This window comes from Lissotriton helveticus, chromosome 2_1, assembly GCF_964261635.1.
Source record: "Lissotriton helveticus chromosome 2_1, aLisHel1.1, whole genome shotgun sequence".
Lineage (NCBI taxonomy): Eukaryota > Metazoa > Chordata > Amphibia > Caudata > Salamandridae > Lissotriton > Lissotriton helveticus.
This window is the reverse complement of record NC_136059.1, coordinates 1298755803-1298827891: the sequence shown is the minus strand read 5'-3', so window position 1 is coordinate 1298827891 and position 72089 is coordinate 1298755803.

Below are 72089 nucleotides of genomic sequence, written 5' to 3'. Positions count from 1 at the left end.
CTCAGTTTGTGATTGTGGTTATTTTTATTTGTTTACAGAGACCCCCGAAGAAGGGCGTCAGGCCCGAAATGCATTGGGTATTTGTTAAATAAACGCTGCCTGAAATGAATTTATGCTCTAGTCCTGCTCATTCTTAAAGTCTGGATAGACATGGTTTGAACAGTAAAAACTCGGAAACAGCATATACACTGATGCGTGTGGACTCGAACTAAGATAGAAGAATAAGAATGATAAAATTGGAAAACTATGGAGTAAAACGGATGAATTTTGAAAAAAATCGGTAAACAATTATGCAATTGTGCGCATTCAGCTGTGCGATTGTTTTGGGGCTAGATGTAGCTCCCACTACAGTGAAATTGTTAACTTTAGTGCCATTAGGGCATGGCACAAGACTCAATCAGCACGCAAGCTTCAGATAAAAAGAAATAAATTTCGAGAAATTGGATTAAGAGGTGTGCATCCTGCTCCCCCATTTACAGTGCAGTTAACCAAAAAATGCCCTACACCAGGATAGCACCCAAAGATGAAGACAAAGAATATAGACGAAATGATGGCAACAAAACACGAGTCTGCACGCCAGGAACATCAACGTGGTTCATCAAGGACAGTGGCAGAGACGTCCAAGGATTTGATTTCAGACGAAAATGACATTTAACATTTACATTCTATAAGTTGCACACTATTTGGCATACCATTGTTTTACATTCGGTAATATTACCGTGAATTGCACTGAACGGTCAAATCCATTTGAACTGCATTATGGGAGCAGTAGTGTTTCATGAACAACACTTAACAAGTGACACCGGGAGGGCGGGAAATCTGAACCGGGAGCCTAATTGGGAAGTTGAAACCAGGGGTTTATAAGAGAGGGTTTCAGGGAGGGAGAGTAATGGGAAGTTTAGACGGAGGAAGAACGTACGGTTTTTAACAACAGCAGGCAGGTACGTGACAAGTTTAGCGCACTGCAAAGGCATGGTTCGGTGGACAGAGAACAAATGGTGTAGGGGTGGGTACAGAGAGAGGTGAAATTGTTAAATAGCTACGGTAGGGAAGTAAACGAGAGGGACAAGCCTCGGCGGTCTGTACACGGTTTACTACGCAAGGGTGTATGCAGAGGGTTTTGAATATGGAAAGGTCTTGAAGGGGTACATTAGCAATACATTGTAAGGGAATATTTGAAAGGCAATGTGAGAAACTTGCACGTAAGGCACTGGGTGATGGGGAAGTTCAACTGTTTGTAAAATTGAACGTAAGGAACTGGGCGACGGGGAGGTTTCGACTGCTCGTAAAATAGGAATGTGGCAAGGATTTAAAGAGGGAGAAGCAAATTAATGAAACCGCCTGGTACTCAGGGACTCTCGTAATGCATAGATTTGTGGCGGAAAGCGTTTCAAATGTATAAATATTTTCTGGAATCGTGCAACAGTTTTAATCAAATTGGGTCAGCAGTTGGTAATGCTATATTGAAGTGGATAACTCAGTTTGTGATTGTGGTTATTTTTATTTGTTTACAGAGACCCCCGAAGAAGGGCGTCAAGCCCGAAATGCATTGGGTATTTGTTAAATAAACGCTGCCTGAAATTAATTTATGCTCTAGTCCTGCTCATTCTTAAAGTCTGGATAGACATGGTTTGAACAGTAAAAACTCGGAAACAGCATATACACTGATGCGTGTGGACTCGAACTAAGATAGAAGAATAAGAATGATAAAATTGGAAAAATATGGAGTAAAACGGATGAATTGTGAAAAAAATCGGTAAACAATTATGCAATTGTGCGCATTCAGCTGTGCGATTGTTTTGGGGCTAGATGTAGCTCCCACTACAGTGAAATTGTTAACTTTAGTGCCATTAGGGCATGGCACAAGACTCAATCAGCACGCAAGCTTCAGATAAAAAGAAATAAATTTCGAGAAATTGGATTAAGAGGTGTGCATCCTGCTCCCGCATTTACAGTGCAGTTAACCAAAAAATGCCCTACACCAGGATAGCACCCAAAGATGAAGACAAAGAATATAGACGAAATGATGGCAACAAAACACGAGTCTGCACGCCAGGAACATCAACGTGGTTCATCAAGGACAGTGGCAGAGACGTCCAAGGATTTGATTTCAGACGAAAATGACATTTAACATTTACATTCTATAAGTTGCACACTATTTGGCATACCATTGTTTTACATTCGGTAATATTACCGTGAATTGCACTGAACGGTCAAATCCATTTGAACTGCATTATGGGAGCAGTAGTGTTTCATGAACAACACTTAACAAGTGACACCGGGAGGGCGGGAAATCTGAACCGGGAGCCTAATTGGGAAGTTGAAACCAGGGGTTTATAAGAGAGGGTTTCAGGGAGGGAGAGTAATGGGAAGTTTAGACGGAGGAAGAACGTACGGTTTTTAACAACAGCAGGCAGGTACGTGACAAGTTTAGCGCACTGCAAAGGCATGGTTCGGTGGACAGAGAACAAATGGTGTAGGGGTGGGTACAGAGAGAGGTGAAATTGTTAAATAGCTAAGGTAGGGAAGTAAACGAGAGGGACAAGCCTCGGCGGTCTGTACACGGTTTACTACGCAAGGGTGTATGCAGAGGGTTTTGAATATGGAAAGGTCTTGAAGGGGTACATTAGCAATACATTGTAAGGGAATATTTGAAAGGCATTGTGAGAAACTTGCACGTAAGGCACTGGGTGATGGGGAGGTTCAACTGTTTGTAAAATTGAACGTAAGGAACTGGGCGACGGGGAGGTTTCGACTGCTCGTAAAATAGGAATGTGGCAAGGATTTAAAGAGGGAGAAGCAAATTAATGAAACCGCCTGGTACTCAGGGACTCTCGTAATGCATAGATTTGTGGCGGAAAGCGTTTCAAATGTATAAATATTTTCTGGAATCGTGCAACAGTTTTAATCAAATTGGGTCAGCAGTTGGTAATGCTATATTGAAGTGGATAACTCAGTTTGTGATTGTGGTTATTTTTATTTGTTTACAGAGACCCCCGAAGAAGGGCGTCAAGCCCGAAATGCATTGGGTATTTGTTAAATAAACGCTGCCTGAAATTAATTTATGCTCTAGTCCTGCTCATTCTTAAAGTCTGGATAGACATGGTTTGAACAGTAAAAACTCGGAAACAGCATATACACTGATGCGTGTGGACTCGAACTAAGATAGAAGAATAAGAATGATAAAATTGGAAAAATATGGAGTAAAACGGATGAATTTTGAAAAAAATCGGTAAACAATTATGCAATTGTGCGCATTCAGCTGTGCGATTGTTTTGGGGCTAGATGTAGCTCCCACTACAGTGAAATTGTTAACTTTAGTGCCATTAGGGCATGGCACAAGACTCAATCAGCACGCAAGCTTCAGATAAAAAGAAATAAATTTCGAGAAATTGGATTAAGTGGTGTGCATCCTGCTCCCGCATTTACAGTGCAGTTAACCAAAAAATGCCCTACACCAGGATAGCACCCAAAGATGAAGACAAAGAATATAGACGAAATGATGGCAACAAAACACGAGTCTGCACGCCAGGAACATCAACGTGGTTCATCAAGGACAGTGGCAGAGACGTCCAAGGATTTGATTTCAGACGAAAATGACATTTAACATTTACATTCTATAAGTTGCACACTATTTGGCATACCATTGTTTTACATTCGGTAATATTACCGTGAATTGCACTGAACGGTCAAATCCATTTGAACTGCATTATGGGAGCAGTAGTGTTTCATGAACAACACTTAACAAGTGACACCGGGAGGGCGGGAAATCTGAACCGGGAGCCTAATTGGGAAGTTGAAACCAGGGGTTTATAAGAGAGGGTTTCAGGGAGGGAGAGTAATGGGAAGTTTAGACGGAGGAAGAACGTACGGTTTTTAACAACAGCAGGCAGGTACGTGACAAGTTTAGCGCACTGCAAAGGCATGGTTCGGTGGACAGAGAACAAATGGTGTAGGGGTGGGTACAGAGAGAGGTGAAATTGTTAAATAGCTACGGTAGGGAAGTAAACGAGAGGGACAAGCCTCGGCGGTCTGTACACGGTTTACTACGCAAGGGTGTATGCAGAGGGTTTTGAATATGGAAAGGTCTCGAAGGGGTACATTAGCAATACATTGTAAGGGAATATTTGAAAGGCATTGTGAGAAACTTGCACGTAAGGCACTGGGTGATGGGGAGGTTCAACTGTTTGTAAAATTGAACGTAAGGAACTGGGCGACGGGGAGGTTTCGACTGCTCGTAAAATAGGAATGTGGCAAGGATTTAAAGAGGGAGAAGCAAATTAATGAAACCGCCTGGTACTCAGGGACTCTCGTAATGCATAGATTTGTGGCGGAAAGCGTTTCAAATGTATAAATATTTTCTGGAATCGTGCAACAGTTTTAATCAAATTGGGTCAGCAGTTGGTAATGCTATATTGAAGTGGATAACTCAGTTTGTGATTGTGGTTATTTTTATTTGTTTACAGAGACCCCCGAAGAAGGGCGTCAAGCCCGAAATGCATTGGGTATTTGTTAAATAAACGCTGCCTGAAATTAATTTATGCTCTAGTCCTGCTCATTCTTAAAGTCTGGATAGACATGGTTTGAACAGTAAAAACTCGGAAACAGCATATACACTGATGCGTGTGGACTCGAACTAAGATAGAAGAATAAGAATGATAAAATTGGAAAAATATGGAGTAAAACGGATGAATTTTGAAAAGAATCGGTAAACAATTATGCAATTGTGCGCATTCAGCTGTGCGATTGTTTTGGGGCTAGATGTAGCTCCCACTACAGTGAAATTGTTAACTTTAGTGCCATTAGGGCATGGCACAAGACTCAATCAGCACGCAAGCTTCAGATAAAAAGAAATAAATTTCGAGAAATTGGATTAAGAGGTGTGCATCCTGCTCCCGCATTTACAGTGCAGTTAACCAAAAAATGCCCTACACCAGGATAGCACCCAAAGATGAAGACAAAGAATATAGACGAAATGATGGCAACAAAACACGAGTCTGCACGCCAGGAACATCAACGTGGTTCATCAAGGACAGTGGCAGAGACGTCCAAGGATTTGATTTCAGACGAAAATGACATTTAACATTTACATTCTATAAGTTGCACACTATTTGGCATACCATTGTTTTACATTCGGTAATATTACCGTGAATTGCACTGAACGGTCAAATCCATTTGAACTGCATTATGGGAGCAGTAGTGTTTCATGAACAACACTTAACAAGTGACACCGGGAGGGCGGGAAATCTGAACCGGGAGCCTAATTGGGAAGTTGAAACCAGGGGTTTATAAGAGAGGGTTTCAGGGAGGGAGAGTAATGGGAAGTTTAGACGGAGGAAGAACGTACGGTTTTTAAAAACAGCAGGCAGGTACGTGACAAGTTTAGCGCACTGCAAAGGCATGGTTCGGTGGACAGAGAACAAATGGTGTAGGGGTGGGTACAGAGAGAGGTGAAATTGTTAAATAGCTACGGTAGGGAAGTAAACGAGAGGGACAAGCCTCGGCGGTCTGTACACGGTTTACTACGCAAGGGTGTATGCAGAGGGTTTTGAACATGGAAAGGTCTCGAAGGGGTACATTAGCAATACATTGTAAGGGAATATTTGAAAGGCATTGTGAGAAACTTGCACGTAAGGCACTGGGTGATGGGGAGGTTCAACTGTTTGTAAAATTGAACGTAAGGAACTGGGCGACGGAGAGGTTTCGACTGCTCGTAAAATAGGAATGTGGCAAGGATTTAAAGAGGGAGAAGCAAATTAATGAAACCGCCTGGTACTCAGGGACTCTCGTAATGCATAGATTTGTGGCGGAAAGCGTTTCAAATGTATAAATGTTTTCTGGAATCGTGCAACAGTTTTAATCAAATTGGGTCAGCAGATGGTAATGCTATATTGAAGTGGATAACTCAGTTTGTGATTGTGGTTATTTTTATTTGTTTACAGAGACCCCCGAAGAAGGGCGTCAGGCCCGAAATGCATTGGGTATTTGTTAAATAAACGCTGCCTGAAATGAATTTATGCTCTAGTCCTGCTCATTCTTAAAGTCTGGATAGACATGGTTTGAACAGTAAAAACTCGGAAACAGCATATACACTGATGCGTGTGGACTCGAACTAAGATAGAAGAATAAGAATGATAAAATTGGAAAACTATGGAGTAAAACGGATGAATTTTGAAAAAAATCGGTAAACAATTATGCAATTGTGCGCATTCAGCTGTGCGATTGTTTTGGGGCTAGATGTAGCTCCCACTACAGTGAAATTGTTAACTTTAGTGCCATTAGGGCATGGCACAAGACTCAATCAGCACGCAAGCTTCAGATAAAAAGAAATAAATTTCGAGAAATTGGATTAAGAGGTGTGCATCCTGCTCCCCCATTTACAGTGCAGTTAACCAAAAAATGCCCTACACCAGGATAGCACCCAAAGATGAAGACAAAGAATATAGACGAAATGATGGCAACAAAACACGAGTCTGCACGCCAGGAACATCAACGTGGTTCATCAAGGACAGTGGCAGAGACGTCCAAGGATTTGATTTCAGACGAAAATGACATTTAACATTTACATTCTATAAGTTGCACACTATTTGGCATACCATTGTTTTACATTCGGTAATATTACCGTGAATTGCACTGAACGGTCAAATCCATTTGAACTGCATTATGGGAGCAGTAGTGTTTCATGAACAACACTTAACAAGTGACACCGGGAGGGCGGGAAATCTGAACCGGGAGCCTAATTGGGAAGTTGAAACCAGGGGTTTATAAGAGAGGGTTTCAGGGAGGGAGAGTAATGGGAAGTTTAGACGGAGGAAGAACGTACGGTTTTTAACAACAGCAGGCAGGTACGTGACAAGTTTAGCGCACTGCAAAGGCATGGTTCGGTGGACAGAGAACAAATGGTGTAGGGGTGGGTACAGAGAGAGGTGAAATTGTTAAATAGCTACGGTAGGGAAGTAAACGAGAGGGACAAGCCTCGGCGGTCTGTACACGGTTTACTACGCAAGGGTGTATGCAGAGGGTTTTGAATATGGAAAGGTCTTGAAGGGGTACATTAGCAATACATTGTAAGGGAATATTTGAAAGGCATTGTGAGAAACTTGCACGTAAGGCACTGGGTGATGGGGAGGTTCAACTGTTTGTAAAATTGAACGTAAGGAACTGGGCGACGGGGAGGTTTCGACTGCTCGTAAAATAGGAATGTGGCAAGGATTTAAAGAGGGAGAAGCAAATTAATGAAACCGCCTGGTACTCAGGGACTCTCGTAATGCATAGATTTGTGGCGGAAAGCGTTTCAAATGTATAAATATTTTCTGGAATCGTGCAACAGTTTTAATCAAATTGGGTCAGCAGTTGGTAATGCTATATTGAAGTGGATAACTCAGTTTGTGATTGTGGTTATTTTTATTTGTTTACAGAGACCCCCGAAGAAGGGCGTCAAGCCCGAAATGCATTGGGTATTTGTTAAATAAACGCTGCCTGAAATTAATTTATGCTCTAGTCCTGCTCATTCTTAAAGTCTGGATAGACATGGTTTGAACAGTAAAAACTCGGAAACAGCATATACACTGATGCGTGTGGACTCGAACTAAGATAGAAGAATAAGAATGATAAAATTGGAAAAATATGGAGTAAAACGGATGAATTTTGAAAAAAATCGGTAAACAATTATGCAATTGTGCGCATTCAGCTGTGCGATTGTTTTGGGGCTAGATGTAGCTCCCACTACAGTGAAATTGTTAACTTTAGTGCCATTAGGGCATGGCACAAGACTCAATCAGCACGCAAGCTTCAGATAAAAAGAAATAAATTTCGAGAAATTGGATTAAGAGGTGTGCATCCTGCTCCCGCATTTACAGTGCAGTTAACCAAAAAATGCCCTACACCAGGATAGCACCCAAAGATGAAGACAAAGAATATAGACGAAATGATGGCAACAAAACACGAGTCTGCACGCCAGGAACATCAACGTGGTTCATCAAGGACAGTGGCAGAGACGTCCAAGGATTTGATTTCAGACGAAAATGACATTTAACATTTACATTCTATAAGTTGCACACTATTTGGCATACCATTGTTTTACATTCGGTAATATTACCGTGAATTGCACTGAACGGTCAAATCCATTTGAACTGCATTATGGGAGCAGTAGTGTTTCATGAACAACACTTAACAAGTGACACCGGGAGGGCGGGAAATCTGAACCGGGAGCCTAATTGGGAAGTTGAAACCAGGGGTTTATAAGAGAGGGTTTCAGGGAGGGAGAGTAATGGGAAGTTTAGACAGAGGAAGAACGTACGGTTTTTAACAACAGCAGGCAGGTACGTGACAAGTTTAGCGCACTGCAAAGGCATGGTTCGGTGGACAGAGAACAAATGGTGTAGGGGTGGGTACAGAGAGAGGTGAAATTGTTAAATAGCTAAGGTAGGGAAGTAAACGAGAGGGACAAGCCTCGGCGGTCTGTACACGGTTTACTACGCAAGGGTGTATGCAGAGGGTTTTGAATATGGAAAGGTCTTGAAGGGGTACATTAGCAATACATTGTAAGGGAATATTTGAAAGGCATTGTGAGAAACTTGCACGTAAGGCACTGGGTGATGGGGAGGTTCAACTGTTTGTAAAATTGAACGTAAGGAACTGGGCGACGGGGAGGTTTCGACTGCTCGTAAAATAGGAATGTGGCAAGGATTTAAAGAGGGAGAAGCAAATTAATGAAACCGCCTGGTACTCAGGGACTCTCGTAATGCATAGATTTGTGGCGGAAAGCGTTTCAAATGTATAAATATTTTCTGGAATCGTGCAACAGTTTTAATCAAATTGGGTCAGCAGTTGGTAATGCTATATTGAAGTGGATAACTCAGTTTGTGATTGTGGTTATTTTTATTTGTTTACAGAGACCCCCGAAGAAGGGCGTCAAGCCCGAAATGCATTGGGTATTTGTTAAATAAACGCTGCCTGAAATTAATTTATGCTCTAGTCCTGCTCATTCTTAAAGTCTGGATAGACATGGTTTGAACAGTAAAAACTCGGAAACAGCATATACACTGATGCGTGTGGACTCGAACTAAGATAGAAGAATAAGAATGATAAAATTGGAAAAATATGGAGTAAAACGGATGAATTTTGAAAAAAATCGGTAAACAATTATGCAATTGTGCGCATTCAGCTGTGCGATTGTTTTGGGGCTAGATGTAGCTCCCACTACAGTGAAATTGTTAACTTTAGTGCCATTAGGGCATGGCACAAGACTCAATCAGCACGCAAGCTTCAGATAAAAAGAAATAAATTTCGAGAAATTGGATTAAGAGGTGTGCATCCTGCTCCCGCATTTACAGTGCAGTTAACCAAAAAATGCCCTACACCAGGATAGCACCCAAAGATGAAGACAAAGAATATAGACGAAATGATGGCAACAAAACACGAGTCTGCACGCCAGGAACATCAACGTGGTTCATCAAGGACAGTGGCAGAGACGTCCAAGGATTTGATTTCAGACGAAAATGACATTTAACATTTACATTCTATAAGTTGCACACTATTTGGCATACCATTGTTTTACATTCGGTAATATTACCGTGAATTGCACTGAACGGTCAAATCCATTTGAACTGCATTATGGGAGCAGTAGTGTTTCATGAACAACACTTAACAAGTGACACCGGGAGGGCGGGAAATCTGAACCGGGAGCCTAATTGGGAAGTTGAAACCAGGGGTTTATAAGAGAGGGTTTCAGGGAGGGAGAGTAATGGGAAGTTTAGACGGAGGAAGAACGTACGGTTTTTAACAACAGCAGGCAGGTACGTGACAAGTTTAGCGCACTGCAAAGGCATGGTTCGGTGGACAGAGAACAAATGGTGTAGGGGTGGGTACAGAGAGAGGTGAAATTGTTAAATAGCTACGGTAGGGAAGTAAACGAGAGGGACAAGCCTCGGCGGTCTGTACACGGTTTACTACGCAAGGGTGTATGCAGAGGGTTTTGAATATGGAAAGGTCTCGAAGGGGTACATTAGCAATACATTGTAAGGGAATATTTGAAAGGCATTGTGAGAAACTTGCACGTAAGGCACTGGGTGATGGGGAGGTTCAACTGTTTGTAAAATTGAACGTAAGGAACTGGGCGACGGGGAGGTTTCGACTGCTCGTAAAATAGGAATGTGGCAAGGATTTAAAGAGGGAGAAGCAAATTAATGAAACCGCCTGGTACTCAGGGACTCTCGTAATGCATAGATTTGTGGCGGAAAGCGTTTCAAATGTATAAATATTTTCTGGAATCGTGCAACAGTTTTAATCAAATTGGGTCAGCAGTTGGTAATGCTATATTGAAGTGGATAACTCAGTTTGTGATTGTGGTTATTTTTATTTGTTTACAGAGACCCCCGAAGAAGGGCGTCAAGCCCGAAATGCATTGGGTATTTGTTAAATAAACGCTGCCTGAAATTAATTTATGCTCTAGTCCTGCTCATTCTTAAAGTCTGGATAGACATGGTTTGAACAGTAAAAACTCGGAAACAGCATATACACTGATGCGTGTGGACTCGAACTAAGATAGAAGAATAAGAATGATAAAATTGGAAAAATATGGAGTAAAACGGATGAATTTTGAAAAAAATCGGTAAACAATTATGCAATTGTGCGCATTCAGCTGTGCGATTGTTTTGGGGCTAGATGTAGCTCCCACTACAGTGAAATTGTTAACTTTAGTGCCATTAGGGCATGGCACAAGACTCAATCAGCACGCAAGCTTCAGATAAAAAGAAATAAATTTCGAGAAATTGGATTAAGAGGTGTGCATCCTGCTCCCGCATTTACAGTGCAGTTAACCAAAAAATGCCCTACACCAGGATAGCACCCAAAGATGAAGACAAAGAATATAGACGAAATGATGGCAACAAAACACGAGTCTGCACGCCAGGAACATCAACGTGGTTCATCAAGGACAGTGGCAGAGACGTCCAAGGATTTGATTTCAGACGAAAATGACATTTAACATTTACATTCTATAAGTTGCACACTATTTGGCATACCATTGTTTTACATTCGGTAATATTACCGTGAATTGCACTGAACGGTCAAATCCATTTGAACTGCATTATGGGAGCAGTAGTGTTTCATGAACAACACTTAACAAGTGACACCGGGAGGGCGGGAAATCTGAACCGGGAGCCTAATTGGGAAGTTGAACCAGGGGTTTATAAGAGAGGGTTTCAGGGAGGGAGAGTAATGGGAAGTTTAGACGGAGGAAGAACGTACGGTTTTTAACAACAGCAGGCAGGTACGTGACAAGTTTAGCGCACTGCAAAGGCATGGTTCGGTGGACAGAGAACAAATGGTGTAGGGGTGGGTACAGAGAAAGGTGAAATTGTTAAATAGCTACGGTAGGGAAGTAAACGAGAGGGACAAGCCTCGGCGGTCTGTACACGGTTTACTACGCAAGGGTGTATGCAGAGGGTTTTGAATATGGAAAGGTCTCGAAGGGGTACATTAGCAATACATTGTAAGGGAATATTTGAAAGGCATTGTGAGAAACTTGCACGTAAGGCACTGGGTGATGGGGAGGTTCAACTGTTTGTAAAATTGAACGTAAGGAACTGGGCGACGGGGAGGTTTCGACTGCTCGTAAAATAGGAATGTGGCAAGGATTTAAAGAGGGAGAAGCAAATTAATGAAACCGCCTGGTACTCAGGGACTCTCGTAATGCATAGATTTGTGGCGGAAAGCGTTTCAAATGTATAAATGTTTTCTGGAATCGTGCAACAGTTTTAATCAAATTGGGTCAGCAGATGGTAATGCTATATTGAAGTGGATAACTCAGTTTGTGATTGTGGTTATTTTTATTTGTTTACAGAGACCCCCGAAGAAGGGCGTCAAGCCCGAAATGCATTGGGTATTTGTTAAATAAACGCTGCCTGAAATGAATTTATGCTCTAGTCCTGCTCATTCTTAAAGTCTGGATAGACATGGTTTGAACAGTAAAAACTCGGAAACAGCATATACACTGATGCGTGTGGACTCGAACTAAGATAGAAGAATAAGAATGATAAAATTGGAAAAATATGGAGTAAAACGGATGAATTTTGAAAAAAATCGGTAAACAATTATGCAATTGTGCGCATTCAGCTGTGCGATTGTTTTGGGGCTAGATGTAGCTCCCACTACAGTGAAATTGTTAACTTTAGTGCCATTAGGGCATGGCACAAGACTCAATCAGCACGCAAGCTTCAGATAAAAAGAAATAAATTTCGAGAAATTGGATTAAGAGGTGTGCATCCTGCTCCCGCATTTACAGTGCAGTTAACCAAAAAATGCCCTACACCAGGATAGCACCCAAAGATGAAGACAAAGAATATAGACGAAATGATGGCAACAAAACACGAGTCTGCACGCCAGGAACATCAACGTGGTTCATCAAGGACAGTGGCAGAGACGTCCAAGGATTTGATTTCAGACGAAAATGACATTTAACATTTACATTCTATAAGTTGCACACTATTTGGCATACCATTGTTTTACATTCGGTAATATTACCGTGAATTGCACTGAACGGTCAAATCCATTTGAACTGCATTATGGGAGCAGTAGTGTTTCATGAACAACACTTAACAAGTGACACCGGGAGGGCGGGAAATCTGAACCGGGAGCCTAATTGGGAAGTTGAAACCAGGGGTTTATAAGAGAGGGTTTCAGGGAGGGAGAGTAATGGGAAGTTTAGACGGAGGAAGAACGTACGGTTTTTAAAAACAGCAGGCAGGTACGTGACAAGTTTAGCGCACTGCAAAGGCATGGTTCGGTGGACAGAGAACAAATGGTGTAGGGGTGGGTACAGAGAGAGGTGAAATTGTTAAATAGCTACGGTAGGGAAGTAAACGAGAGGGACAAGCCTCGGCGGTCTGTACACGGTTTACTACGCAAGGGTGTATGCAGAGGGTTTTGAACATGGAAAGGTCTCGAAGGGGTACATTAGCAATACATTGTAAGGGAATATTTGAAAGGCATTGTGAGAAACTTGCACGTAAGGCACTGGGTGATGGGGAGGTTCAACTGTTTGTAAAATTGAACGTAAGGAACTGGGCGACGGAGAGGTTTCGACTGCTCGTAAAATAGGAATGTGGCAAGGATTTAAAGAGGGAGAAGCAAATTAATGAAACCGCCTGGTACTCAGGGACTCTCGTAATGCATAGATTTGTGGCGGAAAGCGTTTCAAATGTATAAATGTTTTCTGGAATCGTGCAACAGTTTTAATCAAATTGGGTCAGCAGATGGTAATGCTATATTGAAGTGGATAACTCAGTTTGTGATTGTGGTTATTTTTATTTGTTTACAGAGACCCCCGAAGAAGGGCGTCAGGCCCGAAATGCATTGGGTATTTGTTAAATAAACGCTGCCTGAAATGAATTTATGCTCTAGTCCTGCTCATTCTTAAAGTCTGGATAGACATGGTTTGAACAGTAAAAACTCGGAAACAGCATATACACTGATGCGTGTGGACTCGAACTAAGATAGAAGAATAAGAATGATAAAATTGGAAAACTATGGAGTAAAACGGATGAATTTTGAAAAAAATCGGTAAACAATTATGCAATTGTGCGCATTCAGCTGTGCGATTGTTTTGGGGCTAGATGTAGCTCCCACTACAGTGAAATTGTTAACTTTAGTGCCATTAGGGCATGGCACAAGACTCAATCAGCACGCAAGCTTCAGATAAAAAGAAATAAATTTCGAGAAATTGGATTAAGAGGTGTGCATCCTGCTCCCCCATTTACAGTGCAGTTAACCAAAAAATGCCCTACACCAGGATAGCACCCAAAGATGAAGACAAAGAATATAGACGAAATGATGGCAACAAAACACGAGTCTGCACGCCAGGAACATCAACGTGGTTCATCAAGGACAGTGGCAGAGACGTCCAAGGATTTGATTTCAGACGAAAATGACATTTAACATTTACATTCTATAAGTTGCACACTATTTGGCATACCATTGTTTTACATTCGGTAATATTACCGTGAATTGCACTGAACGGTCAAATCCATTTGAACTGCATTATGGGAGCAGTAGTGTTTCATGAACAACACTTAACAAGTGACACCGGGAGGGCGGGAAATCTGAACCGGGAGCCTAATTGGGAAGTTGAAACCAGGGGTTTATAAGAGAGGGTTTCAGGGAGGGAGAGTAATGGGAAGTTTAGACGGAGGAAGAACGTACGGTTTTTAACAACAGCAGGCAGGTACGTGACAAGTTTAGCGCACTGCAAAGGCATGGTTCGGTGGACAGAGAACAAATGGTGTAGGGGTGGGTACAGAGAGAGGTGAAATTGTTAAATAGCTACGGTAGGGAAGTAAACGAGAGGGACAAGCCTCGGCGGTCTGTACACGGTTTACTACGCAAGGGTGTATGCAGAGGGTTTTGAATATGGAAAGGTCTTGAAGGGGTACATTAGCAATACATTGTAAGGGAATATTTGAAAGGCATTGTGAGAAACTTGCACGTAAGGCACTGGGTGATGGGGAGGTTCAACTGTTTGTAAAATTGAACGTAAGGAACTGGGCGACGGGGAGGTTTCGACTGCTCGTAAAATAGGAATGTGGCAAGGATTTAAAGAGGGAGAAGCAAATTAATGAAACCGCCTGGTACTCAGGGACTCTCGTAATGCATAGATTTGTGGCGGAAAGCGTTTCAAATGTATAAATATTTTCTGGAATCGTGCAACAGTTTTAATCAAATTGGGTCAGCAGTTGGTAATGCTATATTGAAGTGGATAACTCAGTTTGTGATTGTGGTTATTTTTATTTGTTTACAGAGACCCCCGAAGAAGGGCGTCAAGCCCGAAATGCATTGGGTATTTGTTAAATAAACGCTGCCTGACATTAATTTATGCTCTAGTCCTGCTCATTCTTAAAGTCTGGATAGACATGGTTTGAACAGTAAAAACTCGGAAACAGCATATACACTGATGCGTGTGGACTCGAACTAAGATAGAAGAATAAGAATGATAAAATTGGAAAAATATGGAGTAAAACGGATGAATTTTGAAAAAAATTGGTAAACAATTATGCAATTGTGCGCATTCAGCTGTGCGATTGTTTTGGGGCTAGATGTAGCTCCCACTACAGTGAAATTGTTAACTTTAGTGCCATTAGGGCATGGCACAAGACTCAATCAGCACGCAAGCTTCAGATAAAAAGAAATACATTTCGAGAAATTGGATTAAGAGGTGTGCATCCTGCTCCCGCATTTACAGTGCAGTTAACCAAAAAATGCCCTACACCAGGATAGCACCCAAAGATGAAGACAAAGAATATAGACGAAATGATGGCAACAAAACACGAGTCTGCACGCCAGGAACATCAACGTGGTTCATCAAGGACAGTGGCAGAGACGTCCAAGGATTTGATTTCAGACGAAAATGACATTTAACATTTACATTCTATAAGTTGCACACTATTTGGCATACCATTGTTTTACATTCGGTAATATTACCGTGAATTGCACTGAACGGTCAAATCCATTTGAACTGCATTATGGGAGCAGTAGTGTTTCATGAACAACACTTAACAAGTGACACCGGGAGGGCGGGAAATCTGAACCGGGAGCCTAATTGGGAAGTTGAACCAGGGGTTTATAAGAGAGGGTTTCAGGGAGGGAGAGTAATGGGAAGTTTAGACGGAGGAAGAACGTACGGTTTTTAACAACAGCAGGCAGGTACGTGACAAGTTTAGCGCACTGCAAAGGCATGGTTCGGTGGACAGAGAACAAATGGTGTAGGGGTGGGTACAGAGAGAGGTGAAATTGTTAAATAGCTACGGTAGGGAAGTAAACGAGAGGGACAAGCCTCGGCGGTCTGTACACGGTTTACTACGCAAGGGTGTATGCAGAGGGTTTTGAATATGGAAAGGTCTCGAAGGGGTACATTAGCAATACATTGTAAGGGAATATTTGAAAGGCATTGTGAGAAACTTGCACGTAAGGCACTGGGTGATGGGGAGGTTCAACTGTTTGTAAAATTGAACGTAAGGAACTGGGCGACGGGGAGGTTTCGACTGCTCGTAAAATAGGAATGTGGCAAGGATTTAAAGAGGGAGAAGCAAATTAATGAAACCGCCTGGTACTCAGGGACTCTCGTAATGCATAGATTTGTGGCGGAAAGCGTTTCAAATGTATAAATGTGTTCTGGAATCGTGCAACAGTTTTAATCAAATTGGGTCAGCAGATGGTAATGCTATATTGAAGTGGATAACTCAGTTTGTGATTGTGGTTATTTTTATTTGTTTACAGAGACCCCCGAAGAAGGGCGTCAAGCCCGAAATGCATTGGGTATTTGTTAAATAAACGCTGCCTGAAATGAATTTATGCTCTAGTCCTGCTCATTCTTAAAGTCTGGATAGACATGGTTTGAACAGTAAAAACTCGGAAACAGCATATACACTGATGCGTGTGGACTCGAACTAAGATAGAAGAATAAGAATGATAAAATTGGAAAAATATGGAGTAAAACGGATGAATTTTGAAAAAAATCGGTAAACAATTATGCAATTGTGCGCATTCAGCTGTGCGATTGTTTTGGGGCTAGATGTAGCTCCCACTACAGTGAAATTGTTAACTTTAGTGCCATTAGGGCATGGCACAAGACTCAATCAGCACGCAAGCTTCAGATAAAAAGAAATAAATTTCGAGAAATTGGATTAAGAGGTGTGCATCCTGCTCCCGCATTTACAGTGCAGTTAACCAAAAAATGCCCTACACCAGGATAGCACCCAAAGATGAAGACAAAGAATATAGACGAAATGATGGCAACAAAACACGAGTCTGCACGCCAGGAACATCAACGTGGTTCATCAAGGACAGTGGCAGAGACGTCCAAGGATTTGATTTCAGACGAAAATGACATTTAACATTTACATTCTATAAGTTGCACACTATTTGGCATACCATTGTTTTACATTCGGTAATATTACCGTGAATTGCACTGAACGGTCAAATCCATTTGAACTGCATTATGGGAGCAGTAGTGTTTCATGAACAACACTTAACAAGTGACACCGGGAGGGCGGGAAATCTGAACCGGGAGCCTAATTGGGAAGTTGAAACCAGGGGTTTATAAGAGAGGGTTTCAGGGAGGGAGAGTAATGGGAAGTTTAGACGGAGGAAGAACGTACGGTTTTTAAAAACAGCAGGCAGGTACGTGACAAGTTTAGCGCACTGCAAAGGCATGGTTCGTGGACAGAGAACAAATGGTGTAGGGGTGGGTACAGAGAGAGGTGAAATTGTTAAATAGCTACGGTAGGGAAGTAAACGAGAGGGACAAGCCTCGGCGGTCTGTACACGGTTTACTACGCAAGGGTGTATGCAGAGGGTTTTGAACATGGAAAGGTCTCGAAGGGGTACATTAGCAATACATTGTAAGGGAATATTTGAAAGGCATTGTGAGAAACTTGCACGTAAGGCACTGGGTGATGGGGAGGTTCAACTGTTTGTAAAATTGAACGTAAGGAACTGGGCGACGGAGAGGTTTCGACTGCTCGTAAAATAGGAATGTGGCAAGGATTTAAAGAGGGAGAAGCAAATTAATGAAACCGCCTGGTACTCAGGGACTCTCGTAATGCATAGATTTGTGGCGGAAAGCGTTTCAAATGTATAAATGTTTTCTGGAATCGTGCAACAGTTTTAATCAAATTGGGTCAGCAGATGGTAATGCTATATTGAAGTGGATAACTCAGTTTGTGATTGTGGTTATTTTTATTTGTTTACAGAGACCCCCGAAGAAGGGCGCCAGGCCCGAAATGCATTGGGTATTTGTTAAATAAACGCTGCCTGAAATGAATTTATGCTCTAGTCCTGCTCATTCTTAAAGTCTGGATAGACATGGTTTGAACAGTAAAAACTCGGAAACAGCATATACACTGATGCGTGTGGACTCGAACTAAGATAGAAGAATAAGAATGATAAAATTGGAAAACTATGGAGTAAAACGGATGAATTTTGAAAAAAATCGGTAAACAATTATGCAATTGTGCGCATTCAGCTGTGCGATTGTTTTGGGGCTAGATGTAGCTCCCACTACAGTGAAATTGTTAACTTTAGTGCCATTAGGGCATGGCACAAGACTCAATCAGCACGCAAGCTTCAGATAAAAAGAAATAAATTTCGAGAAATTGGATTAAGAGGTGTGCATCCTGCTCCCCCATTTACAGTGCAGTTAACCAAAAAATGCCCTACACCAGGATAGCACCCAAAGATGAAGACAAAGAATATAGACGAAATGATGGCAACAAAACACGAGTCTGCACGCCAGGAACATCAACGTGGTTCATCAAGGACAGTGGCAGAGACGTCCAAGGATTTGATTTCAGACGAAAATGACATTTAACATTTACATTCTATAAGTTGCACACTATTTGGCATACCATTGTTTTACATTCGGTAATATTACCGTGAATTGCACTGAACGGTCAAATCCATCTGAACTGCATTATGGGAGCAGTAGTGTTTCATGAACAACACTTAACAAGTGACACCGGGAGGGCGGGAAATCTGAACCGGGAGCCTAATTGGGAAGTTGAAACCAGGGGTTTATAAGAGAGGGTTTCAGGGAGGGAGAGTAATGGGAAGTTTAGACGGAGGAAGAATGTACGGTTTTTAACAACAGCAGGCAGGTACGTGACAAGTTTAGCGCACTGCAAAGGCATGGTTCGGTGGACAGAGAACAAATGGTGTAGGGGTGGGTACAGAGAGAGGTGAAATTGTTAAATAGCTACGGTAGGGAAGTAAACGAGAGGGACAAGCCTCGGCGGTCTGTACACGGTTTACTACGCAAGGGTGTATGCAGAGGGTTTTGAATATGGAAAGGTCTTGAAGGGGTACATTAGCAATACATTGTAAGGGAATATTTGAAAGGCATTGTGAGAAACTTGCACGTAAGGCACTGGGTGATGGGGAGGTTCAACTGTTTGTAAAATTGAACGTAAGGAACTGGGCGACGGGGAGGTTTCGACTGCTCATAAAATAGGAATGTGGCAAGGATTTAAAGAGGGAGAAGCAAATTAATGAAACCGCCTGGTACTCAGGGACTCTCGTAATGCATAGATTTGTGGCGGAAAGCGTTTCAAATGTATAAATGTTTTCTGGAATCGTGCAACAGTTTTAATCAAATTGGGTCAGCAGTTGGTAATGCTATATTGAAGTGGATAACTCAGTTTGTGATTGTGGTTATTTTTATTTGTTTACAGAGACCCCCGAAGAAGGGCGTCAAGCCCGAAATGCATTGGGTATTTGTTAAATAAACGCTGCCTGAAATGAATTTATGCTCTAGTCCTGCTCATTCTTAAAGTCTGGATAGACATGGTTTGAACAGTAAAAACTCGGAAACAGCATATACACTGATGCGTGTGGACTCGAACTAAGATAGAAGAATAAGAATGATAAAATTGGAAAATATGGAGTAAAACGGATGAATTTTGAAAAAAATCGGTAAACAATTATGCAATTGTGCGCATTCAGCTGTGCGATTGTTTTGGGGCTAGATGTAGCTCCCATTACAGTGAAATTGTTAACTTTAGTGCCATTAGGGCATGGCACAAGACTCAATCAGCACGCAAGCTTCAGATAAAAAGAAATAAATTTCGAGAAATTGGATTAAGAGGTGTGCATCCTGCTCCCGCATTTACAGTGCAGTTAACCAAAAAATGCCCTACACCAGGATAGCACCCAAAGATGAAGACAAAGAATATAGACGAAATGATGGCAACAAAACACGAGTCTGCACGCCAGGAACATCAACGTGGTTCATCAAGGACAGTGGCAGAGACGTCCAAGGATTTGATTTCAGACGAAAATGACATTTAACATTTACATTCTATAAGTTGCACACTATTTGGCATACCATTGTTTTACATTCGGTAATATTACCGTGAATTGCACTGAACGGTCAAATCCATTTGAACTGCATTATGGGAGCAGTAGTGTTTCATGAACAACACTTAACAAGTGACACCGGGAGGGCGGGAAATCTGAACCGGGAGCCTAATTGGGAAGTTGAACCAGGGGTTTATAAGAGAGGGTTTCAGGGAGGGAGAGTAATGGGAAGTTTAGACGGAGGAAGAACGTACGGTTTTTAACAACAGCAGGCAGGTACGTGACAAGTTTAGCGCACTGCAAAGGCATGGTTCGGTGGACAGAGAACAAATGGTGTAGGGGTGGGTACAGAGAGAGGTGAAATTGTTAAATAGCTACGGTAGGGAAGTAAACGAGAGGGACAAGCCTCGGCGGTCTGTACACGGTTTACTACGCAAGGGTGTATGCAGAGGGTTTTGAATATGGAAAGGTCTCGAAGGGGTACATTAGCAATACATTGTAAGGGAATATTTGAAAGGCATTGTGAGAAACTTGCACGTAAGGCACTGGGTGATGGGGAGGTTCAACTGTTTGTAAAATTGAACGTAAGGAACTGGGCGACGGGGAGGTTTCGACTGCTCGTAAAATAGGAATGTGGCAAGGATTTAAAGAGGGAGAAGCAAATTAATGAAACCGCCTGGTACTCAGGGACTCTCGTAATGCATAGATTTGTGGCGGAAAGCGTTTCAAATGTATAAATGTTTTCTGGAATCGTGCAACAGTTTTAATCAAATTGGGTCAGCAGATGGTAATGCTATATTGAAGTGGATAACTCAGTTTGTGATTGTGGTTATTTTTATTTGTTTACAGAGACCCCCGAAGAAGGGCGTCAAGCCCGAAATGCATTGGGTATTTGTTAAATAAACGCTGCCTGAAATGAATTTATGCTCTAGTCCTGCTCATTCTTAAAGTCTGGATAGACATGGTTTGAACAGTAAAAACTCGGAAACAGCATATACACTGATGCGTGTGGACTCGAACTAAGATAGAAGAATAAGAATGATAAAATTGGAAAACTATGGAGTAAAACGGATGAATTTTGAAAAAAATCGGTAAACAATTATGCAATTGTGCGCATTCAGCTGTGCGATTGTTTTGGGGCTAGATGTAGCTCCCACTACAGTGAAATTGTTAACTTTAGTGCCATTAGGGCATGGCACAAGACTCAATCAGCACGCAAGCTTCAGATAAAAAGAAATACATTTCGAGAAATTGGATTAAGAGGTGTGCATCCTGCTCCCCCATTTACAGTGCAGTTAACCAAAAAATGCCCTACACCAGGATAGCACCCAAAGATGAAGACAAAGAATATAGACGAAATTATGGCAACAAAACACGAGTCTGCACGCCAGGAACATCAACGTGGTTCATCAAGGACAGTGGCAGAGACGTCCAAGGATTTGATTTCAGACGAAAATGACATTTAACATTTACATTCTATAAGTTGCACACTATTTGGCATACCATTGTTTTACATTCGGTAATATTACCGTGAATTGCACTGAACGGTCAAATCCATTTGAACTGCATTATGGGAGCAGTAGTGTTTCATGAACAACACTTAACAAGTGACACCGGGAGGGCGGGAAATCTGAACCGGGAGCCTAATTGGGAAGTTGAAACCAGGGGTTTATAAGAGAGGGTTTCAGGGAGGGAGAGTAATGGGAAGTTTAGACGGAGGAAGAACGTACGGTTTTTAACAACAGCAGGCAGGTACGTGACAAGTTTAGCGCACTGCAAAGGCATGGTTCTGTGGACAGAGAACAAATGGTGTAGGGGTGGGTACAGAGAGAGGTGAAATTGTTAAATAGCTACGGTAGGGAAGTAAACGAGAGGGACAAGCCTCGGCGGTCTGTACGCGGTTTACTACTCAAGGGTGTATGCAGAGGGTTTTGAATATGGAAAGGTCTCGAAGGGGTACATTAGCAATACATTGTAAGGGAATATTTGAAAGGCATTGTGAGAAACTTGCACGTAAGGCACTGGGTGATGGGGAGGTTCAACTGTTTGTAAAATTGAACGTAAGGAACTGGGCGACGGGGAGGTTTCGACTGCTCGTAAAATAGGAATGTGGCAAGGATTTAAAGAGGGAGAAGCAAATTAATGAAACCGCCTGGTACTCAGGGACTCTCGTAATGCATAGATTTGTGGCGGAAAGCGTTTCAAATGTATAAATGTTTTCTGGAATCGTGCAACAGTTTTAATCAAATTGGGTCAGCAGATGGTAATGCTATATTGAAGTGGATAACTCAGTTTGTGATTGTGGTTATTTTTATTTGTTTACAGAGACCCCCGAAGAAGGGCGTCAAGCCCGAAATGCATTGGGTATTTGTTAAATAAACGCTGCCTGAAATGAATTTATGCTCTAGTCCTGCTCATTCTTAAAGTCTGGATAGACATGGTTTGAACAGTAAAAACTCGGAAACAGCATATACACTGATGCGTGTGGACTCGAACTAAGATAGAAGAATAAGAATGATAAAATTGGAAAACTATGGAGTAAAACGGATGAATTTTGAAAAAAATCGGTAAACAATTATGCAATTGTGCGCATTCAGCTGTGCGATTGTTTTGGGGCTAGATGTAGCTCCCACTACAGTGAAATTGTTAACTTTAGTGCCATTAGGGCATGGCACAAGACTCAATCAGCACGCAAGCTTCAGATAAAAAGAAATACATTTCGAGAAATTGGATTAAGAGGTGTGCATCCTGCTCCCCCATTTACAGTGCAGTTAACCAAAAAATGCCCTACACCAGGATAGCACCCAAAGATGAAGACAAAGAATATAGACGAAATTATGGCAACAAAACACGAGTCTGCACGCCAGGAACATCAACGTGGTTCATCAAGGACAGTGGCAGAGACGTCCAAGGATTTGATTTCAGACGAAAATGACATTTAACATTTACATTCTATAAGTTGCACACTATTTGGCATACCATTGTTTTACATTCGGTAATATTACCGTGAATTGCACTGAACGGTCAAATCCATTTGAACTGCATTATGGGAGCAGTAGTGTTTCATGAACAACACTTAACAAGTGACACCGGGAGGGCGGGAAATCTGAACCGGGAGCCTAATTGGGAAGTTGAAACCAGGGGTTTATAAGAGAGGGTTTCAGGGAGGGAGAGTAATGGGAAGTTTAGACGGAGGAAGAACGTACGGTTTTTAACAACAGCAGGCAGGTACGTGACAAGTTTAGCGCACTGCAAAGGCATGGTTCTGTGGACAGAGAACAAATGGTGTAGGGGTGGGTACAGAGAGAGGTGAAATTGTTAAATAGCTACGGTAGGGAAGTAAACGAGAGGGACAAGCCTCGGCGGTCTGTACGCGGTTTACTACTCAAGGGTGTATGCAGAGGGTTTTGAATATGGAAAGGTCTCGAAGGGGTACATTAGCAATACATTGTAAGGGAATATTTGAAAGGCATTGTGAGAAACTTGCACGTAAGGCACTGGGTGATGGGGAGGTTCAACTGTTTGTAAAATTGAACGTAAGGAACTGGGCGACGGGGAGGTTTCGACTGCTCGTAAAATAGGAATGTGGCAAGGATTTAAAGAGGGAGAAGCAAATTAATGAAACCGCCTGGTACTCAGGGACTCTCGTAATGCATAGATTTGTGTCGGAAAGCGTTTCAAATGTATAAATGTTTTCTGGAATCGTGCAACAGTTTTAATCAAATTGGGTCAGCAGATGGTAATGCTATATTGAAGTGGATAACTCAGTTTGTGATTGTGGTTATTTTTATTTGTTTACAGAGACCCCCGAAGAAGGGCGGCAAGCCCGAAATGCATTGGGTATTTGTTAAATAAACGCTGCCTGAAATGAATTTATGCTCTAGTCCTGCTCATTCTTAAAGTCTGGATAGACATGGTTTGAACAGTAAAAACTCGGAAACAGCATATACACTGATGCGTGTGGACTCGAACTAAGATAGAAGAATAAGAATGATAAAATTGGAAAAATATGGAGTAAAACGGATGAATTTTGAAAAAAATCGGTAAACAATTATGCAATTGTGCGCATTCAGCTGTGCGATTGTTTTGGGGCTAGATGTAGCTCCCACTACAGTGAAATTGTTAACTTTAGTGCCATTAGGGCATGGCACAAGACTCAATCAGCACGCAAGCTTCAGATAAAAAGAAATAAATTTCGAGAAATTGGATTAAGAGGTGTGCATCCTGCTCCCCCATTTACAGTGCAGTTAACCAAAAAATGCCCTACACCAGGATAGCACCCAAAGATGAAGACAAAGAATATAGACGAAATGATGGCAACAAAACACGAGTCTGCACGCCAGGAACATCAACGTGGTTCATCAAGGACAGTGGCAGAGACGTCCAAGGATTTGATTTCAGACGAAAATGACATTTAACATTTACATTCTATAAGTTGCACACTATTTGGCATACCATTGTTTTACATTCGGTAATATTACCGTGAATTGCACTGAACGGTCAAATCCATTTGAACTGCATTATGGGAGCAGTAGTGTTTCATGAACAACACTTAACAAGTGACACCGGGAGGGCGGGAAATCTGAACCGGGAGCCTAATTGGGAAGTTGAAACCAGGGGTTTATAGGAGAGGGTTTCAGGGAGGGAGAGTAATGGGAAGTTTAGACGGAGGAAGAACGTACGGTTTTTAACAACAGCAGGCAGGTACGTGACAAGTTTAGCGCACTGCAAAGGCATGGTTCGGTGGACAGAGAACAAATGGTGTAGGGGTGGGTACAGAGAGAGGTGAAATTGTTAAATAGCTACGGTAGGGAAGTAAACGAGAGGGACAAGCCTCGGCGGTCTGTACACGGTTTACTACGCAAGGGTGTATGCAGAGGGTTTTGAATATGGAAAGGTCTCGAAGGGGTACATTAGCAATACATTGTAAGGGAATATTTGAAAGGCATTGTGAGAAACTTGCACGTAAGGCACTGGGTGATGGGGAGGTTCAACTGTTTGTAAAATTGAACGTAAGGAACTGGGCGACAGGGAGGTTTCGACTGCTCGTAAAATAGGAATGTGGCAAGGATTTAAAGAGGGAGAAGCAAATTAATGAAACCGCCTGGTACTCAGGGACTCTCGTAATGCATAGATTTGTGGCGGAAAGCGTTTCAAATGTATAAATGTTTTCTGGAATCGTGCAACAGTTTTAATCAAATTGGGTCAGCAGATGGTAATGCTATATTGAAGTGGATAACTCAGTTTGTGATTGTGGTTATTTTTATTTGTTTACAGAGACCCCCGAAGAAGGGCGTCAAGCCCGAAATGCATTGGGTATTTGTTAAATAAACGCTGCCTGAAATGAATTTCTGCTCTAGTCCTGCTCATTCTTAAAGTCTGGATAGACATGGTTTGAACAGTAAAAACTCGGAAACAGCATATACACTGATGCTTGTGGACTCGAACTAAGATAGAAGAATAAGAATGATAAAATTGGAAAACTATGGAGTAAAATGGATGAATTTTGAAAAAAATCGGTAAACAATTATGCAATTGTGCGCCTTCAGCTGTGCGATTGTTTTGGGGCTAGATGTAGCTCCCACTACAGTGAAATTGTTAACTTTAGTGCCATTAGGGCATGGCACAAGACTCAATCAGCACGCAAGCTTCAGATAAAAAGAAATACATTTCGAGAAATTGGATTAAGAGGTGTGCATCCTGCTCCCCCATTTACAGTGCAGTTAACCAAAAAATGCCCTACACCAGGATAGCACCCAAAGATGAAGACAAAGAATATAGACGAAATGATGGCAACAAAACACGAGTCTGCACGCCAGGAACATCAACGTGGTTCATCAAGGACAGTGGCAGAGACGTCCAAGGATTTGATTTCAGACGAAAATGACATTTAACATTTACATTCTATAAGTTGCACACTATTTGGCATACCATTGTTTTACATTCGGTAATATTACCGTGAATTGCACTGAACGGTCAAATCCATTTGAACTGCATTATGGGAGCAGTAGTGTTTCATGAACAATACTTAACAAGTGACACCGGGAGGGCGGGAAATCTGAACCGGGAGCCTAATTGGGAAGTTGAAACCAGGGGTTTATAAGAGAGGGTTTCAGGGAGGGAGAGTAATGGGAAGTTTAGACGGAGGAAGAACGTACGGTTTTTAACAACAGCAGGCAGGTACGTGACAAGTTTAGCGCACTGCAAAGGCATGGTTCGGTGGACAGAGAACAAATGGTGTAGGGGTGGGTACAGAGAGAGGTGAAATTGTTAAATAGCTACGGTAGGGAAGTAAACGAGAGGGACAAGCCTCGGCGGTCTGTACACGGTTTACTACGCAAGGGTGTATGCAGAGGGTTTTGAATATGGAAAGGTCTCGAAGGGGTACATTAGCAATACATTGTAAGGGAATATTTGAAAGGCATTGTGAGAAACTTGCACGTAAGGCACTGGGTGATGGGGAGGTTCAACTGTTTATAAAATTGAACGTAAGTAACTGGGCGACAGGGAGGTTTCGACTGCTCGTAAAATAGGAATGTGGCAAGGATTTAAAGAGGGAGAAGCAAATTAATGAAACCGCCTGGTACTCAGGGACTCTCGTAATGCATAGATTTGTGGCGGAAAGCGTTTCAAATGTATAAATGTTTTCTGGAATCGTGCAACAGTTTTAATCAAATTGGGTCAGCAGATGGTAATGCTATATTGAAGTGGATAACTCAGTTTGTGATTGTGGTTATTTTTATTTGTTTACAGAGACCCCCGAAGAAGGGCGTCAAGCCCGAAATGCATTGGGTATTTGTTAAATAAACGCTGCCTGAAATGAATTTCTGCTCTAGTCCTGCTCATTCTTAAAGTCTGGATAGACATGGTTTGAACAGTAAAAACTCGGAAACAGCATATACACTGATGCGTGTGGACTCGAACTAAGATAGAAGAATAAGAATGATAAAATTGGAAAACTATGGAGTAAAACGGATGAATTTTGAAAAAAATCGGTAAACAATTATGCAATTGTGCGCATTCAGCTGTGCGATTGTTTTGGGGCTAGATGTAGCTCCCACTACAGTGAAATTGTTAACTTTAGTGCCATTAGGGCATGGCACAAGACTCAATCAGCACGCAAGCTTCAGATAAAAAGAAATACATTTCGAGAAATTGGATTAAGAGGTGTGCATCCTGCTCCCCCATTTACAGTGCAGTTAACCAAAAAATGCCCTACACCAGGATAGCACCCAAAGATGAAGACAAAGAATATAGACGAAATGATGGCAACAAAACACGAGTCTGCACGCCAGGAACATCAACGTGGTTCATCAAGGACAGTGGCAGAGACGTCCAAGGATTTGATTTCAGACGAAAATGACATTTAACATTTACATTCTATAAGTTGCACACTATTTGGCATACCATTGTTTTACATTCGGTAATATTACCGTGAATTGCACTGAACGGTCAAATCCATTTGAACTGCATTATGGGAGCAGTAGTGTTTCATGAACAACACTTAACAAGTGACACCGGGAGGGCGGGAAATCTGAACCGGGAGCCTAATTGGGAAGTTGAAACCAGGGGTTTATAAGAGAGGGTTTCAGGGAGGGAGAGTAATGGGAAGTTTAGACGGAGGAAGAACGTACGGTTTTTAACAACAGCAGGCAGGTACGTGACAAGTTTAGCGCACTGCAAAGGCATGGTTCGGTGGACAGAGAACAAATGGTGTAGGGGTGGGTACAGAGAGAGGTGAAATTGTTAAATAGCTACGGTAGGGAAGTAAACGAGAGGGACAAGCCTCGGCGGTCTGTACACGGTTTACTACGCAAGGGTGTATGCAGAGGGTTTTGAATATGGAAAGGTCTCGAAGGGGTACATTAGCAATACATTGTAAGGGAATATTTGAAAGGCATTGTGAGAAACTTGCACGTAAGGCACTGGGTGATGGGGAGGTTCAACTGTTTGTAAAATTGAACGTAAGGAACTGGGCGACGGGGAGGTTTCGACTGCTCGTAAAATAGGAATGTGGCAAGGATTTAAAGAGGGAGAAGCAAATTAATGAAACCGCCTGGTACTCAGGGACTCTCGTAATGCATAGATTTGTGGCGCAAAGCGTTTCAAATGTATAAATGTTTTCTGGAATCGTACAACAGTTTTAATCAAATTGGGTCAGCAGTTGGTAATGCTATATTGAAGTGGATAACTCAGTTTGTGATTGTGGTTATTTTTATTTGTTTACAGAGACCCCCGAAGAAGGGCGTCAAGCCCGAAATGCATTGGGTATTTGTTAAATAAACGCTGCCTGAAATGAATTTATGCTCTAGTCCTGCTCATTCTTAAAGTCTGGATAGACATGGTTTGAACAGTAAAAACTCGGAAACAGCATATACACTGATGCGTGTGGACTCGAACTAAGATAGAAGAATAAGAATGATAAAATTGGAAAACTATGGAGTAAAACGGATGAATTTTGAAAAAAATCGGTGAACAATTATGCAATTGTGCGCATTCAGCTGTGCGATTGTTTTGGGGCTAGATGTAGCTCCCACTACAGTGAGATATTCCAACCTGCCAATTTACTCCATAGGATGTTCCGGTCGACACCATCAAATGCTGCTGTATAGTCGATGAAGCAGGCAAAAAGAGGCTGGGCACCCTGGGCCATTGTTTGTTGTATAAAGTATGAGAGGACTATGATGTTGTCTATGGTTGAGCCTCCCTGACAGAACCCTGTTTGGTAGAAGGGGAGCAGGTTTTCCTTAGTTGCCCAATGTGTTAGTTCTGCAAGGAGAGAGCTTGCATATGCCTTGCCTTCCACATCCAGTAGGGCAATCATTCGATAGTTCTTAGAGTCAGTGCTTGCCCCTTTTTTATAGATTGGGTGTAGCAGGGAGCCCCTCCAGGAGTCTGGGACATCCATCATAAGTCTGCACTCCGCGTACAGCTGGCTCAGGCTCTCGGTCCAAAAGTCGATATCCTCTCTGAAGAGAGAGCCCGGCAGGCCGTTTGGTCCAGGTGCCCCGTTGGGGCGTATTTTTTTCAAGATTGCTCTCAAAACCTTTTTTTCAGCTGGTGTGACATTAGCAAGGAGGGGCGTTGGTTCGGTTGATTCATCAATTAACTGTTCATCAAGGGAGGATCTTTTGCATGAGTTTGTTTCTGGGTCGTTGGTGTAGAGGGATTTTACATGGGCTACCCAAGTGTTCGCATCAATTGAATTCTCTCTATTACAAGCCCCTTGGCTAAGTTTGTTTATATATTGCCAAAATTCTTGTGACTTGCTAGGAGCAAGCAAGTTAAAGATTATCAACCATTTTTGCTCAGTTGTTTCACGTTTCACCTGCCAGACGATTTTTGTGTGAGCCTTGGCCGCCTCCTTTAGTTCCTTTTTTGCAATTAGCGATCCGGTTGCCCTGTAGGCTCGGCGTTTGGAGTTGAGCACTTTTTTGGATCCCTTTATTGCAGGCTGAAATCCCAGTTTGTATATGGTGTTATCGTGTGCTCTTTGATTGGTGTTCCCTCTAAGCTGTTGGGCTACATCATATGCGAGGACCCCCCATTCTACAATTCTTCCCTGATCCTTGTGGTCAGTCTGCCACCCTTTCCAGGAAAGTTTCCAATCAGCAAACTTGTGAGTCAGGAGCGGTCCCCATTTGATTCTTTTAAGCAGTCTATATAGTTCGTCTCCATTTGTGGTTCCTATGTGACGAAGAGACTGTCTAAAATTTGCATTCATGGTCAGCTCTAATATGAGAGCGGCGTGATCGCTATCGGTCCGAGGTTGGACGGTGTAACATGACATATGCTTTTGTAGGTATTCGCTTAATAAGATATAGTCAATTGTTGTTTGGTTGTTGAAAGTAGGAGGTATCAATACTGTTGGTTTGTTCTTCATGGAGATGTAGTGTGTTGTTGCCAATTTATAAGCTCCCATTAGGGCATTGAATCTTCTAGTGTTTCCACTGTGGTGATTTTCGTCAGTTGGGTGCCCTATGTCGTGCAAGTTAAAGTCGCCCAAGATAATTGAATCCATGGCCGCATAATGTACCAATAGGTTTTCAATCTGTTTTATTAGATCGGTGAATTTATCTTTCGGATTCAACCCATGGCAGTTGTAATAAATGTTGATGAGAAGAATTGAAGTCTGGCCCTTGGGCGTTATTAGGCCTTTCAGGATCCCGGCCAGAAACATGTCTGAGTTGTGCCGTATTACTTCAAAGTTCACTTGTAATGCGTGTCTAATATAAATTGAAATGCCCCCTGACGGTCTCCCAAAGATGTTAATCTTTTTTGCGGGTTTGAAGTATTCGGCATAGTTACGTAATGGTGTTGCTGAGATGGCCCATGTTTCCTGAACACAAACTATGTCTGCTCCAACCATAAGAGCTACAGCATCTGAGCTTTGCAGGACTTTATGTAACCCTGCGACGTTCCAGGACATTATCTTGATAGTTTGATTGTTTGTGGAACTGATATTGGAGTTTCGGCTAGTGTTGGGAGTTACTTGAGCTGTGTAGTTTGCGGACTCTTGGTCGGAGCTGATAATGTATGAAGCAGGTACAGTGCACCAGCTAGTATCCTGCGTGTTCATTGTCATGGGCAAGGGGTTATTTGACGGAGACCCTATGTTGGTTTTAGGAAGAGGAGTTTAAAGCCTGGGCCAGCCAAGACCAATCTTTAGTGCCCTGCCCCAATATTGAGCAGGATCGATGACCTCCTACTTTGTGTTTAAAGATTTGTATTGAATTACTGCCCAACTCTGTTGCTTGTGTGCCTCCTAATGAACCATGTAAGATAGATCTGCAGGCGGGTGGGGTTGAATGAGTGGTGTACATGGTTTTCCTCCCCTTCGGATCTTCGTCTCCCTGTTGTCTGTTTTTTCCTTTCAAAATTTCCGGGTATTTCGTCAGTGGTGGGGATTTGATTTTTATTCCCCAGTTATCCTGCTGTGTTTTGTGTCCCTTCAGGGCCTTCGCCATGTTGGAATTGGCGAAGGTTATCTCGGTTGTTTCGTTTTGTTCGCTAGGCCCTGGGCCAACAAAGGTCACCCTCTCAATGTCCGTTGATATTATGCTCTCCAGACCCGAAATATTTTTACAGAGTTTAGAGAGGTTCCCTCTGTTGAGGATGTCCCAGCTCCCTTGCGAGATATAATCTGGATATAGCCATACTTTTTGATTTTCAGGATCAGAGTCTAGCGGTTGAGCGGGATTAATTGTGTTTGATAGCGCCATGGAAGCTACAAGGGGCTCTCTTAAGTTATGAGCGTGGTTGGCTCCTGGGCCCCTTTCCTCATCAGTCCCTTTTGTTCTTGTGGCGTGAGTATGCGGGGCAGGCCCAGAGGCGATCGTATGTTTCCCCTGTAATCGGTCACCATTATTTCTTACTTGGGTTGAGGTTTGTTCCCCTTGAGCGTTAGCTGTTGATTCCAACTGGCGGCCCTTGTGGGCGTTTGTATCTATGAAGGCTATTTTTGGTCTGTTGTAGTTCTCACAATTGTGCCCAATACGTGATTCGGGGGGCTACATGGCACGGGAGCTCTATCGGTTGAAGTTTCAGGCAGGTTTTCCCTGGGAGCACCTGTTGGGCTTCTAGGAGCCATTGTTATGGTGGATGTTTCGTTTATTTGTTTTTGTATGTCTTTCTTTTGGTCTATAGGGATTGTGCCCCGACCCTTCTCCTCCTCCATGTTTGGTGCTTTGTTCGCCTTGTTTACTGGTGTGAACCAGTGATCAATTTTCTCGTTTGCGTAACTTTTATCTTTTTTTGCTTTATTGAGTTTTTTCAATTTTTTCTTATATTTCCTTGATAAAGGTTGTTGTGCTGAAAGTGGTGAAATTAAATCGTCCGTGTTGCTGGAGCTAATGTTAATTGTTTGATTGAGTTGTGAGGGTGCATTTGAGTTCAGAAGGTTGGGGCTCCGTTGGCTATTAGACTCAAAGTTGGTGTTGCTGGGGGTTTCTTTGGATCTCTCTAGACTATTCCAGGTCACCTTTGAGCATTGGTTTGGGTGCAAGTTGATCTGTGGATTTGATGTTTTCGTCCTATTCACCTCTTGCTTAAGATCCATGACTAGGGTGTTCATTATTTCAGGAAGTTTTTCCAGGGACTGCAGTATCGGGGAGCACCCACAACCCATAGGTTTCATCGTTATTTCTGTGTCCGCCTGCGCTCTGCGTATTAAAGAGTTTAAGTGTTCCAGTTTTGAGTCCACTCCAGAGATAGAGCTTGCTACTGACTGCAAGATGTTTATTTGGATGTCTAGTTTGTCGGCATGCATCAGTGCCGCATTTCCTATGGATATCAGAGCCTCGTTAATTACCGCAAGATGGTTTTCTATCCTTTGTGGGACCAGACTGGATTCCCAGACTGACAAATGTGCGTTCAAGGTTGTTATGCTTTCCTCCAACCCGGAAACCGAGTGTTCGTTTCGTTGGGGTCTCACCTCGTCATCTTCTACCCCCAGGTAGACGTCTGCGGGGTTGCCAGGATTGTCAGAAGGCTCGTTTGAGATCCCGGGGATGCACCAGTGGCTTTGGGGAGGGCGGAGGTTTCTGTTTGGGTGTAGAGTAGTTTGTTTAATTCACTACCCCCTGGGACAGCAGTATTTAGTTGTAACTCTGGGGGTTCGTCAGGCAAGCTTTCGAGAACCAGTGCATTAGCTCCTACATCGTTAACTTTGTTTTGGTTATGCTCCTTTGTAAGTTCTTCAATTTGTTTCATCTTGCCTTTAATGATCAGAATGTTTGGCGAGAGAGGGACGGCTAGTGGGGAGTTGTGATTTGGTGTGGTTTTTTCAGTAATGCCTACAGAATTGTTGACGTTAAAATGATGAGTGACCGGCCGGAGGGCTGCAGGAGATGTATTGGTTGATTTTCCATGTGCTGGACGGTTGCTTTGGTTCGGTTGTTGTTGTTGCAAATATTTCCTAATGTCGTTGTCTCCCTTGGTGCTATTGCTATTGCAAGTGATATGGCTGTCGTTTGCATTTGTGTTTTTGTTACGAGTTCTGCTGTCCGTGTCATCGTTATAACACGGAGTTCCTGAGGTGCCGCTAGCCCCGCTTATCCTTATATGCCCAGAAACTGATGGGGGGTTGGCTCTTTCTACCCCCACTTATTCCCCAACATTTATATGCCTGTCCTGTACAGTCGTGTCATGTCTTGTGCTGTCCACAGGATATAACATCCTGGCCTTTTGGCGTCTCGCTGTTTTGTGAGGACGGTAGTTAGAGTGGGGTTGTGTCAAACCGGCGTTCCCTGTCCGCATGGTGGGTCAACGCTAGTAAGTGCTTAGCTATCGCCTTAATTGTACTGTGGCGTCTGGGCTTTGATGCTATGGTTGCAATGAGTGCCGTGCTTGTTCTCTTACTGCTCAAGGTCAAGGCTGTATAGGTCGGCTGCTGCCGGGAGGGATGAGGATGGGAGTGAGGCTGTAAGCAGAACAGGATATGAGCGGAGCGCACAGGGGAGACCTGCCGGCAGAGTCGGACCTAGTCGTATCTGCCTAGGTCTACCCCCCGGCTCTTACTTAGCAACCGCCTCTAACGGCAGCCGCGCTCACGTCAGTCTTCTGCAGTCTTTGCAGCCACCTCTCTCCTCCTTGATGCTGCTGAGCCTGGCGGAAAGAGCGGTGATGGAAGCTGTATATCAGTGTGTCCGCTTAGGATCGACCCAGTGCTGGTTGTTGCCCGAAAGGTCTGAGCCTGCACGCTCCTCTCGCGCGGCTTGGATCATGAACTGTACAGCTGCTATCAACCGGGTTGAGGTGCTGTGTTCTGGGCTGTATTCTGGGCTCCTAATTGCCACTGTGACCCCCTGTGACCCCTGTAACCCCTGTAGTCGTGGAAGAGTCCAGCTAGATGTGGCTAGATGTGGCCACTCTTGTGAGGGCTTTAAGCAGTTTTTTTAGTGATTTTAGTGCAGGTTGTAGTAGGGTCTTTTCAAGGAGCTGGCGGGGCTGTGGTTGTAACTAGGGCAGTGTGGCTGAGGCAGAGGAAGAAACCAGGGCGGAGGATTACTAGCGTCAGCACTATTTCTGCCGCCTTCTGCCTGTGCTCACCTGCAGCCTGCAATCGTGTTCTTTCCTGCCGTCCGCTTCTGCTCGCGTCAGCTCACGTCAGCTCTCACCACCAAGGTCTCCGACGTGTTCTGCGGTGGCTTTTCTCGGCGGTTCGGCGGTATTCGACGGTATGGCGGTGCGGCAGTGCGGTGCGGTGCGGGGCCGTAAATCCCCCGCTGCTGCTGCTGGCGGCACCCGTTCCCTGGCACCGGCACTCTGGTTAATCTGCCGCAACTCAACTGCAACTCTGCGGGAGCCTGCCGCTCGCCTCCTTTTTCGCCTCCTCGCTTCTTGCTGCTCTGCTCTGGCGTCTCACGTGATGTGGGCGTCTCTCGTCAACTCATGAGGATTGCAAATTAGTCACAGCAGTACTCCAGATCAAACAGTGTTATTACTGCTGGTCCCTCCCCTTCACTGGAAATTCATTTCTCCCCCAAAGCTACACTCACTAAACCCCATGTCTGAGCACCAGTGGGTGCTTTGGATTTCTTGGGGAACTTAGGGGTAGCATGTCCCACCTCATTGTGGTGTTGTCCCGCCTGACCTTAGTGGACCAGGTTGGTTTAGGCTTGGGGGGCTGGGACTCCTTTCCCTGGGAACTGTTTTGGGGCCCTTGAGAGAACTCCTTTTGGTTACCCTTGTCTCCCCCAGTCCTGCTGGGGACCTCGCTAACCTTTATCTGTGGTACCCACAGACCCCCTGTGGACCCTGGTGCTGATCCAGCGGTTCACTTCCTTTGCAAGCTCAATGGGGTCAGTCAGTTTGCTGTCTAAAAGATGCTGGTGCAGCTCTGGTACATATATACTACTCAAGTGGTCCCACCTAATTTAATGCAAAAACCCCTTATAATCAGTTACTCTGCTGCCCTTTATCCAACCTTCCAGTGCACGTGTGTACAGATTCACACATTCCATCCAAGTCTCATACTCTTTCTTCTTGGAGTTCCTGAACTGTTGTCTATACTGTTCTGGAGTAAGTCCAAATCTGAGGCATAGGGCCTCCTTCATATTGGGATAGGTTACGGCACCTGCCAACTCTAAGGGCTCTAGAGCACTCCTCCCAGAAACCTCAAAATCTTTCCACAGGCCCGCCCCCCAATGCTGTTCAGGCACCCTATTCATTCTCAAAGCAATATCATAAGAGGTGAACCAGGCATAGCTATCCTCATTCCTATTATAATTCTGTACCAAATCCTTGGGGATTTATACCTTAACCTCCTGCACTGGCTGTGCGCTGCCACCATTTGAACCAGACTCTGCCTGCTTACCTTGATATCCAGCTCCCTCATGCTAAGTTCATGAGCCAAAAGCAATTTCTTTTCTTCCAAGGCACAAGCATTCTTGCTCTCCTATGCCATCATTTCTTTTTCTACTTCCAATTGCTTCATCTTGATTCTCATGACTTCCAATGTGTGATCTCTCACTCTTTGATTCTCCTCTAACCCTTCTGGAGTGAAGCCCCTTCCGTAATGGTTGCTGCCAGGCCTTGAGCATGGTCTGCTCACTAGAAACCCTGCCTCTAATATTTAAATAAGGTCCTACAAAGGGATCCTAGAATACAAATGGAACCAAGGACCTACCATTCAGAGCCAAACATCTGACCAATCCATCATGGAAAGTTTTTTTTATATAAATGTATTATTCATTTTTATAGTTTCAAAATTTCATATACTGATATTACAAAATACAAATAAATACAGGTTCATCATTCAACATTAAGTTAAAACATACATATTCAATACCACATATACTGTCCCACACAGCCCGTGTAACTCTCATACTTAAACTTCCACATATTCCATAAACAATCACACAGCCAATCTTTCACACATCAAGCAAGAATAATCCCACTAGTACATGCACGCCATCACATGAATTGATAGAGATGGAATATAATTCATTAAACAAAGGGGTGTTAGGCAAAAGCAAAAATAATAAGGATTGATGATGGAATAAACAATCCTGTTGCCCACAAGAACCACGCGACGCGCGTTTCGGTGTATCGACCCGACCGGGCCACACCTTCGTCAGGGCAACAATGTACCACGGGGAGGGGTACTGATAATCTGAAAATACAAAATATACATATAGATATATAGATAGATGGACATCAACAATATCAAAAAAGAAATCCAAACAACCTTTTACAGCTACATGCATCATTTTAAATTGCATTTGCAAAGTGTGCGAATCGCAAAATTTGCCCTTTTGCGAATGCAATTGAAACTTCTGGGACGCATCATGTACAAAGTGTATTTTCGCAAATTAAGGAATCCCAAACCTTTTTGCGATTCCTTAAAAAATTTGCAAACTTAAGGAATCGCTTAAATTTGTAAAAAAATTGCATGCATGAAAATTCGCAATTTGCGATTCCTTAAAAACTCGCAAATTGGAATTCTTATTTTTAGAACAAGTCAGACCAGGTGGTATATTTTGGGAAAAAAATCAATGAAGGTGAAAACCATTAGGAGTGCATTTAAGGGGCTCCAGAATGCATCAAAGACTGTTTCACAATGGCAGCACTCTTTGTCGTGGCACGTAGGTTGAGGTTGAGAGCAGCAGCAAGGAGGAGAAGGATGGTACATGAGAGAGTTTTCAGAGTGCGTGTAACCTTTCTAGGGCAGACAGAGGCAGAAATCTATGATAAGTATAGGCTAAATGCTGACTCAATTTTAGATTTGATAGATGAATTGGACCCAATCTTGCAGAGACATACACGCAGGACACAAGCCATACCTACCCATGTACAGGTATTGTGTTCCCTACACCTCCTTGCCTCGGGGTCCTTCCAGGGTGTTATAGCCATTGCTGGTGGTGAGTCCCAGAGTTCCCTTTCACATTTTTTTAATGCTTTCCTCAATGCCATGTTGCAAAGGATAAGGCATCACAATACATTTCCAAGCACACAACAGGAATGGCTTCAAACAAAGTTAGATTTCTACAACATGGCACATTTTCCCCATGTTATTGGCTGTATAGATGGCACACATGTTCCCATTTGTCCCCCATCTGAAAATGAGTACATTTACCGCAACTGGAAATGTTACCATTCTCTTAACATTCAAGCAATTTGCAATTCAAAAACTATCACTGACTTAGTTGCAAGTTAACCTGGAAGTGCCCATGATTCCTACATTTTTAGACATAGTGCCATCCACACACGACTGCTTGCTGGAGAATTTGGAGATGGATATTTGCTTGGTAAATATATTTCATTCCATTGTTACTAATCTCTGTACCATGCTGTCCCATTTAAATAATTATTTGTATCTTCCATTCCCCCATTCCATAGGTGACAGTGCATACGCTGTGAAGTCATTCATACTCACACCCTATCTTAATCCAGCAACCCGTAAAGAACAGCAGTACAACCATGCGCACATAGCAACCCGCAATGTAATAGAGAGAACATTTGGTGTTCTGAAATCTAGGTTTCGCATACTACATAAGACAGGCGGAGCATTACAATATCGTCCAGATATTTGCTGTAAAATAGTTGCAACATGTGCCATGGTGCACAACTTAGCCACTAGGAGAGGCCTAGAACTGGAGGTTGAGGATGTACTACCTCACATTGACAACCAGCCTCAACAACCCCAACCAAGATTACGTGGACCAGACGCAGCAGAGGGGAGAAGAAGAAGGGCAGAGATAACTCAACATTACTTTTAACAGAGGTAAGAACCACATAACTCAATCTTGTGCATAACTTTAATCAATTTATTTTTAAATCTTTATCAAGGACTCTGGGTACTCAGGACATCTTACTGCATGCATTGTTCTGACAGTCAATTATTTGGCAATTACGTTTTTCAGTCATAGGAATGCTTTTATCTTCAAACGTCCTCCAAATCTCAGCTATGTACTTTCTGAAGTTCCATACTACTTTTTGTGGCCTCGCACCCCTAATGCCTTGCCTGTAATTCTCCCATCGCCCTTGGTTATGCTGCTTGCAATGTCTTGCTTTCTGGAGCTATGGCGTCCACCAGGTACAGCAGGTGCAAGTAGGCTACTGACATTTGCGCATCCATCACTACCCCCAACATGTAGTAGGCTTCCAGTTGCTTTATCTTTTTGCATTATATCAACAACATTCTTGAGTGTCATCATTCCTCTTGCAATAGCTCCACAACATTGTGTCATATCCTTTTGCATGGCAACTGTATGCTTGGTTAGCTGAGAAGTAGTGCTGGAAAGACGATTCATTGCCCTTGTGTACCCCTGCATGCTGGCAATTGACCTACTATGCCTACTTGCACTTCCTACTTGCTGAGCCTGTATTGCTGTACACAGTGTTTCCATTGCTGTTGCCATACTGTCAAGTTTCTCAGATGATGCTGTATGAGCTTTCTCAATTACATTAGTCATGTGCTTCAGACTGTTGTGTATAGCACCAATATCATGACTGATGTGAACAAGTTTGCCCTTCATAACACGTATGTCTTTGCCTTGTAGGCGCTGGACTTTCAGGAGTTTTAACTCCACAACACTGGCGTTGCTGTCATCTTCTACTGCTGGTCTATTTTCTGATGGACGTGCCCTGCGCCTATAAAACTGGTGTATCCTATTCCGCCTGCTCTGCTGAGTGTGTAGGGTTGCTGGTGTTTGAGCAGTCTGTCGTTCTTGGACATGGACATTTGGTTCTTCATCACTCTCAGACTGCTGCAGTTGGCGCACTCTGTTTCTTTGACTTCTTGGCTGAATTGTGGGTGAAGAAGTGGCTGAATTTGATTCATTTGTGTTTTGACATTCCTGAGTATGTAACTCAGCCCATTCATTTGTATTAGTGTCCTGTTCTGCATCTATGATTAAAATAGTGCAAACAGTATGTTAATTTAAAAATTTGCACTTTTAGCAGCATGAACTGAAGTACATTTCAAATAAAAAGCACATGTGGCATGGCTAGTATCCTATTCTAACAGTGTTGATGTGTTATTTTCATTTAAGTACTCATTGTCTAACTATTTCAAACTGTAATGGTACATGGACTACAAATCCCATGATGCATCACTTTATTCATTAAAAGTGTTATTATCTACTGCTTCATTCAAAAGACATAGTAGTACATGAAAGGGATTTTTACTAAGCAGCTAGGAAATAATTAGGGGTCTCTTTCACTCACATTTTAAAGACAAACACATGTATGAATTCTTACCTTTAGATGGGCCAGCATGCTCTGAGGTGTCAATTTCTATGACTCCAATTACTGCTTCAGTTGCAAGGGTTCCATCTACCATGTCCTCAAGGTGGGTATTAGGTCTATCCCTGGGTGTTCCTCCACCAGTCTTTTTTGCAGCCTTAATCAGGTTTGCAATTCTTTCCTTTGCACGACTGCACAGGTCATACCAGCGTTTCTGTAAATTATTAATGTCACGGTGGACCACCCCCACAGCATTCACTTTGGCTTGTATAGCAAGCCACAGCTTTCTCTTTACTGCCTCAGGCACCTTCAAAGATTGCTTCCCAAAAAGCTGGTCCTGCCTCATAGTGACCTCCTCAATCAGTATTTCCAGCTCCTGGCCACTAAATTAATTTTTTCTTTTCCTGGCCTGCAGGTCTTCTCCAGCATTTTCTGAGGCCATTTCCCTTTCTGCTGCAGACAAACACACTGCTCCAGTTGCTCCAAGCAGAGCTCCAACTGCCAACTGCCACTCCTCTAGCTCAAAAATGGGTACAGGTATGTGTAATTGGTCTCCTGGCTTCCTGGGTGTGATGTCATTATTATGCAGCAATTTAAGAATTCGCAATTTGCGAAATCGTAATTTGCGATTTCGCAATCAAGAAATCGCAGAAACCGTGCGAATCGGTAAAAATTGCGATGTTTACCGATTCGCCAAAAAAATGCCAAAATCATGATGAATTTCATTTTGCGATTCCTTATTTTTCGTAAATAAAGAATCACAAATTGAAATGTTGATGCATGTGCCAGTAAATTCCATGCTCAGTTCATGTTGGATTACATGAACGCAGGAACCATTCCCATTGGACTTAGGGTCCGCATTATCCCGGGTCTCTTTGTTGAGATCAGACAGTTCCTGTAGCGGTAGGCCCTGATCTCCAACCGCTGCTGCAGGGACTGGATGATGCTCATCAGGGAAGTCCTGGCTATCCTTAACAAAGAAATCCTGGAACTAGAGGAAAAATTAAAAGAAGTGATGCTGTTGAACTTGGCAAGAAAAAACTGGAGGAGATTAACATAGAGATGGATTCCTTTACCGAATACCTCCTTAAGAGGAAAACGGAAAAATTCAGAAAGGATATCCGCCTATTCTCCCAAGAACGCGCCTACCCATAACGGGTTCTATACCAACACTGATGATTTTAGCTCTCGAAACCAGACCCCCAGATGGGGCAACAAAAGGGTAACCACGTTCTCCGACACTACGGACTCTAAGGGAGACGGGCATGAGGAATATATATGAACCTAACTTTGGCCAAGGCTACAACCCGAAACCCCCAGAATAGACAAGGACACTTTGAGAGAAACACACCTCAAATTCGCTTTTTAGGAAACCGTCGGGGCAACTTTCGCCCGAGAACACGGACCTAGCAGCAGAGGAACTACCATCAGGGTCCAGGCCAGCCCCAGATGTACATACAAATGCGACATCAACAGTATTGGAGAACATAAAGGGTATACCTGTCTTCAATCTGTCCAACCAAGAATTTGACTCTAGATCAGTAAGCCTTTTATCTAGAGGCTTAGGATTTGTACCATCGGCTAACTTTGATAAATTTGAGTTTACCAAGGATTTACACCTTTTCTTTAGGAAAATTAGACTAAAATTTTTTTTCCTAGACAGACCCCCTACGGAGAACCAAGAGAATCGATCAGGCCTAAAACCTCCCTCGGTCTTCCTGCCCACCAGCGACATGGTGGGCCCTGAAGTAAGTATCTTTGAAAAAGCAGTGACTATGAAGATCGAGAAACTAATCAAATATGTACCAGTTGCGCCTTCGAATCTTCCTAGACATGAAGAAAACATGCTGAAGATACTGAAGGAAGATAGACAACTCACGATAAAACCCTGTGATAAGGGAGGAGGGATTGTCATTTTCGACACTCCCACATATGTCGAAAAGATGAATACCCTGCTATCTTCCACTGAACACTACCAGAGGATTAAGAGAAGCCCCGAGACTGTCAGGAAACGACAAATTTTATCTCTAGTTGAACAGGCGGAGGATTTGGGCTACATTTGTGAACAGGAGGCGGAGTTCTTGACCCCCAGTTTCACGAGGATGCCCATAATTTATGGGCTCCCTAAGACCCATAAAAACAGTGTTAACCCCCCATTGAGGCCCATTGTTTCCACCATTGATGCTATTACCGAGCCTCTATCCAAGTACATAGACCAATTTTTAAAACCGTTGGGGAGTGACCTGGAATCCTATGTGAAGGATACCGGTCACTTTATTGCCAACATAGAAGGCACCCCATATAGAGAAGACAGGGAACTTCTGGTTACCCTGGATGTGGAATCATTGTATTCCAACATCTCTCAAAGTGGAGCGTTCCAGGCCATCTAAGAAATTCTGTCACTTAGACCGAACATTACCAATGCTCCGTTCATCCTACAATGTCTTGAACTGGTTCTGCATGAGAACTACTTTGAATTTAACAAAGTGCTCTTTAAGCAGATACGAGGAGTCAGCATGTGGGCCAGTTGCGTGCCTAGTATCGCTTGCCTATACGTGGGACAGTTTGAAAAGACCCACATCTACAATGAGATGGCCCCCTTCCATGAAAATGTCAGAATATGGTCACGATTCATCGATGACATTTTCTTTATATGGAAGGGGGACCATGACTCATTAAATGAATTTATACTGTGGCTGAACTGTGCTGATGTCAACCTTAAATTCACCCTTCATGCTAGCAATGTCATTATTGAATTCCTGGATATTTGGATCGAGCATCAAGATAATGAACTGAGAGTCTCCTTATATACCAAGCCTACGGCAAGAAATACTTTGTTACAATATGGGAGTTTCCACCCTGGCTGCCAAAGGGAGAGCATACACTTTAGTCAGTTCCTCCGAATTCGGAGGAACTTACTAAAGATTTTTTGGCCCAATTGGACATTCTTAAGGAGAAATTGGCCTATCGGGGATACCCCCCAAAACTGATCAAGGACTTATTCAAATGGGCCAGATAGTTTAATCGTGAGTCCATGTTCCAGCCTAAAGACAAGACAGTCCAAGATCAATTGAGATGTATCACCCGACACTCCATTATAGATCACAAACTGAGACAAACTATCAACTCATGCTGGCATCTCCTGAACTTGGGGGAAACAAAACTCCGCTTCCAAAGCCTATTTTTGCCTTTAGAAGAAACAAGAATTTGAAAAACGACCTTGTTAAGGGCAAAATGCAGGAAACATCCCTCCACCAACAAGCCACCATTGACAACCTAAATGCGATTTTTGACAATCACTGATGCGGCAATTGTCAGGCCTGCCCCATGCTATAATTGGAGAGTCCATCCCCACCATTGAACTGTATCTGTGGCACGAAACACCCCGGAAGACGGCCCTTTCGAAGACACCCTGCTTAACTATCTTGGTAAGTGGTGGCACGCGTGGTTGACACCCGGATGCCGCGTCCCTGGATCCGTTGAATCCCCGTGCTTAATTATGCCCGTCTATCGTCCCCTAGATTTCTTTCATGATTGTGTTCCACTACCTTAATGTCTATCGAACAGGACAGAGCTGTAACCATGTCGTTGGCACTCTATGGAGGGTCAACACACTGACTAAACCAGCAATTCTATTTACATCTTTTATTACAGAGTATCAACAGCATGGAACCTGTTCCACCAATGGACTCCTTGCATACATGAATAGAGACATAACTATCAAGATATTATTGGATCGCTACCCAGTGAGAAAACACAGGTATGCAGGTCCTGCTCCTCCTCGGTCCAGGCCAGATGGGGGGCTGGGATTCGATAGGCACTTTATTAAGGCAGTTTGCCTTTTGAAGGCATGTTCCCATAATCAGGATTAAATTATACTCTTTGCACATGCTTTACTTCCCCTAATCCGAGATAGGACGGCCCTTCGAGGCATGTATATATGGGTACGTCACCCACCTGTCTGTTAAATAGGACAGTGCTGTAACAATGTGAGTTTCCATCTCCAAGAGAGAATATATGGCGTAACTGACGATTCTGTTTACATCCTTTATCATAGATTGCCATAATAGTGTGTGGATCCAGGTCCGTCTGTGAATTCTACTGGCCTAGGAACAAAAGTGTCACGTCCTAGAAACCCTATTGGAGCATACTGCCCTGGTGAAATAGAGGTAGGCTTGAGTCCTAAGTCTAAGACTGGGACTACCGGGGGGGGGCAGGTTTGCTCTAGATATTCATAGGAAGTCACCCATATGTATACATATAGGGCTCCCTTAGATCATATACCAGTGAACAAACCTATGCGTGCATTCTGGTCAATTACATGTAGATAACCTTTTTTTGATCTAACTATTCGTGTCCACGAACATAATGGACCCGCTGATCTCTGTTGATCGGTCCTCATGTTTGGTCTCTCTCTTTTGCCTTTCCAGACTTGATTGCTGTTAGAGAAGGGCCCGGAGGAATCTCTAAATCCAGGGATATTATCTCCACAGATTTCCGGAAGAAGACACCCTTTAGAGGGTGTCATTCAAACTCATCTTGAAAGGACAGATGTTTCATTCTCTGATCCTGAGACGATTATATAAATGTATATGTGAGAACTGCATGCTGTGCTTGTCCGCTAGGTTCAATTGGTTGCCACTGAACAACATCTCTGGTGTGAGAAATCGCACCGTTCCATCTTTCAGATTAGACAGCATGCCCTCTCGATTTTTCTGACCGAATTGCCCCCTGGAGTGCATCTTTTGCTTTTGTTGAATGAGGATTAAGATGAAGAATGTGGTTTTGTGGATTGCATATACTCCCCTTGAAGAACTGTTTTTCCAGACCCCTGAGGAGCTTCACTCCTCAGTCTAAAATATACAATCCTTTATTATTTTATCTGGAGCCACCGTCCCATTCAGAGCCACATGTGGAAAAGAAACCACAATATGTTATGTAATATATCAGAACACATGTTTTTTTGATATTGTTGATGTCCATGTATCTATATATCTATATGTATATTTGGTATTTTCAGATATTCAGTCCCCCTCCCAGTGTACATTGTCGCCCTGACGAAGGTGTGGCCCGGTCGGGTCGATACACCGAAACACGCGTCGGCGTGGTTCTTGTGGGCAACAGGATTGTTTATTCCATCATCAATCCTTATTATTTTTGCTTTTGCCTAACACCCCTTTGTTTAATGAATGATATTCCATCTCTATCAATTTCTGTGATGGCGTTTATGTACTAGTGGGATTATTCTTGCTTGATGTGTGAAAGATTGGCTGTGTGATTGTTTATGGAATATGTGGAAGTTTGAGTATGAGAGTTACACGGGCTGTGTGGGACAGTGTATGTGGTATTGAATATGTATGTTTTAACTTAATGTTGAATGATGACCCTGTATTTCTTTGTATTTTGTAATATCAGTACATGAAATTTTGAAACTATAAAAATGAATAATATATTTATATAACAAAACTTTCCATGATGGATAGGTCTGATGTTTGGCTCTGAATGGTAGGTCCTTGGTTCCATTTGTATTCTAGGATCCCTTTGTTTAACCTTATTTAAATATTAGAGTCAGGGTTTCTAGTCTTGATTGCTTTTGTATTTCTCCCCCGCTAACCTACCTATATTTCTACCCATTGAGGGGCCTCCTTCTATTTTGTTGTTGCATGGTCTGCTCAGTGGCAGAACTTGGGGCTGAAAATCATTCCCTCCACTTGCATTATGTCCCTCTTGGGCCCACCACCAGGCCTTCAAGACTTTCTGCAGCTCCTCCTTCCTAGAGCTGCTTTTCATGGGGCAAACAAAATCTTTGCAGAATTGTATAAGCCGATCAACTTTGTACAAATACAGATCCTCAATGTAAAATTTCAATTCCTCCTCCTCACTTGTTGCTTTCCCATTCTGAGAAATGATGCTTTTCAAGAGTTACTCAAAAATAGAACCAAAATAAAAACACGGTATGTGGTTGCGTAGTAGTCTGCACTAGACTAGTGATGTACACCAGTTACTTGTGACAAATACTCACCGCTGACCACCAACGCTAGATCTGGGGGTCTCTAGTTGGCAGAGGTAGGTACCAATGTCCAAATAGAGACCCTTGCTTCTAGGCAGGGTAAGAGGGATACACTATTTGCATAACTCATGCTCACCTCCTTGGTAGCTTGGCACGAGCAGACAGGCTTATCAAAGGCAATGTTTTAAGTATTTGTACCATCACTCACAGTAACACAGTGAAAACACCACTAATGGACTCCACACCAGTTTAGAAAAATAAAGTATTTTTATCTAGACTACACAAGACCAAAACGACAAAAATCCAACATACACTGTTCCAAAATAAGACTTAAAAAGAGTTCAAGGGTTTGCACCAAAATAATCCACAGTTGCGTCACTTTTAGCCGAAAGTACCTGTTGATGCGACAAAAGTTCCATGCGGCAGCTGCAGCATTAGAAAACAAGCGATGCGGTACTCCTGAGTACCTGGGGAGGCAATGCCACAACCCCACTGCAACCAGCGGGCGGGTTGCATCGAATCTGTTCTGTATGGGTTCCGGTGTACAGGTTCTCTGGTGGAAGAGTCTTGCACAGGTACGATGCGATGATCTCCAGGGCGGCGACGATCTTCAGTGCAGCGGCGATACGCGGCGCAGCATTGATCCTCTTCTGTTGCGGCCCCTTGATGCGTTGGTGCTGAACTCAGTGATGGTGTTCTCAGCGATAAAATGTGGTCCGCAGGCTAGCAGTGCGCCGGGTCTCACAGCAAAGACAGGCTCTGCGACAATGTTTGCAGCAACAGGAATCTTCCTGCCCCGGGGCGATGCCCTCCGCAAGCGAGCGACATGTCGGGTCTTGCAGTGGCAACAGGCACTGCAACGATCTTCGCGGCAGAGGGAATATTGTCGCACTGTCGGCAATGCGCTCAGCAAGCGAGCGATGCATGCAAAATTGTAAATCTTCTTCTTTCTCTTCTTCTTTTCCAGCTCCCCAAACAGCAGGAAACAACCTCCAGAGGCACCACAAATGGATCAAGCACTCTAGGCAGGACAGAACTCACACAGCAGAGTTCAGGGGGAAGCTGGGGGTGAAGTCCTTTTGTTCCTGGGACTTCTTTTACAGGAACCCAGCTCTCCTAAGGCCCTTGGAGATCTCTTCAACAGCAAACTCTTTCCCATCTCCTTGGTAGAGTAGCAACTGCAGGTCAGCCCACACACACACAACAGGTCAGTCCTTCCTCTCCAGTATTCTAGCTTTTCTCCTTGGCAGAGGTTCCTTCTTGATTCCAGGATGATCTAAAGTTCAGAGGTTTGGGGCCCCGTTGTAATACCCCAAAAAGTATTTGATCCCTTTGTGCAGGAGGGCTCTGTGCCCGGTCCAAACCAGTTGTGGGTGCTTCCTGCCAGTGGACACCTTCTTCCTTTGAGAGAGAGGGCCAGGGTCGCCAGCCACCCAGCAGGAGGTGGAGCCAGCATTGTGAAAGGCAGGCACAGCCCTATCCAGTCCCAAGTGCTATCCCATCCCACCACTCAAGATGCAGATGGAGCTTTTCAGCCTAGTGCTCACTCACCCAGCCTCCTGGATCCACCCCAGGCACTGTCACTCACAAACCAGACAGTCAATTCACAAACAGCCAGAGGCACATAGAAAGGTCAGATAGGAAAACAGCCACTTTGTAAAAGTGCTGTTTCCAAACACAAGATTTAAAAACCATCCTTCCTAAAAGATGGGTTATTAAATCCTGGGTTCAGGGATACCAGACTTCAATTTTCCATCTTGCTCCTATGGGAAGACATGCAGGTAAACATTATACACAGCATTCCCAATTCTAGCCTATGGCCAAGATAGCCTTTCAATAGTGAAAAACTAAATTGGCAGTATTTCACTATCAGAGCATGACACCTACACTAGTACAAGCTCTACCTTTCACATACACTGCACCCTGCCCAGGGGGGCACTTTGGGCCTTCCAGAGGGGTGTCCAGTGTGCACAGAAAGGGAAGGGTTATGCCTGGCCAGTGGGGACACTGGCCAGGTCGGTATGGCAGTTAGCAATTGCAGACAGGCACTGCGGTGGCAGGCTTGAGGCATCGTTTTAGGGCTACTCATGTGGGTGGCACAATCCGTGCTGCAGGCTCACTAGTAGCATTTGAATCACCAGTCCTGGCACACTCAGTGCCCTTTACTAGGGACCTACTGATTAAACAAATCTGCAAATCACGGAGAACCAATCATATTAGCAATTTACCCAGGGAGCACTTGCACTTTGACACTGATCAGCAGTGGCAAAGTGCCCAAAGCATCTAAACCATCAAAAATGAAATCCAGTACAGCGTAAAAGATACAGGAGGCAGAGGCAAAAAGTCAGGGGGAACCACGCCAAAGAAGCCAGGTCTAACACCTGTATTTAGCCGTTGCTTCACTCCATTGAAGGAAATCCAGTGTGAATTGTGGATTTGTAATCTGTTGCTCAGCAACTGGTCCTCATGTCCATCTTGAGGTACATGGACTAGAAGAGTGCTCTCCTTTATAGCATCCCCGAATAATTGCAGCCCTTGATGATGTAGCAATGGCACAGCAAAATTGGAAACATAGGTCCACCTTGGAACTGAACTTTTAGGGTAGAGGGCTTCAAAGTTTTAAGAAATCGTTCACTGTCAATTAATGGAAAAGAGTCAAAGGTCAATTGTTAACATTTTGGCGAGCTTTCCATTATATAAATGTTCTTTCTCATGAGTTCAGTGGGAGTGTAACTCCTTGGTGAACATAGCCTTTATAGTTGGATGTTGTGACTGTTTTCTTTGTGATACTTCGACTGATAACCTAAGGGGAGCAGGTAGGCTGCTTGGGCACTTTAGGGTGACTGTATACCTCTGTCCCTAGTGTCATTCTGAGGTTGCTGTGGATGATGACTGGACACTATGATACTTTGGAAGATACTAACATCCTCTTGTACCTCACCATAACCTCCTTCTAACAATTGCAATTCTTGTTCTCTCTCATCCCCAAAACTTTTTTAGATGCTCTTCCGACATAATAATAATAATAATAATAATAATAATAATAATAATAATAATAATAATAATAATAATAATCCACATTTGTAAAGCGCGCAACCACCCGTAAGGGTCTCTAGGCGCTGGGGGACATCGGGAAGATTAAGCAAGCCATTGCCCAGAGTCACATGGTGCTGGGCTAATCTGCCGCCGGTGCCGGGGATCGAACCATGATCCCCAGATTCCAGAGTCAGTCGCCCTAGCCGCGGCGCCACACCTCTTCCTTTTCATATGCACCAATTGGCCCAGGTGCCATAATATCCACCCTGCCTACTGCGTGAGATAGAGCTAGGTAGTTGTGTTGATATTTCTCTGACTTTGGTTAAGGTGGTGGTTTCTGAAGGGTTGTGAGGTCTGTGCTACTCTCTGCACTACCAATCACTGGTTCAAAATCATAGTCCTCATTTTGTGTTAGCACTTAGCACAAGCTTAAATACTTTACAGAGAACTCTGGCATAATTTTCTGCTAATTTGTAGACTTTCTCCATCTCAGTTCATGACATGGCATTTTCTCCATTTCAGTACATGACATGGCATTTTGTGCACTTGCTGCCAACATAAATGAAGCAGGAAGGAGACATAGGCAGTTTAATAAATGTAATACAAGTCATCAACAACCATCACATATTGTTAACAATGCATCTGCATGTGAACTAACATCATTTTTGGTAGAGACTACATGGGAAAAGTGGAAAAAAGTTCTTGAAACACACACTGGCTGTGCAACATGGTGGTAACTCATTGCACCACCACTTAGCCAGCAAAGAAGGAGGTATGAAAAACAAAGACAAGAAGATGGCTTACATACACACCCTTAAACAGTCACTGGTACTACAAAATGGTGGTTGCTGCATGGGCATGGAAAACAAAGACCTCGGTTGCCCTATCCTGCCCGAAGCACCGTTCTTGCCACTTACCAGTCATGTTGCAAGTCAGAAAAATGATGGCACAAATACATCTACCAGAAATGTCTCATGGCCCAGCCATGGGACTGCACTCAGTCTTACAAATCACGAGTAAATAAGCAATGTAAGGTAGGAAAATCTATTAAAAAAATGCCCCAACCTCAACTAGACCAAGGCAAAATCAATTACCCCTCCAAATTACTTTTAAAAGATGCAGAGAAAAACACAAGGCCTGATTCACAAAGGTAAACTTATACTATTGAGTGCACATTTTTGTTGCTATTCACAAACTATGGCCCCCATTAGGATGGCGGGCGGATCGCCCCCGCCAGGCCAGTGGTAACCACCGCCGGCCTGGCGGGGCGATCTGCCCGCCATCCGTGCCAGAATGACTCCTCGCCATATTAGTATGGCTGGGGGTCCTCGGCGGACGGAAAGACTGTCTGCCGCTTTTCTGCCCCGGTCGCCTTGCAACCAGGCGGAAAAAGGTTCTCTATGGTTGCAGTTGTAATGAAGCAAATACTCCGTAAGGTTTAATGTAAGTATTTATTTTATAGGAGCGCCGGGGCTGGCTTCTACTGCGGTCGGCGCCAGCACATTATGGCTACCTTCCGCTTCCTGTGACGTGGCATCCGCTACCGCTCTAGAAACACTAGAGCGCTACCACATATCTCCCCCCTTTATGCACAACGAACAAATATACAAAAGTCTTACTTCCAGTCCATCTCATAGTCCTTGAATCTCTCAGGTACCTTAATTCTCCGTCCTGCTCGAGTTTCCACTCTCTCACTTTCTCTCTCTCCTCCCGTAGTCTCGAGTTCCCTTCTCTCTCTCGTGCCTTCTGCTTCTTTGTCCTTTGCCTTCTTCTCACTCCCTTCTTCGCCTCCTTCCGTTGTCTCTCTCCTTACTCTTCCTTCACTTGCTGTTTGTCCTTCTGTTCCGTGCACATTCTCTTCTTGCCTTTCTCCCCCTTCACTTTCACCTTCCTCAAAGACATTCTCTGTTCTTCCTTCCTCCTCATCTTCCCACTTCAGTATCTTGCTGCATTTTGCCATTCTATCCATGGACCAAATTTTTCCATCGCTCAAGAGGGCTGATCTGGCATAGGGTTCCACTACTTTGAGGGGTGGCGAGAATTTGCTCTCTCCTTTCTTCTTCATGATGGCTAGCTTCACCCTTACCCAATCGCCTTTGTCCAGTTCTGTACTCTGCGTGTTCCGTCTTCTGTTGTAATGAGCCGTGTAGACTTCCTGGGCTCTCTCTAAGTTTTTCCTGACCACTGCCGGTGACCACTTACTCTGGACGATCAACTTTCTCCATGCTGCATTGTCTTTGGTGAAGGCCTCTCTGCCTCTCAAGATCTTGAAGGGGATGTAGCCTGTGCTACCCGGTGTGATTCGGTATGCCCAGATCATCTTTTCAAGCGCCCTTTCCCAATCCATACCATCCTCAATAGCAGCTTGTATGGTGCCCATTATCACTCGATTAAAGCGTTCCACTTGGCCATTTCCCGCCGGGTGGTAGATCGAGGTGTGCTTCACTTCAATTCCGTTTCTGTTGGTAAAGGCAGTCCACTTTTCTGAAGTGAACTGAGGTCCATTGTCGCAGGTGATGATCCTCGGGATACCTTCGCTGACAAATGTGGTACGTAAAAACTTTATCACCGCCTCGGTGTCCACTCGCTCCAAGACCTGTAGCTCGGGCCACTTGGAATATCTATCGATGGCAACTACCACGTACTTCTGAGTGCCCTCCTTGTTTAGGACTGGTCCCATTATGTCCACTGACAACATCTCCCACGGTCCGTCCGGAATCGGAAATCTTCCCAGCGGTGGTCTCAGCATGCTTTGAGCCTTGTCCGACTTCGCACAAGACTCGCAAGAGCGCACATGTCTTTCTACCTGTGCGTCGATGGCGGGCCACCAGTATGCTTGTCTGGCCAAAGCTTTCGTTTTCGTGATTCCCTGGTGCCCTTCATGCAGTAAGGACATCAACCGTTCCAAAATGATCTTGGGCGGTACCACCTTGTCCCCTCGGAGTAAGAACATTGGGTTTTCAGCCAAAGACAATTCCTCTCGGACTTCCCAGTATCTTTTCAGTTCCTCCTTCAAGTGTCTTTTCTCTGGCCAGCCGTGAACTACATATCCTTTTACGGCCTCTAGGTCAGTGTCTTCCCTGTAGGCCTCTTCCCAGTCCTGGGCGCTTATCACCTCCTCAGTGTCCTGGATGGTGGCTACCACGTATCCATCCCATTCTTGCCTTTCTTCGTTCCTTGCCTCTTCCATGGCAGCTGCCCTACTTAGGAAGTCGGCTACTTTGTTCTGTGGCCCTGGAATATGCTCGACCTCATAGACGAAGTCCAATAGCCGTAGGGTCATCTTGGCTATTCTGGGTGTAGCATGGTCATGTCCACTTGATGTCAGTACGCGAACTAAAGGCTTGTGATCAGTTTTCACGAGGAACTTGGCACCCCACAAGTATTGCCGAAATTTCTCCACCGCCCAGACCACCGCCAGCATTTCTTTCTCCACCACACTGAACTTCTCCTCGTTGGGTGATAGCGAGCGGGAGGCGAAACTGACAGTCGACATCTCACCTGACTCCTCTCTCTGCATCAGTACTGCTCCTAGGCCTCGATCACTTGCGTCTGTGGTGAGAATAGACTCAGCCTTTGGGTCAAATCCTTTGAGGGGAATGGCTGTTCCCATTTCTTGCTTGAGTGCGTCAAACTCTGTTTGCTCTTCTTTTCCCCACTGAAACCTGTTCTTTTCCTTTAGTAGTTGTCGTATGTGGTGTGTCTTTGTTGCGAAATGAGGAATGAATTTGCTGTAATACTCGGCCATTCCTAGGAATGACCGAACATCTTCCTTCTTTTCCGGTGTGGGCGCCTCCATGATGGCTCTCATGTTTGTTTTCTTCGGAGTTATTCCTTGTCCACTCACCTCATGGCCGAGGTATGTGACTGACTGGACTCCCAAATTGCATTTGGTCCATTCGGCAGTCAATCCGCTGTCTTGTAGCTTCTGTAGTACTCTGTGAAGTTTCACATTGTGATCTTGTCTCGACTTCCCCATTACCAAAATGTCATCCTGGAAGAAGAGGACGTCCTTCATGTCTTTTAGAAGTTTGTGCATGATTTTCTGGAACACGGCAGCGGCCGAAGCTAGGCCGAAAGGCATCCTCACGAACTCGTAGCACCCGAATGGTGTGATGAACGACGTGAGGTGGGTGCACGACGGATGAAGTTTGACCTGATGGTAGGCCGACGAGAGGTCCACCGTGGAGAACCATGTGACGTCCTTCGTTTTCGCCAGCATTTCACTGATGCGCGGCAAGGGGAATTTGTCTATGACAATGTTTTTGTTTAACTCTCTTAAGTCCACGCAGAGACGTACCTTGCCATTGGGCTTTTGGGCTACGACCAGGGGAGATAGCCACTCCGCACTCTCTATCGCCCTGATGACTCCTTCTTTTTCCAACCTTTCTAGTTCTGTTTGTACCGCCTCCCTGCTACGGAACGGAATGTTCCTCACTTTGTGGACCACTGGTACCGCTCCTTCTTTCAGTTTGATGAGGTGTGTGTATTTGCCCAGCTCTCCAATCTGCCCATTGAATACTTTGGGATATGACTTCCGCCACAGCTGCACATCTTCCCTGATTTCCATGTCCATGAGTAGGATTTTCTCTATGCCTCCCGGGTTAAGCTGGATCCCCAAGGCCCCTTGGTCCTTCCAACTCAGCACGGACGGGCCTTTCTCTGCAACGTACAGCTTGCACTGCGCGTGACGGCCTCTAAATTCAAACAAGAGCGGGCAGTAACCTAGCATGGGAATCTTTTGTCCAGTGTACGTTACGGGCCTCACATCCATGGGTAGGAGTGTTTCTTTGACCTTTGACGCAAAGTTGTCTTCCCATACCTGTCTCTGGACGATCGAGATAGGCGCTCCACTGTCCGCGATCATCTCCAAGGGTATCCCCCCTATGTGCATGTCGAGTCGGGGCCTGTCCGAGTTGGAACCATCCATCTCCAGAATCTGGACATCAATGTACAGAAATTCCTCCTCTTCCCCTTTGTCTTCCTGATCACTGGAATCGTCTCGCTGATCTTGGTCTACTAAACGCACCATGGCATTCTTCGGTTTCCTGCGACACACCTTCTCGTAGTGTCCAAAGATGTTGCAGTAGGAACACCTGGCCTTGAAGGCAGGGCATGCCTTGTCGTTTCCCAGGTGGTTGTTGCTCCCGCACCTGTAGCACTGGTTTTTTCCTGTTTTGTGTGACTTGCTGTCCGCCTGTGATTTGGTGGAGAATTCAGCCCTGTTTCCCCCTTGGGTCTTCCTCGTCTCATTTCGCTTCCAACGGTCGTTTCTGTTTGGCGCCATTACTCTACACACCGCTTGCGATTCCTGGGCGTCTCTCTTCGCTGCTTGAGCGCACCTTCTCGATAGCTCTGCTTTCTTCACCATTGCCCAGATTTCCTTGAGTGGAGCGTCGCCATTCACCCACAATTTCTCCTGTATGTGGGCGCTAGAGGTATGCATAATAATTTGGTCCCTGATGAATTCATCATGCAGTCCCCCAAATTTGCACGTGACAGCCAACTTCCTCAGTGCAACGACGTATTCGTCAACAGACTCTCCGCTCTTCTGCTTCCTCTGAAAGAAGTTGAATCTGTCGATGGCGACACACACCACCGGCCTGTAATGTGCGTCTAAGTCTTCGATGGCATGATCAAACACTTCCGTATCCGTTGCGACTCTTTCCCCTTTCACAATGGTGTCGTAGATCCTGAGCCCTTCTGGACCTAAGTTATGGAGCAAAATCTTCTTTTTCCTCTTACTTGTGAATGGTGTGTCGCCTTCTTCTTCTAGCGCCTCCAGATAGTTGAGGAAGTACCTCTTCCAGTCTTCCCATTTCCTTTCTGGTTCTCCGCTTTTCGTGAGGAATGGAACTAATTGGGTGAGGGATGTGCTCTGGCTCGCCATGGCTGGGACGTTCCTCCTGGCCTTAGGTACGGTGACTGTTTGCCTGGATGGACTCCCTGGAGCGTCTTGCTCTTCTCCCTCGTCCTCTCTGTGTTCCCCCTCGCTGTCCTCTCCCAGTCCACCCTCTGTGGTGGGGGATGCTGCTCGTGAGTCGCCTCCTGTCTTTGTCCTCGATGGGCCTGCAGTCTCCGCCAGCGTGCGCCTCTTATTTTGATGGTAGGGCACTGAAGAAGGCTTGCAGTGACTTCACGGGGCTTGGTGCCTTGTAGTCTCCCAGTAGGTGTCTCCTGCTGCTTACTGTGCACTCTACCCCTTTTTGGGCGTTATTTCTCCGTGCAGTGGCCTTTTCTGGGTTCTGGTATTCGTGTAGTGCCCCCTTCTGGCTTGTGAGCGTGTTGGCGCTCTTTCCTCGCTTCTTGCCGCCTTGCCTGCTCCTCTGCCGCGCTCCGTGGTCGTTTTCCGCCTCGTTCTCCGTCTCACGCGTGAATCGTGCAATCGCTCGGTGTCGCGTGAGCGTTCGGGTTCTACACGTCCCGACTCGTCGCCATTGTAATGAAGCAAATACTCCGTAAGGTTTAATGTAAGTATTTATTTTATAGGAGCGCCGGGGCTGGCTTCTACTGCGGTCGGCGCCAGCACATTATGGCTACCTTCCGCTTCCTGTGACGTGGCATCCGCTACCGCTCTAGAAACACTAGAGCGCTACCACAGCAGTGTCTATCAGATGGGCATTTTCCAATGCCTTTCCATGGCAGCATTGCATGTCTGCTTCGGGGGCCCGTTGCGGGCCCCCAGGGACTCCAGGGGCGTGGGGGGTGCACATGGGGGGTACCTATGGTACCCCCCAGCATTTCAAAGAAAAACATAGCAGGCACCACGTGGTGCCTGTCACGTTGTGCTTTGAAATGCACAACAGGTATTTTTACCATTTCGGCAGGCGGTGCTTTCAGCACCGCCCGCCACAATGTTAAAAATACAGGATGCGCCTGCCGCTGTGGCGGGCGCATCCTAATTTCCCCCACGGAACCCCCACCCTTATGGAGGGCGATTCTTTCCTACGGTGGGATGGCGAGTGGGCAAAGTCCGCCAGCCATCCTAATGGGGGCCTATGAGTTAATAGAAATTTTTCTTTGTATTACCTGTGCTTTCATTTTATATGTGGAGTTAGTTCTCCATCCAGACTGTGGAGTCTCCTTATTAATAAACATACTTTTAACTCGTATTTTGTGCATACCAAAAAAATGTAAACCTACACAAAAGTGTATGTTTATATTTGAGAATTAGGACCCCAATGATCAACCATCTCACTCATACATAAGCTCACACCAAATGTTGGACAAGCTTATGGGCAAGAAGGTAGCTGAGAATGCAGCGAAATAAATGTCAGGATACAAGGACCTTGACTTCAGGAGCCTCCCGAAACCTAGCTACCAACAGGCACATGCAGACAAAAAAATAACCTATATTTTGCACAAATACAAGGCCACCCACAAGCCCCTAAAATGATATCAGAAAACCTACAGCATAGCAGCAGTGAGAATGCGACAAAATGCATTAAATATACAACCAAGGCCTACTGCAGGCAGACCAGGTCTCAAGCAGTAAAACAACAACACAGTAAAATGAATTACAAATCAGTCTGAAATGCACACCAAGTACAAGGAAAAGAAGAAAAGGTATATTATAACCACCATCCAATAAATGTGCAAATATTACCCCCTTAAAAAAGCTTACCCCAAGGGTACCTACTCCAAACTCTAGACCATCCACCAACAATAAACCAAAAAGAAAAATGGAACAAAAATAGTGGTGCCTTTCTTCAATGAAACAACATTGGTTTTTTTCAAATTACTGCATTAAATTTACTAGATTTTTCCCCAAAAGTTTAAATTCCAAGAGCGTGGATGCAGCAGCGATTGCAGACAAAAAGAGAGTGATTTTTCCTGCAAAACTCCAAATCAAAAATACCCAGGTGCTGAAAATAACAGAGGGGGGAGTGTTCAGGACAGGAAGAGGAAATTGCTCAGGTATGTACAGTAGACTTACAATATCTATGCCACTTTCCTGAGTTTAAAAAACAGTATTTCTAGCTAAAACAATCCTAAATTGCCGACTTTTGTAAAAATGTATCTAGATAATGCATGTTCCAGTTGCTTTTTGCACATCTGTGTTAAAAGAACTGCCAATCACACTCAGTACACTGCCATTCACCCTTTATGCTGCAGTTTCGCACTCTAAAAAATGACAAATGATCCCTTACAATAAAAAAAACCTCAAAATGCATATTGACCACATGTGTTAAAGAGCTGCCCCTCACATTTAGAAAATGTAGTCAATGTTCATGGAAATTGCTTTGTTTTTTAACCTCTTGGATTTTTTCCCCAGTCCGAATTGTTGTTACACAACATGGGATTATGTCAACAAATTTCATTATGTGAAATTACCAAAATTATGCGAATTACATTAATGCAATAAGAATTTCACCAGCGCCAAGGAATGACATACACTAGTACAGTAAAAACCAATGAAGTTTTATAAGTGACTGGAAGCTGAGAGTTACTTCATTAAGAGAATTGGAGGTAAGGGCAAGATGGCGGCTGCGTGAGCTGTGCGGAGTTTGCTCGCTGACCTGGTCACTTATGGAATGGTGTCCGAATGCTGAGCTGCTCATCCGCCCACCAGGGTACGATAGAGCCCGAATTGGAGCAGTTGCAGAATGTTGATGGTGCCGAATTTCAGAACCGGCGCAGATGATGTTTTCCCTTTGTTCGTGCCGGCTCCACCTGACAAAACTCCACCTGTGCGCTTCGCGGAGCAGAGATGGGCGGGTGCCGGTGCGAGGCTTGGATCCTCGGCGGGTGCTGACTGCCGCACCGACGCTGGGGAAGCACGTTTGCGGGAGCGGGATGGTGCCCCCTCGAGTCGCCCCCAAGGACGAAGGTTTGAACATTAAAGACCTTTCAACTTGGCAAAAAGCCGAGATACAGCTACTGCTTTCACGCAGGGGGTGAGAGATACTGTCGAGATGGCGACAGAGTGCGGTGGAAACCCTGGCATGGAGAAAACCCCACTGGATGTGGGTGCAAAGAAAAAGACCATGACGGTCCTTGGCATTTTCGCTGGAAAGCCGGTAAGTAGCAAACCGAGCTCCCAGTCCAAGTCCAACTTGGGGCGAATGCCTATACAGTTAAGGAGCAAAAAAACTGTTTCCACGGCTCCTATTCCAGCTATACCAGACATTGCTATTACTGCAAAGATTTCCTCCATTACTGGGACTACATCCTCTCCCAGTACTCCCAGCAATTCCAGCAATATCACTATGGCTGTGACTAGCCTAGGCAAAATAACAGCCATGACAGACAATGTGGTAACAGGGCCAGAGGCTGTAGGTGTCCAAGCCACAGGGGTGCTGTCTGCATTAAACCTTTCAGAGCCTCTCATTGAGACTCAGCCTGAGAGACAAGCTGAGTAGAGTTCAGGCCTGGACCCTGACTGTTATTTTCTCCCCGAGGGGCTGCAAGAAGGAGGGGATGTGAAACCTGGTACTCCTGAAGTGGAAACATTTTTCTCGATGGCAGAAGAGTCGGACTCCATAGGGGGCAGCGACCTGGAGATCTCAGAGGTAGATGGATCGACAGATAATAGCGACACAGACAGCCCTTTAATGGCAAAGAGCAACCCCGGGCAGATCCAAAGACCACAAGCAATCTTGACATTTTTCGGGAATTTCCTACTGCGACAAGTAATATTCGAGAAAGCCCGGCCGGATGCCAAGAAAGTAGCGGAAGGGCAGACTTTTTTCGTGAGACCCGATTTTTGCTATACAACCGTGGAGAGAAGTTGGCGCTTGAGGCAGATGATCTCTCCTTTTCAGAAACTGGGCTGCAAAGTTTATTTGATGATCCCTGCTCGGCTGAAAGTTATACAACAGGGGTGGGTCAGGGTTTTTGTCTCCGAGATCCAGGCAGGGAACTATCTTACAGAGTTATCTGGTGATTAGATAAGTTTGCAGTTTATAAAAGGGGGCTTAAAAAGAAAAAGGGAAGAGAGGAGAGGAAAAAAAAGGAAAAAGAAAGAAGAAAAAAAAGTAGAGGGGGAAAAGGAAAAAAAAATAAATACAATTTTAGTCATGGGCTTTGAGTAGCTCCCTCCTCCTCTTATTTTGGGTTATTTGTCTTCTGTTACTGCGGTATTCGCAGGGGGTAGTTTTTGTGTGAGAACGGGTAAGGGAAAGGGTGGATGGGGTTGGCTCAACAGGGGTTTTTCTAGATAGGTCAGGGAGCAACAGGGGTGCAATAACGTGGGAGGCATCACAAAGGTCTGGAGACCTCTTTTGACCCTGGGTGAAAGGTGTGGGGGGTGGGTGCATCCATTTTAAGGCAAAAGAAAATGGAAATTACAGGGGAAGCTTGGAGTTGTGTTTTTCTTCTTCTCTCCTTACCAAGGTATGGTTATTTTTTTGGTATGCCTTACATATGCAATGGGGGTATCAGGATAGCTACTATTAACATCTGCAGATTAAGTGATCCAGCGAAGTGGGGTAGGATGAAAGAAGATGTTCGAATCCTAAAGGCCGACATAGTCTGCCTCCAGGAGACTCACATCGAATCCAGTAGAAGTAAGATCATGGAGTTAGACGGGTTTCAGTTGTTCGTATGGTCCAAGCAGGAGGTTAACCCCTTCCATGCTGGGCCGATTCTGCTCCTGTGCTGAAGATTTCAGCGTGGGTGCGGTCATGACGGCCCCCAACCGTCATCAGCACACGAGCACTGTAGTGCATGACGGCTGGGGGCCGTCATCAGCATGGAAGGGGTTAAGACTAGGGGGGGTGGCAATATTTGCCCACCGGGGTCTGGCATATTTCCCGCGCTCCATCTCAGATAAGTATGGTAGATGGACAATAACTCAGTGCTCAATAGATAATAGTTTGTTTACGTTATGCTCAGTATATGGCCGGTATTAGATGACTCGGAATTGTACGACTGGCTGAGCATTGAATTAGTGGGATGGCCGTTGCCAGTTATAATGTGTGGAGACTTTAATATAAATATGGGCTGCGCAATATCGAACCAACCAGAACTGATATACCAGGGGCGTAAGACAAAATTCTTCCGATCTCTACGTCAATTAAAGGAGTTCTATGGGCTAGTGGATGTCTGGCCCACAACAAGACATAATGAGTTCGGGTTTACATATTATTCAGCCCCGCACCAATCGGGACTATTTTATTATTTCCCAGAGCTTGGTGCAGGCTGTAAAATTGAAATATTCCCTAAGGTAAGGTCTGACCACAATCCCTTGGTTCTGGAAGTGTGCATTCAGTGTCACAACAATGTCTCCACATGGACTTTTAATAGAGCTTTGTTGAGCAACAATCTGTATATAGAACATATGGTGGGGTGGATCACCAGATTTTTGAATGAGAACCGGGGGAGTACTAGTTTACAGAATTTTTGGGATATGTTAAAAGCAGGGGTTAGGGGGGAGACCACGCAGTTTAGGTGGAGGGTTCAGAAACAAGAAAGAGCTAACCTCGCTGTGGAACTCTCTCCCTCTGTCGATTCGAATTGAACCTAACTACCTAAAGTTCCGAAGAGATGTAAAGACTTGGCTTTTCGATCTATAATGTATGCAACTGTACACCTTCCTTGCTGGTTTAGCGCCGGGAAACCTCTGGGTAGCTGTGCGCTCTACAAAATTAAATATAAATAAATAAAAAATAAATAAGCTAAACGAACTGTATGTGAAGCTAACTAATGCGGAGGTTAATCTGGATAAGGCTATATCTGAGAGAGGGGATATTGATGCGGCTCAGACTAAGATTTTAATTGCCAGAGCTGCTATAGTTGAGATTTCTTCAGCTAAAACTGCTGTTAGATATCTTGCCTGGCGCGCCAAACTCTATGAAAGTAATGAAAAAGTGGGACATATGTTAGCCGTGCGAATAAGGGAAAAAGAAGCTCAAGCCCAGTTTACAGGAGTGAATGACCCAAACATTGGTTTTGTGAATTACCCGGATGCAATTCTTGCAGCCTTTGAAAAATGTTATCAGAGGCTATACTATGAAGATAGGAGAGATATTCTAGGGCTAAATGATGAAATTACTGGTTATATTGACGAGGTTAAAATATAATGTCTGACGCTGGCAGATAGGGAAATGCTGGATGCCCCAATCACATTTGGTGGGGTTATTAATGCTTTCGATTCTGTTCCATCTGGTAAAGTGGCTGGGCCCGACTTTCTTCCGGGAGAATAAAAAAAAAAATTCAAACACAGTTGGCGCCAATTATGCTGGAGATGTTCGGCCTGATCCAGGGGGGGGAATCTCCACCTGTTTCGTGGAGGTATGCCAAAATTGTTATATTTTTAAAGAAAGGGAAATCGGCCACTGATTTAGGGGCTTATCGGCCAATCACATTGATTAATAATGATGTGAAAATCTATTCGAAAATATTGGCAAATAGATTGGCGTCTGTAATTAAAAGAATTGTGTCTCATCAGCAACATGGCTTTGTCCCACGCCAGGAAACAATAGACCATATTCGTAGCGTAATGACTTTATTTGATTATACCAAAGTGACAGGAGACCCTATGGCCTTAATTTTATTGGACGCCAAAAATGCATTTGATAGGGTCTCCTGGCCCTTTTTATGGGCGGCTATGAAATATTATGGAATCAGGGATGGTTTTACACGGGCCATCCAAAGCATGTATAAAGATCCAATCGCCAAGATGGTACTGATGAGAACACAGTCAGGGGAGATCAATATAAGGCACGGCACGAGCCAAGGGTGTCCTTGCTCTCCCTTATTTGCAATTTATATGGATCCGTTAATAAGATTGACACATGAGAGCCAGGCAATACTCCCAGTCTCTGTTCGAGGGGGAGATGTAAAGATCTTCGGGTATTCTGATGACCTTGCTGCTACTACGGCGGCACCACAGCAGACGTTGGAGGAAATAGGCACAATAACATCACGATTTGGCAGAGTCTCCGGCTATTATTTGAATGAAAGCAAAACGCAAATATTTATTAATGACACAATAGACCTTGTGGATCAACGTATTGTAGCAAATGCTAGGTATTTAGGTGTCGAGATAAGTTCCAACCCTACTGCTATTGTAGATCTGAATCTCGCTCCATTATTATCCAACATGAAATCAGATACCAAGAGGATGAGTAATCTCTATCTGACGCTTATTGGCAGATACAATGTTATTAAAATGATTTTTTTGCCCAAGATATTATATTATTTTAGAGCCATTCCTTTGGAATTTAACAGGACATGATTCCGGAAATTCGACAAGGTAGTGTTGTGGTTTTTATGGGCGGGGCAGCGCTCTAGATGGGCATTAAGGTTTATGACTTTATCCAGAGATCGGGGAGGTTGGTCTGTCCCTAATTTCCAAACATACTACTGGGCTATTACATTAAAGTACTCAGGGGAACTGGTGAATGGGGGTAACCCGGATAGCCCAGAAATCTCTATTTTTCATCTTATTTGCGGTGTAGAAGCAAGTGGCCTTCTATTGAGGCAGATTGATTTTGCATACTATAAGAGGGTCAGGTTTAAGGTCCTGATTGGGGCATATAAAGTCTGGATCGCAGTCAGGAAAAGGCTTGGGATTGGAGGGCTCCAAAGTACTCCCCTTTAGCTAATAATAATCCCTTACTTCTGGAAATATTCTTTGATGCATACTTTAGAAGATGGGGTGATAGAGGGATTCACTGTATAGGGGGATCTACTAAGTGGCAACAACCTCCATTCCTTTGATGCCCTCAAAGACAGATTTGGTATAGAGAACAGGGATTTGTTTGAATATTTACAGGTTCAGGATTTTTTCGAGAGAAAATGATCCGGACAGAAATCGAATCCCGCTATTTGATCTGCTTAAGTGTAATCATCCAATAACTGCTGCCATCTATAAATTATTCACGGATAGAATGGGGGACGATCTTACAAAGCTCTTTGATAAATGGCAAATAGCACTACAGGCGGGACAGGGGGAGTGTGAGGACTCTCTGCTCGTTAGCCAAACACCATGTATGTCAGCCAATTTGCAAGTGCAATGCTTTAAAGCTTGATGTGATCTGTAGGTAACCCCTGCACGTATACATCTATGGGGGGGGCAAAACAGGGATATATTGTCCACACTGCGGGCTGTTGGCTGTGGACAGCACACATATGTTTGCCACATGTCCAGGTCTTTCCCAAGTACTATCTAAAATCGAACAAAGACTTGGGGCTATATTGGGTTATAGGGTGTCATTGACCCCGCAGTTAATAATGTTGGGAATATCTAATCAAACCATGGAAGAAACTGATAGAAAAATGGTGTTTATTGCAATGGCGGCATTTCGTCTGTGTCTAGCCATGGTTTGGCTCGATGCAGATCTCCCAACAGAATATGTTTGGTTTAGTACATTTTTGTCTATATATAATTGGGATATTGCAGTGTACAAAAGGAAGGGAAGGCGGGGAAGGGAGAAAGGGGAGAAATTGTGGCTGTTTTTAACTAATTTGCTTAATAAGGAGGTATGAATGACCTTTGTTTGCGGTATGTTTATCTATATTTTTCTCCTGCAATTTTCTGTCTTAGGAGATGGATCCATCAGGGTGGGGGTCGAAAATGTGAAAAATATGGGGTATCAGGCACGGTTCTTCTTTTTCTGTTGTATACTGTCATTACAGTTTTGCAATATGAAAACTGTTACATTTTAAGCATTAGAAAGATCCTTAATACAACCTGACTTCAAGCAGTTTTTTAAGTAGTGAGGGCCATGACTGGGGCAGAACTTGTGTCCTTAACCTTCAGACTAAAATTCTGAAACCTTAGCTGATAGGACCCAAGCAACTGTTTACTAACAATATAATAATTACATTACATTTGTAATGGAATTCAATGAGGTTACATAGAATCTTCCAGGAGGAATTTGAAGATGTTTACAAGTTTTGAGATTCAGTTATGGTTCTTACTCTATGAAAGTCCTCGTTATAGTAGGTTGTCAAAATAACCACACACAAATGGACCAAGCATTTTCAGACTTTTGAAAAAAACCTCTTACTCAAGTCGTTGTGCCTGTTTGTCTGAAGACCATTGAAGGAGGCTACTTCCTATACACTACATACTACCTTCCGCCCAACATCGACTCAGTCCTGGGACCGACCGGCCCATTACAATGCGACCAACCACTCTTTGGCCGCATTGCATTTATCTCAATAGGAGCTTGTGTTACGTCCGGAGACCGGCCGTAACACAAGCTCCCATTGAGAAAATGGCGGTGCAGTTCATCCCTGCACCCCATGGCAGGCACCTCAAGGTGCTTGCCACAGGTGCAGGTATCAACAGCGGGGTACTATAGATGCTCCCTTGGCCTCCAACTTAAGGCCGTGCACCCAAGGGGGTCCTGCTTGTGGCCCCCAAAGTCAAGTTCCAACAGCCTTCCCATATCAGAAAGTCCGGGACAAAAGGCTGTTGAAACCCAACATTGCAATCTCAAGGGCGGAAATGCCCGGCCTTGAGAGAACAGGCCAGATTCTGAGAACCTTTCAGAAGCCAGCCGAATGACCATCAGGTTTAGTTGACGACTGCCTCCATCGTAATGAGAGGTCATAAAGTAACCGATTGGCCCATTACAATGCGACTGTAAAGGATCCGACCGAGGGTTGGAACCTTTTACGGATGTAACGTAATCGGACCCTAAGTTTCAGGGCTATCAACCTAAATGCTCACTTCTTTCAACCAGTGATCATAACACTGTGCTCTCCAAGATTAAGAAATCTAAAATGGGAGGAGAATCTGTCCACTATTTAGTAGTCAAAAGATGGAATTATTTACCCCGTCATATAAAAGAAAACCCTCTACACCATTGTATTATTATTTTTTAGAAAGGGTCTGGAAACTATGCTTTACAAATAATCTGGAGATGTTGTATGTGCAATGTTGCCTCCTAGCCAGCACCAAGAAACTGCTTTTTAGAAACAGTTTACACATAACATGACATGACATAACATAACATAATATAACATAAAATAACATACCATAACATAACATAACATAGCATAACATAGCCAGCATATACAATTAGTCTCTGCATCTAATTCCCACATTGGTGTTATGTTTTTTAATTCATACCTACTAAGAGTGACCAGTGCTACGATTACAAGAGGGACAGATAATTCAGACCTAGCTCAAACCCCTGCTTTCACAGTGGGAGGAATTATAGTGCAAAATGTCTTGCACCCAGTAATTACTGGGTGAGATGAAGTCACACCCCTCCAGTCTTCCACATACACATATCAGTGGTTCAAACCTGCAAATATATAACAGGGCAAAATGCCCAGCAATCAGCAGGACATGAGCATTTTGTGAAAAGCACCAAAATCCATGTTATGTCACATTTTGAAAAGGTCTAAATAGTAATTTGAGCTAATTACATTAACTGATGCTTTAAAAAAACAGTAAGTGTGATCATTAATGTATCCCCTCACTTGAAACCAGGGCTAAATTAGAGCTTGGTTGGAAAAAAAAAACTTAAATGGGCATACCCATGGATACATAGACTGTTGACTATGTTGAGCATTCTGGAAATCACTCACATTTAATGTGCATACTGGTAATCACTGTACGCTTCTGGAATATTATCCAGGTTGTGCAGACACACATTATAATATTTGTCAGATACATACTTCGCCCCCCCCACATTCAAGATGGTAAGAAGATTAAGGCAGGCATGACTCTTGTGCACAGTCTTTTTTAGGTATACATTATTGGCCAAAGGGCAAGCCCTACTACAAGCACCTCTAAAATCTACCCAGAACATGGACCATGTTTGTAGCCCTTCTTTTCTAAATGGATGATTATGTCTGTTGTGTTGTCCAAGACAACAAATGGGCTCAGAGTACTACAAAACAAAAGGGTGTCCCATGTGGCTGTCAGGGGAAATATGTATTTTCATTCTAATTGGCAACATTTGAAGCTATTTCAATTGGTAAGCAAAACATAACAATAATTCAATTAAAGAGAATCAAATCATGCACATACCTAGGAGTGATGTTAAAATCTGTCTAAATGGAATTTAATATTAACACTGACATGCATATGTTTTGACAAGTCACAGGGTCTATCCTAAGATGTGTGGGCAGTTTTGGGATCAAACTCTAAAACTAAAATATATTACTACAACAGGATATGGTGCAGATAGGTAGTCTATGCAAATGCTGCTTCACTCTAGTTTGAGGAAAATAGTTTATTGAGATGTCTCATGGGCTTCCCTCTTTCAGTGCCATCATTCATTATACACCAAGGCACTACTGTGACTTTCTGTACGCATGACCCTTAGGTTGACAGGGTGAGTAAAACCTCAGGCATCACATATTTGACTAGGATTAACAAATCTTCTGGCGGGAAATCTGTGTCATATTACATCAGGGACACCTATACTTAGTTAAGCTGACCCTCTTTCTATACAGCCTCACACAATGTCACACCTCCAGACAAAAGATGACTTAAGAAAGCTTTTTTGTTTAAGATAACAAGGCTGCAAACAGGAGTTGTTGAAACCCACATAGAAGATTTGAAACCCGCAACAGGCTTGTTCAATTCTTTCTATCTGTGAAGAACGTTTTGGAGAGGAATCTGTTAACTACCAGGGTTGGTTTGATAAAAGCACAGTTATACAATGTGACTGGCATTTATCCCAAACTAGCATGGATTTTCCTTTTCTGTGATATTTATTGTTCATCTAGCTTCAAATAAATATGTCCTTTGGTGTGGTATTTTGAGCATCAAGACTATCGTTCATGAATTTTATTATCTTCCAATCATACTGTATGTTCTTTGTGCTTGGGAAGATTTTGATGGCAGCAGTTGACATCAGGAAAACCTAACAGAACCTTTAAATGCAAAAAAGGCGTCTAGCTTTCTGAGTGTCAAATGCAGAGATTTTAGGACACCTTGATCTGAAGATAAGTGTAAATATGAGTGATATTGTTGGCAACTCAATAATAATATGCTTTTATCTGAATTGTAAGTTAATCTTTTTAAAACTGTTATATTGTTGTGAAATGTATGTGACATTAATTAAAAATAGAAATAAAGTAATCATTGATTGATTTTTTCGGGACGTTTTCACATTATTTAAAGGTGAACATGATACAACTGAGCTGCACCTCTTTTTGATATTTGTAAATATGAGCATTTGTGTTTGGAAGGTTGTTCGACAACAGCTCATGGAAAATAAAGTACATTTTGTTCAGAATGCAATATTAGTTGAAAGGATGACCCATCGTTCTTTAGGTAGATATCATACATTGAGAGCAAGAATTCCTAAGAGTTTGATAAAACATTATGAGAAAATCAGTTCTACTTTACGACTTTTAATATTCACAGAGGTCATTTATGAGTCGTAACTTTACGTCTGCAGTCGGGCTGGATTGGAATGGAATCACTGCACAGAAAAGTTTGCTCCTTTGCGTCATGGTCTACAATTTAAGCTCCCCTCAGTGTACTGAGAGGAGCGCAAATTGTGGACTGCATGTACAATGGTGCAAAGGAGCAAACTTTACTGGGATGTGATATAGTGTCTGGCCACACCCATTTCCCTGTCCAAACTGATTTTCATGACCTCCTGAACCATTTATCTGACATTCCTAATGTGCCTTTTTAGGTCTCGCTGCGATTGCAGGGGCGAAGCCCCTGGTCGCAAAGCGAGCCTATTGTGATCGTGTCAGCTTTCAAGGAGTAAAAGGGCTTGGACATGAGACTGGCACGCACACGCAGCCTGCCGGAATCGGATCAGGTCGCATGCGTGAACACGCGCTCCAATCCAGGCAGGCTGTTCAAACAGACAGACACAAACAGAGCCCCCCACGCCGCCGCACACACACACACTAGCGCACCTACACACACGCACACACACACACAGAGACCCCCCCGCCGCACACACACACCAGCGCACCTACACACACGCATGCACACACACATACAGAGACCCCCGCCGCTGCACACATACACACACACAAGCGCACCCCCCTCCCCCCTACAACTAAGGTTTTCTCTCCTTCACTGTTCGGACCACGTCGGGCAACCAGGGGCAGTGCCCCACTCACCAGCACCAAAACCCCTCTCTCCTCTTAACGTGAATTCACTCCTACTACCTGCAAAAAAGCTGAACCTGTCGTCGCACCCTGGTCGAGCTCGGTGTCTGCTACAGCTCTCTGGCCCCCCAGAAGCTACTTCCGCAGCTTCCGGGCACCTCGGGATGCGATCCTACTGCTGTCAACGGCTGCGGACATCTACACTGGCAATCCCTTCGGTAATTTCCGTAGAACGACAGCGATGAAGACGGAAGAGCCTTCGGCAATCTCCGGATATTTTATGAGAGATACACAGCGGCCATCTTCGAATGGGAACAGTGTTGTCACTACAACATGAGACCAGTCAACCTTCCAATCTTGTGACACACCTTCATTGAGGGGAGACGATATTCGGTGGTGCATCAAGTCAGTGTCAATCTACAAAGGTCATCCAAGAGCACCTGGAAATCGCATTTTAGTTGAATCATTCTACGGAGCACGCTACTGCGTCTACCGGTACTTCAGTCGCAAACAACTGAAAGATAAACAAAGCCATTTACTTGTACTATCTTTTGGGTTCCAAGGGAAAATTATGGGGCGCGGAGTGCGGATGTGGCACTGCGGTTCTGCTCAAATACAGATCTAAATCATAAAACCAGTACTGAGGCAGATGCTATTTTATTTAGCGCACTGCGCCTCGCACGCAGGCAGTCCTGCCAAGCGTCACGCAACACATGTGACGCCCACGCATTTCAGTGCAGTGATCCGCATCACCGCACTGAAATGAAATGTCACGCATTTTTGCACCTGCCAGGCGAGCCAACGGCGCCTGTCACTGTGCCCGTCACCGTGGCTCTCTCTGCTGCTCGAGGTGCTGCCTGTGTCCCGAAACAGTTAACAGCAGCAGACTGCGCAGCTCTCTGAGAGCCGGCGCGCTACAAATGTATCGACTGGGCCGGGGATTGTTAATCGGATGTGACCTCATCACGTCCGGCTGCCTGCAGAGGAAGTGAGGTACCTGGTCCTTAGAAATGGCGGGGGACTCGAGAGAGTTGAGTGCCTCCTAACATTTGACTTAAGTCCGTGGAGCCTGCCGCTTCTCGCACCTCTGTTGTGCTGCCCTCTTATCAGGGAGCCGCTTGCCTGCTCCCGAACAGAGTTGGAGGACCGCGGTCACTGCAGTGCTGGGCAAAAGGGTTAAGTGGTGCCTGCAGCCTCTGTTGATTCTGTGCGAATCCCGACCGGACCACGGATGATGCAGCCAGTCGAGTTTGGGGCCTGCAGACTCTCATGCACTGGTCGGGTTCCGTGCTTCACTCTGAGAGACTGCCATTGACATTACTGTCGAAGGTAATGTACTTGCTTTATATTTAATTTATGCGCCATGAACATTCCTGCTGAGAGCCGGGTTTTAAACTGTTTACTCCACACAACCAGCAATCATTGGCAGCCTTTCAAACAAAACCTTGTATTCTTCCGTTGGCAGGCAAAATTGCTCTCTGATTTGCGAATTCGCTTTCGAAAATGATTCAGCGTGGAAAGGATTCGAATTGTGGCTGATCATGGCTGTGTTGCTGGCTTCTTGCATTATGGGTGTAATTGTTTCGGTGCGGCGTGATTTTAGACATTAACAGTTAAACTAAGTGTGCGGAGTCTAATTTAATTAATTACTGGAAGCTAAAACACACAATCCAAATTGCCTCTCGCACGGGTTTTATTTTGTATGGGTTTGAATCTATCAGGGTGAGTGAAGGGGAAGCCATCAGTCCTGGATGGAAATTGCAGGCCGTGGAAAGCAGGGAGTCCCATTGCATTATCTTATGGAAAGGCACAGTGTACCTTCACTGAGCAGAACTGGTTTCAGATTACATCTGGCCAGTTCTTATCTTTCTATAACCACTGCAGGCGCAGAGCGAAATGCTCCTGCCTGTGCAGAGGGTTAACATGCTGCAACAAAGAAGGTGTACTTTGACATTACCGAACGGTATTTTATGTAGATAGCTCAGCAGGTTAATGCTTTTGCCACAGAGATCCTTTAGTTACTTGTGGTTCAGCCGCACCTGCTGAGCTGAGGGAGGGTGCTGTGCTTAGACATAACTTATTAGTGTGAAAGCTCCTGCTGGAGAGTTACATGTCTGGTGGCAGTTTTAACTCACCAAAAAGTAGCGCAGAGGGTTGCAATGTACTTTGCAACGATCAGTTGCTTTGCATCAGTTTCAAGATCTTAGAGTTTCTCGTTGTTCAAATGGGTGTAATTTCTAATATTTATAAGTTTCCGTCTTCTTCATTGCGTGATTTTGACCACGAGAAAGTGTCACTCATAGTTGTTGAAATGTCACTCATGATTACACTAAATTTCTGAAAATTTCACACATAGCAATCTGAAACCTTGGCAGCTAAGCGCAGGACATAACGGGACCAATGCATATCTAAAGATAAACTACGTGTTTCATAAGGTACAAATATGCAATTGAGTCTTGTCACCATTTGGAAAACATATTTTTACTTACGACTGTCTATGTGCTCTCTCTAGCTTGTGATAAGATCATGTAAAGAGGTGACACTCCGCTATGGCCGCCACTGTCTATGCGAAACCGAGGCAGCCAGCAGCCAACATTCCCGGAAGTGCGCGTTACCATGACTACAGTAGAAGCTGAGAGATGGCGTTAGTAGTGGACTGCAGGGCTCCGGATTGTCTTCGATGGAGTTGCGAGGATGTGGCTCCCTGGATCGAGCATTGTGGTTTCCCACAGTATCAGGTAAAGGGGCGGAATCGTAGCACCGACAGGGTTCACATTAGCGACTTTGATTAAAGTCAAATCAAATCTTTATTTCCTCAGATATTTAAAACCATTACAATTATAAAATTGAAGAACAAGCATTTACAATGCAATAGGTGTCGCATTATTAAGGTTTAAGCTATTGGCCTTGTAAATGACAATGCCTTTTATTCCTTTGCATCGGTGCGTAAACAAGCACTTTGTACTTATAGTCCATGCTTATGAGAAGCAAGTCTGGCAGTCTCTTTTAATGACAGCCTTGCTCATCGTAAGCAAGGACTATACGTTCAAAGTGCGTGTTGATGCACCGATTGCAAGTTTTAAAAACAAATGAATAAAAGGCATTGTCATTTACAATGCCCATAGCTCAAACTTTAATAATGCGAGACCTATTGCATTGTAAATGCTTGTTGTAAACATTGGTTCCTTCTCATTGATTACACTTCATCCAGCCCGGGTGTGGAGATTCCGGCCCAGGTGCAGAGATTGCAGCCCAAGCCAGAGATTAAGACCCGTCTGCAGACTTAAAGACACAACTCGTAAATGACCTCAGTGAATACCAAAAGTTGTAAAGTTAGACTTTTCTCTCATAATGCCATTGTGAATCGGCCCATAGAGATGTTCTACAATCTCCCTTTCATGCAGCACAACAACTGTCATTGCTGTGCTGCACTGAATGAAAAGTTCGTATTTTTGTCCATATATATATATATATATATATATATATATATATATATATATATATATATATATATATATATATATATTCACTGAAAAAACCATAGGTTATAGACCATGTATAGTTAGGAATTAGCATTCAAAAAACCTTATTTTACTCACACAAAACCATTGAAATTCCATATATAGTTAGTTGCACTAACTATATATCGCGCACCCGCAATCCACTGCTGATCATGTCACATATTACATCATTCATGACATGGTCAGTGACATCTCAAATGACATCACTGATGACATCTCATTTGACATCATTCTTGTGCTAATACGATAAACCTCTTCAGACTCTAATATAACCTTAGATACACTCAGTGTATACAGACACTCACACACTGCCACTCATCCATGTCAATGACAGGCAGGCATTCCATTCCATCTCCCCGCCTGTCCCATGGTTTCACAGTCTGTAGGACTGGTTCACATTCACTTTATACTTCAAAGTTTTGCACTGTATATAACTACAATTAATATTGTTCACTGAATTTTGTATCGTTTTTGGTGTGTTTTGCTCACTAATGTGGCTTCATTCACTTTTGTATGTATTGTATATTTGTAAATTCTGTATATTTGTAGATATTGCCATCAGTAATCCACTGTCATAACAGTTGTTTTGTTTGCGTTCATGTCCTAGATTCCTTAAAATTTGAGTCTCATTAGAAAATAAATTTGATTTGGGATTCTCTCCCGGCGGTCGCGTGGTACATCTCTGACTACGTGGCTGAAAGTTGTTGTTGATAATTATCCTGTCCAGCCACCCTGTTCTGTTTTCCTTAAGAACTGCTCAGGGCAGGTGTTACTTTTTGGAGATATTCGCGCTTAGCGCAAATATCTCCAAAAGTTGGTAATAGGAGATAGATATCTTGCATGTTGTAATGCAAATTATTGTGGTATATGGAACTCATACCATAATCTCTCAGGAAAGCAGAAACTGATCCTTTTGGGACTGCCTGAAAAGGCCTAGGGGGTGAGGGGTACTCTACTTTGCCCCCTTTTCACGTTCCGAACTATTTTATTTTACTCTCTTCTGTAATTACACAAAATAGCAGCGATAAGATGCATTGGAGACACACAGTGAGAGAAAGGAGGCCGGAGATGAAGAAGAGATGTCAAATACACATTGGAGATAATATAGTGGCAGAAGGGAAGTAAATATGAGTAAACTTACCATGTAACATAAAAATGTTGCACTCTATACTATAAGTCTCATTTTATACTACAATCACTTCGCTACAACCTCATAAATTAAAAATAAAAATGAATAATGTCTCAAACAATTTTTGATTTCTAAATATAAATTTATTCTTCAGAATTTTCTAAATTTGAAAGAACTAGTAACATGTCCTCATCAGCAATTTCCTCATGAAAAGTCTGCAATGATGATTCTTGTAACTCTATGGTCTCCAAACATTCGATAAATTCGCCATCAACAGATTGATCAAAAAAATCATTCAAGTCATCTCCTCCTTGTGACAATATTTCATTATTGGTGCTGTCAATTTCAATCAATGTAGTGGAATCAT